At 48.2% G+C, this 72,089-nt stretch overlaps 1 protein-coding gene, 3 long non-coding RNA genes and 1 other non-coding gene across 5 annotated transcripts; 1 reads left to right on the top strand and 4 right to left on the bottom strand.

Moving 5' to 3' along the window:
• Positions 1-1,930: 1,930 nt before the first annotated feature.
• LOC135376489 (uncharacterized) lies at positions 1,931-2,368 on the top strand. Its single transcript, XR_010417709.1, has 2 exons — positions 1,931-2,023; positions 2,149-2,368. It is a non-coding gene; the product is annotated as an uncharacterized LOC135376489 (long non-coding RNA).
• Positions 2,369-5,667: 3,299 nt separating this feature from the next.
• Positions 5,668-7,484, bottom strand: LOC135376494 (small subunit ribosomal RNA). The gene has a single exon (XR_010417711.1). It is a non-coding gene; the product is annotated as a small subunit ribosomal RNA (ribosomal RNA).
• A 29,672-nt stretch (positions 7,485-37,156) lies between these two features.
• Positions 37,157-48,740, bottom strand: LOC135376492 (uncharacterized). Its single transcript, XM_064609002.1, has 8 exons — positions 48,647-48,740; positions 48,201-48,417; positions 44,613-44,810; positions 44,261-44,422; positions 40,304-40,423; positions 38,670-38,881; positions 38,333-38,492; positions 37,157-37,557 (listed from the first exon to the last, which is right to left on the bottom strand). The coding sequence occupies exons 2-8, from the start codon at positions 48,211-48,213 to the stop codon at positions 37,445-37,447; spliced, it is 978 nt and encodes a 325-aa protein (XP_064465072.1). The 5' UTR covers positions 48,214-48,417; positions 48,647-48,740; the 3' UTR covers positions 37,157-37,444.
• LOC135376488 (uncharacterized) lies at positions 40,853-41,641 on the bottom strand. Its single transcript, XR_010417708.1, has 3 exons — positions 41,565-41,641; positions 41,370-41,495; positions 40,853-41,004 (listed from the first exon to the last, which is right to left on the bottom strand). It is a non-coding gene; the product is annotated as an uncharacterized LOC135376488 (long non-coding RNA).
• Positions 48,741-54,096: 5,356 nt separating the features above from the next.
• LOC135376490 (uncharacterized) lies at positions 54,097-58,618 on the bottom strand. The gene is made up of 4 exons (XR_010417710.1): positions 58,525-58,618; positions 58,079-58,295; positions 54,492-54,689; positions 54,097-54,301 (listed from the first exon to the last, which is right to left on the bottom strand). It is a non-coding gene; the product is annotated as an uncharacterized LOC135376490 (long non-coding RNA).
• Positions 58,619-72,089: the final 13,471 nt, after the last annotated feature.

A 72,089-nucleotide genomic window follows, 5' to 3' on the forward strand; every position in this document is an offset into this window, starting at 1 on the left:
GTCGTGTTGCGCCTTGAAAGGCACGTGAAATAAGGAATGAATTGTTCTCGTTTACTGTGAGCACATTTGGTTATGTTAAATAAAGTGTAAGCGAGTGTATCTCTGGCCGCGCTGTTCTAGCAACATGACGGTTCAGAGCGACATGTCGTAAGGATGTCGCCGCCCATGTGTCTGCTGATGCAGCACGACAACTCGTGACACGAAACTCTGCGACCCGTCGCACCCCAGCAAACCATCAATATCCCACAGACCTCCCAAATTGGTCTCACACGTCACAGATGTCACGCGTATCCTAACAACGTCCGCTGTATATCCACCATGAGACGTCACAAATATCCCCCTGTGAATATTCTGTGGATATACTACGAATATCAGAGCAATGACATTTCTTTACCTTACAAGGATTTATTGCGTCGATAACAGCCATTTCCAGCATTCTCAGACGTGGCAATTTCATTTTTTGCATAAAAAGGTTATAAACTATCCTTAAATAAATCATTTCTCACTTCAGACATGTACAACAGAACAAATAAAAAAGCTGTCACAGAATAAGCTGCTAGTCAACACCGACTGTTGGTGCAACGTGCACGTTGTCTAATGTTGACTTATGTTGAGCAATGTTGTATGTAGATAGATAGTGCTGAATCAACGCTATTTCAACTGTACCTGGTCAATGGTGGATTGTGAACATAAAGAACAACGTTGATTTTCCAAGAGCCACTCAACTAAAGATTTACGCAGCAAATGTTTGCGTGTGTTCTACATTGTAACTTCAACATAATGTCAACTTTTATCACGAACGGAAAAGTCGTTGCGTCTTTACTCAACATACTGCGCACCCAATTTGTTCATATGCCGTTCGCATGTAGAGGAAGGCCTGTTTGATGTGGTACTTATCTCACTCTTTCCTCATAATAATAATAATGATTTTATACCCTCATATCCATACCTTTTCTAATCATATTTGTAACGATTCATCACGTATCGCACCATAGTCAATAAACAAAAGAGAGAGAGAGAAAAAAAACATATTTTACCTTTTTCACGGGAATTATAATGATCGGTCACTTATGTTGAGGAATATAACAAGAATGAAGTTCCCAACAAGCGCGAGCCGAAGCGTAACGACGTCTGCCTCATCGCCATCGACATTCTTCAACCGCCGTTTCAAACAGGCGAGGCGCGTCGTCGTAGCGGTTCGGTAGGATATGACATGTTACACGAAAGGGTCTTTGGAACCTCAGCATCATGCGTATTTTGTACTGGAATCTCGGGAGCATCGAGGCAGTACTGGCCAGTACGTCGAACAACTACGTTGTGCATAACAACGATTGCCGTGGTGTGCGAGAGCTAGCGTTCCTTTGTTCTCCGGCTCTGCAGTTAAGGTGAGTTCGTTCTTCCTTTTGCCTCACTTAAGATTTGTGCGTTGTTCTTTTTTCAACAATCACATGTGGTAGAGGTGTGGAGCAATGACAGCTTTGTATCTGAATAAACAGCTGTAGTTTGCTTTACCTGCGGAGTCTGGTACGTATCACTGACGAACTCATGCGAACGGCGGAACTGTGTGAGATTGTGTGTGTACAGGTACCAAGTGCAAGTCCAATTCTTCACATCTCTTTGATTCAGGATTTGATTGGGGATGATGAAGGCAATTGTGAAGCAAATTCTATTAAGTATGCGCAGCCTGCTAGTAGATAAGCTTGGCTCAGCTACAGTTGTCTTTCATATAAAGGATAGCAGTTATGTTTTCACGTTTGACTGCACTGTTTTTCAAAGTTCCTTGTTTTTTGCATGACCACTTATCTTTCTTAAATGTCACATGGACGCGATGTGACTCTAGATTAATAAAACATGACTGTTTTACAGTACCCACACACAACCATGGATAGCCTCAAACAGGTGTAAAGTTACTGGTGTGTCTACAACACTGAAGAGCCAGGCATAAACCGGAAGACGTCGCTTGGGTCTGCCAGTGATTAGGCTGCTTCCGCATGTAACCATCTATACTGCAAGAGAAACTGCGGTAAGTCACTGTCTTGCATTTGTTCCCATTTTTTGCAGAGTGTCTGTTCTTTACGCCTATTTATGGCAGTGTTTGAGCTGCTATCCCAATAGATGGAATTAACTATGTTGTTGGTTATCTTTCAGGGACGACGGTTGCGAAGTGGCGTAGCAATCACATGATTATTATTATTATGACCATTATTGTCTTATTATGCGTCTTATCCGTGTCACCCTATATTGTTAATAATTAGCCTATTTATGTTGTAATATCATATTTTGTACTATTAGAAAGAGCGTTTGTTACAGTGCATGTAACATCACTGTACTTGGTTTGTGCTCAATAAACAAGAGTTCGTTGATACGATGTTCTCTGTTGCAGAGTAGTATTTTCCGTAGAATAACTAAAAATTGCAAAGAAAGCTACAAAATACAATAATAATAATACGTCCTGTATATGTCCTCTATATGTCCAAATATCGCTGAGAGACATTCCTGGAACCTTCCCTGGATCAGCAAATGTGGAAGAAATACGGGTCCTCTGTCTGTCCCAGAGACGTCAACGGGCTATTCAGCCTAGTCCCTGGGATATCCGAAAATCCCAAGTGGGATATCGTGTGGACGTTTCTGAGACATATGGTTTACTGGGCGACGGGTCGTGCATTTTGTCGTACATGTGTTTCGCCCTTAAAGGCAGACGCCTCGTCGTCGTCACGACTGCATGCTGATCGGAAAGACCCATGCACGACCTAACACACACAGGTGGTGTTGCGGTTCACCACCTGTGGGGGAGCGGGAGTCACACGTCGCCGCTACCTGCCTCGCCTTCGTGTCGCCTAGGCCATTCTAGACGTATCCAGCGCCGGTATGCGGTTCCGTAATTCTCACCATTCCCCAACGGCATGGGCGCCTCTTTGCCCTCCGGGCCACAGCCCACGACAGGTACCGCACGTCGAGAAATCTTGTTCCCGTGCCCGGCATTTGCCACCGTGTTCCATTTGGCGGGCTTGGCTAGTGCAGCAGACGCTTGGCTGTTGGACGGACTGCCCTCTGATCTGGTCGCGGGGCGGGAATCGAACCTCGCCGCTACCTCGCCTTCGTGGCGTCATGTTGAACGTATCCAGCACCGGTAAGCGGTTGGGTAGGTCTCACCGACCCCAACGGCAATGCGCGCCTCTTTGCCCTCCAAGCCACAGCCCACGACAGCTACCGCACGTCGAGAAATCCAGCTCTCGCGTCGTTCCCATGCCCGTCATCTGGCACCGTGTTCCATTTGGCGGGCTCGGCTAGCGCAGAGACGCTCACCTTTCTGTAGAGTTCAGCTCTGTCCGACGGCCCCGTACCGTTTTGGGGCCGTCCTCATCAGTATGTCCACAAGCGAGGCGTTCGGATCGTCCGATCGGCATTCCTGCGCAGTAGCGATACGCCGACCCTTTCCCCGTCCACATAAAGGGAAGGGATCCACGGAGCACCATTGAACCACCTCGCCAAGCTATCCTACCCCACTCTCTCAGTGCGACACCGGACAGGAAACGCGTCCGAGCACCCGTGACGCCAAAGGGCGCCGCCTCTGTGTCTGTCACGGGGCACCGGCTATGTCGAGGACAAAACCGGATTGCGAGGCGTTCAGCACAAGGCTCACGTGGCCGAGTTCTTTTCGCTTGTCCTGCGCTCGTGCTTCGCAAGACACGCTCTGGAGTCTGATTTCCAGGCGATCGGGCACCCTTGCCAGGCACCGGTACCGACGCGACGCAGCAGTCGGTACCGGACGCGACGCCACCCTCGTGGCCGGTTGTTCCGAAAGTCGAAGTTCCCTTCGTCCTGCCCCGGGCTCTCCACGTTGCCCTCCCTGTCGGCAACCTCCGGCAACCGCTCAGCCCCATGGGCTACGTCGAGGTCGCTCGTGCGTGGGCCGCATACGTGCCTATCTGTCCCCTCGGAGAGCGCGTAACGCCCTGGCACCCACGAACACCCTGCCGTTAGGTCAGGACAAGCTCACAGGACAAGCTATGGCCTCCGCACAAACCTCGAGAGGCACGTCCGAGAAAAGCCCAAGCGCACGGAGCGCTCGGCACGCCTATCTGTTCACTCGCAGAGCGCGTAACGCCCTGGCACCCACGAGCACCCGCCGTTAGGTCAGGACAAGCTCGCAGGACAAGCCATGGCCTCCTCACAATCCTCGAGAGGCACGCCGGAGACGCTTCAACAGCGATCTTCCGTCGGTAAGCCTGTGGCCAAGCATCGCCCCCCTTGGGCTACGTCGGGGTCGCTCGTACTGGGGCCTCGTGCGTGCCTATCTGTTCCCTCGGAGAGCGCGTAACGCCCTGGCACCCACGAGCACCCGGCCGTTAGGTCAGGACAAGCTCTCAGGACAAGCCATGGTCTCCGCACGATCCTCGAGAGGCACGCCGGAGACGCTTCAACAGCGATCATCCGTCAGTAAGCCCGTAGGCAAGCGTTGCCCCGCATCGGGCTGCCGCTCCTTGAGGTCGGCACGATCGGCAACGTGGCGGACCCCGTCCACGAGCAGTAGGAACTCTCGTAACTTCCGTCGGCAGCCGCCTACAGGCGTTCGGCTGGCGCCGACGGGCACGCAAACCCCAAGACTGGGGCAGGTGCATCGGTTCTCCCCATCATCCGTGTGATCTTTGTCGTCGAGGCCATTACGACTGCTCCAGATGCCATACTGGTCTGAAATCCGTAGCTCTACCATTCCGTGACGCTGCAACCGGCTCGTCGTTCTTTAGTGTTCGGCACACACCACCTCTTGCAACGCCCACAACCGATGGCGGCACGATCACGCTTGCCACCCTGGCTGGAGCGACATACCACCAGGGGGGCACCAGTGTTCTGTAGTGCCGCTTCTCTCTCTCTCGGTACCGTGTCCCCATATCACGGACCGCTTCTCTCGGTCCCGTACCGGGCGTGGTCCACGTTCGTACCACATCCCCGCGGTTGCTAGTCAAGGGGGTGCGAGCAAGGGTTCTGTAGGACACGTCGCCGCTGCCGCACCTTCGTGTCGCAAGAACGTCTTCGGTGCTGCAAACGGTTCGGTAAGTTGTATCATCCTGGACTCATACCGCGGCGGGCCGCCTTTTCTCTCTCTTTCTTGCCATGGCTGGCATTATCTCTGGTGGTCTGAAGCCGGAATTACCGTGCTTGAGCCATTATCGCCAACGTCACCAGGCTAAACTGCCGGTATCCGAGTCGCATGAGCGCGCACCTGGTGCAGCATCTCGACTCATTCCCCTGTCGTCCCACCAGGGGAGAAGGCGCCGTTTATACCCGAAACCGGCAGTTTAGCCAGGTGACGTTGGCGATAATGGCTCAAGCACGATAATTCCGGCTTCACACCACCAGAGAAAATGCCAGCCATGGCAAGAGAGAGGGAGAAAAGGCGGCCCGCTGCGACGTGAGTCCAGGATGATACGACTTACCGAACCGTTTGCAGCACCGGAGACGTCCTTGCGACACGAAGGTGCGGCAGCAGTGACGTGTCGTACCGGACCCTTCGGTATGTTGAAAGAGGCCCACTTCGTTCGGCCACATAACGTTCGGAGACCACCGCCGTTAGCGGTACATCCGGTTGGCCACCCCATTGGCGGCCGCACTTGCCATGTCACCAGCCGCGAACGGCTGGTGCAGCGCTCGTTTGCGCATCATCGGTAATGATCCTTCCGCAGGTTCACCTACGGAAAACTTGTTACGACTTTTACTTCCTCTAAATGATCAAGTTCGGTCATCTTCTCAACACTCCGGCGCGGCCGAACGGTCGCTACGGGTATCGATCCGAAGACCTCACTAAATCATCCAATCGGTAGTAGCGACGGGCGGTGTGTACAAAGGGCAGGGACGTAATCAGCGCGAGCTTATGACTCGCGCTTACTGGGAATTCCTCGTTCAAGGGGAATAATTGCAATCCCCTATCCCAATCACGAAGAAGGTTCATTGGGTTACCCAGTCTTTTCAGGCAGGGAAAACACACGCTGCTTTCTTCAGTGTAGCGCGCGTGCGGCCCCGGACATCTAAGGGCATCACAGACCTGTTATTGCTCCGTTTCGTGCGGCTAGGAGCCGCTTGTCCCTCTAAGAAGGGTGCAAGATGCAGAGAACCTCGCACCTATTTAGTAGGCTGGAGTCTCGTTCGTTATCGGAATTAACCAGACAAATCGCTCCACCAACTAAGAACGGCCATGCACCACCATCCACCGAATCAAGAAAGAGCTCTCAATCTGTCAATCCTCCCAGTGTCCGGGCCGGGTAAGTTTTCCCGTGTTGAGTCAAATTAAGCCGCAGGCTCCACTCCTGGTGGTGCCCTTCCGTCAATTCCTTTAAGTTTCAGCTTTGCAACCATACTTCCCCCGGAACCCAAATACTTTGGTTTCCCGGAAGCTGCCCGCCGAGTCATTTGAGTAACTCAGGCGGATTGCTGGTTGGCATCGTTTATGGTTAGAACTAGGGCGGTATCTGATCGCCTTCGAACCTCTAACTTTCGTTCTTGATCAATGAAAACATTCTTGGCAAATGCTTTCGCAGTAGTTCGTCTTGCGACGGTCCAAGAATTTCACCTCTAGCGCCGCAATACGAATGCCCCCGTCCGTCCCTCTTGATCATTACCTCGTTTTCCAAAAACCAACAGAACAGAAACGGGGTCTTGTTCTATTATTCCATGCGTAAGTGTTCAGGCAATGCGCCTGCGTTGAGCACTCCAATTTTTTCAAAGTAAATGCACCGACCACCCAAAGGCATCCAGTGAAGGACACCAGAGGATAGAAGGCATGATGTTCAGCCCGGGCTGTCGCATCGGTTAGATGCACCACCCGCCTGGAACTGAGATCCAACTACGAGCTTTTTAACCGCAGCAGCTTTAGCATACGCTATTGGAGCTGGAATTACCGCGGCTGCTGGCACCAGACTTGCCCTCCAATTGATCCTCGTTAAAGGATTTAGAGTGTACTCATTTCAATTACGGGGCCTCAAAAGAGTCCCGTATTGTTATTTTTCGTCACTACCTCCCCGTGCCGGGAGTGGGTAATTTGCGCGCCTGCTGCCTTCCTTGGATGTGGTAGCCGTTTCTCAGGCTCCCTCTCCGGAACCGAACCCTGATTCTCCGTTACCCGTGACAACCATGGTAGGCGCATAACCTACCATCGACAGTTGATAAGGCAGACACTTGAAAGAAGCGTCGCCGCCCGAAGGCGTGCGATCAGCGAAAGTTATCCAGAGTCACCACAAACCACGGGCCAGAGACCCGTTTGATCTTGGTCTAATAAAAGCACCCGAACATCCCGAGGGCAGCCCAGGTTCATTGCATGTATTAGCTCTAGAATTGCCACAGTTATCCAAGTAGCATGAAACAATCTAAGGAACCATAACTGATTTAATGAGCCATTCGCGGTTTCGCCTTGGTTTCGGCATGTACTTAGACATGCATGGCTTAATCTTTGAGACAAGCATATGACTACTGGCAGGATCAACCAGATAGGTACGTCACATCGAGGTGACACCGGGCTTCAGCCCGGCTAGGAACGTAAGAACCGATAGGCATCTGCCGACCGTCCCAGGCGCGATGGCCCAGTTGCGGCATAGCACTAAACGGATTCCCAGCGGTTCCCTGCATTGGCCGGGGACGTCCCACGGAATAAATCACGATGGGATCCCCATGGACCGTTGTCGAGTACTCCTTCCGCAGCCCGGGGCGAACCACCGGTGCTTCGGCTCAGGACACGTACGACGGACAGGTAGCCCAGGTACCCGTGAAATGCCCCACGTCGTGGGGACGGTAGCGCACCCGAGGACGGCCGCGTTCGCTTCACGCCAGGGACCGCAGGTGCATTGCTGCGGAGGCTAGGCCTCTTTATATATAGAAACATAAGATGATTACAGCTGTATAAACACTTGAGCGTCACCGTATAGGATTTCGACATATAATCGTTTTTGTACCCAGAACTGGCGCTGGATGAGCTCACGGCGATTTCACGGTGACTGGACTCTGCCGTTTTTCCGGACCCGCACTCGTCAAAATCGACCGTAAATTCGTCCTCTCATCCAGTGTGGACGCTGGATGAGGTCACGGCGATTTCACGGTGACTGGACTTTGCCGTTTTTCGGGCACGTACTCGTCAAAATCGACGATAAATTTGTCTTTTTTATTCCCCACTGGGCGCTGGATGAGCTCTCGGTTGATCGCCGACGACTGGTCTTTGCCATTTTTTCATGCCCGTACTCGTCAAAATCGACGGTAAATTCGTCGTTTTCCATCCAGAGTGGGCGCTGGATGAGCTCTCGGCCGATCGCCGATGACGGGACTTGGCCTCGACTTGGCATCGATGGGAAATCTGTTTATCCGCACCCAGAGCGAGCGCTGGGTGCCACGCCGCAAGGCGCCGGTGCCCTCGGCCACTTGCGTCTCCCTTCAGCGCGACGCCACATCCCCTCTTCCGCATCCAGCGAGGGCGCGGGGAGCCCCCGCATGCCCCTACGCAGAAGCGCCGGTGCCCTCGGCCACCGCGCGCCTCCCTTCAGCGCGACGCCACATCGCCTCTTCCGCATCCAGCGAGGACGCAGGGAGCCCCCGCATGCCTCTACGCCGAAGCGCCAGTGCCCTCGGCCACCGCGCGCCTCCCTTCAGTGAGACGCCACATCGCCTCTTCCGCATCCAGCGAGGGCACGGGGAGCCTCCGCATGCCCATACGCGAAAGCGCCGTGCCCTCGGCCACCGCGCGCCTCCCTTCAGCGCGCGCCACATCGCCTCTTCCGCATCCAGCGAGGGCGGGGGGAGCCCCCGCATGCCCCTACGCCGAAGCGCCGGTGCCCTCGGCCACCGAGCGCCTCTCATGCCAGCGGCAAATCGTTCGTCGGCACCCCTGGGGAGCGCTGGATGCACCGACGGCGAAGCGCCGTCGACGGGGGGGTTACACTAATAAATCGTTAAGAATAAATCATTTAAGAAAAACTCTTCCAAAATATATTATTTACAATAAACTGCGTAAAATTCCCCGATATTGAATCAACTGCGCAAAAATCCCCGCCCGAAAAACAATCGCTCAAGAATCTACCATGAAAATATATCGTTGCAAAATATATCGTCACAAATAAACTGTTTGAAGATATATCATTAAAAATAAACTGTGAAAAAATGTCCTGTTGTCCAACACGACAGCGGAATGATGATAGCGGTAAGACAGCTTATATTGGTGGATTTTGCTCTTGTTAGCACTCACCCTCTACCTAGTGGTCTGTCATGGGTGCCATATTTTGTTGTGTGTGTGTGTTGTTGCTATGTTTTCCTTTCTAGAGGAGAAAGGACAAAAAAGCCGTTGAAAAACAGTTATGAAAAACGGTTTCGGAGAAGAAGTTCCGAAACGAGAATTAATTGCGCGCGGCTCGGCGCGATGGTGGGAGCGATGGGGCTGAGCGTTATCGGGATCTTCTTCACACTATGCAGTATATGCATGTCCCGAGTTATTACCTTTCCTTTCTTTTTCTTAATAAACATATTCCCCCCCCCCCCGAGTTATTTCGCTTGACAAAGCATCGAAGGGAACTGTGGTAGTGTTGAGCGCTCATTCTTTCATCCGTGTGCTCTGAGTTCGCTTTACACTGACGTTCAAATGAAGTACGCTTGCTATGCGTACAAAGAATGGAAGTCCGACGTACGAAGAATACTCATGGCAGGAGTGCAATTAAATTCGCCGACTTTGGAATTATTTGTCGAAGCGGATTGTCTATTTTACTCGCGGCCATACCACGTGACAGTAGGAACCGTATGATTGATTTTGGAAGGATTCTGAAATGATTTGTTTTTAACGACATATTCTTAACCGGGGATTCCTTAGCGTTTTTATTTACACGGGGATATTTGAGCGATTATTTGTGTGCGTTGATCTTTAAGCATATATTCTGGGAGATTTATTATTAACCGTGACTACTTACGCGTTTATTTTTGAAAGGTTATTTTTAAGAGTTTCGAACGGGATACACCCCCGTCGACCACGTTATCCGTAGCCCGCTCCACTCGACGGCGAATCGTTTTTTCCGCATCCAGCGAGGGTGCGGGGAGCCTGGATGAGTTACGCTAGCTTGACGATGCCCTGCGTGCTCAGTTGGTCCCCTTATATATACAGGGTGTTACCCTATAAAAGTCTACCCGCGCTGGCATGCCGTGCTCGCCAATCACTCAGTGCAGGCGGTACAATATGTTGCCTACCTATAGAACTCATAAGGACATTCCATCATGGTAAATATCGAAGTGATTGAGCACCGTAACGAGCGCAAAACGTGAGGTTCCCGTAGTCAAAACAGCCAAGATGGCGCCTCTCAGTAAGCAGACGACATCCCTTTTGGGTGTCGTCTGCTGAGTACGTCGGCATTTTTCGTTCCTCACGTTGCTTACTTCCGAGCAAAATACGACAGTTACAAGAAAACGAAATGAAAACTGCAGTTCCATCCGGCTGGCAGGATATGCGACACGTCTTCGTCTGGGGAGCAGCATGTCAAGTGTTCTTCTCAACGCCGCCATCTTGATTGTTTTGACTACGGGAATTGCACGTTTTGAGTTATAACTTCGTGCAGCGGCGCTCAATCACTTCGAAATTTACCAAGATTAAATGTCCTTATGAGCTTTATATTAAGATCGCACAATGTGCCACCTGCATTGAGTAATTGGCGAGTACGGCATCGCGGCATGGGTAGACTTTTATAGGGTAACACCCTCTAGTCTGATAAGTCGATCAGCGCTGAATACACGATTGACAGTCATCGTATAACGAAAATTCCCAAAGCGCTGAACTGCCGTTTCTCGCTTATTTCTTGCTCTAGGAAGATGAAACTTGGAACACGACGTCGACGTGCCACCGGCTCCGACACCCTCGACCGCCATCAAATTTCTATGGTTATTGTAAACGGTACGCCGCTTTATGTAACATCTACAGGATCTCCGCCCCAACTGGAGTCAGCGTAACGTTCTGAGCGTCACACGATGGGGAATTTATCCTTCTAACATATATTAAAATTTTGCGCTTCTAGCTCAAGCGGTGCGGGAGGGAGGGTTCGAAACCCAGACTCGGGTGACGCGTTTCTGGCGTCCGCCGACGCTCCCGGGGGCGTCCTACCTCTAATAGCTGCTGCACCCCTCGGCCCATCCGCCTCTGGGTGCGTCGCTTCGATAGAGCCGTTATTCAGGAGTCCCCGGTTAAAAAATTGACTGTCTGGGTCAATCGGTGCGGACGCGAAAATTCGAATACCGGAGACGTCGGCCTGCCTTACGCCCGCATCGGTGGGGCAGCGTAACGCTTCTACGCTCAGCCGCTCGGGCCTCGTTCGGCCCATCCGCATCTGGTCTGCGCGGTTTGATAGAGCCTTCATCCCTGCGCCATCCATCCGAAAACGGGAACCCTGGGCCAATTTCCGCGACCGCTAAGGTTCGAACGCCGGAGCCGGTCGGAACCGTTTTCCAATGCCTGGGCGGACCACGTCCGCAGGATCTCCGCCCCCACCGGAGCCAGCGCAACGTTCTTGGCATCAAACGATAGGGAAATTATCCTTCCAACGCGTATTATAGTTTCGCGCTTTTAGCCCAACAGGTGCGGGAGGGAAGTTTCGAAACCCGGACTCGGGTGACGCGTTTCTGGCGTCCGCCGACGCCCCTGGGGGCGTCGTACCTCTAATAGCTGCCGCACCCCCTCCCTATCCGTCTCTGGTGCGTCGCTTCGATAGAGCCGTTATTCAGGAGTCTCCGGTTAAAAAATTGGCCACCTGGGTCAATCGGGGCGGACGCGAAAATTCGAATACCGTAGACGCTCGGCCTGCTTTACGCCCGCGTCGGTGGGGCAGCCGAACGCTTCTACCCTCAGCCGCTCGGGCCTCGTTCGTCCCATCCGCATCTGGTTTTTGCGGTTCGATAGAGCTTTCATCCCTGCGGCATCCGTCCGAAAACGGGGACCCTGGGCCAATTTCCACGACCGCTAGGATTCGAACGCCGGAGCCGGTCGGACCCGTTTTCCAAAGCCCGGGCGGTCCACTTCCGCAGGATCTCCACCCCAACCGGAGCAAGCGCATCATACTTGGAGTCAAACTATAGGGAATTTATCCTTCTAACGCGTGTTAAAATTTTGCGCTTCTAGCTCAAGCGGTGCGGGAGGGAGGGTTCGAAACCCAGACTCGGGTGACGCGTTTCTGGCGTCCGCCGACGCTCCTGGGGGCGTCCTACCTCTAATAGCTGCTGCACCCTTCGGCCCATCCGCCTCTGGGTGCGTCGCTTCGATAGAGCTGTCATTCAGGTCGGTGGGGCAGCCGAACGCTTCTACCCTCAGCCGCTCGGGCCTCGTTCGTCCCATCCGCATCTGGTTTTTGCGGTTCGATAGAGCTTTCATCCCTGCGGCATCCGTCCGAAAACGGGGACCCTGGGCCAATTTCCACGACCGCTAGGATTCGAACGCCGGAGTCGGTCGGACCCGTTTTCCAACGCCCGGGCGGGCCACGTCCAAGGATCTCCGGCCCCACCGAAGCCAGCGGAACGTTCTTGGCGTCAAACGATAGGGAATTTATCCTTCTAACGTGTATTAAAATTTCGCACTTCTAGCCCAACCGGTGCGGGAAAGAGGGTTCGAAACCCGGACTCGGGTGACGCGTTTCTGGCGTCCGCCAACGCACCCAGGGGCGTCGTACCTCTAATAGCTGCCGCACCCCTCGACCTACCCGCCTCTGGATGCGTCGCTTCGATAGAGCCGTTATGCAGGAGTATCCGGTTAAAATATTGTCCGCCTGGGTCAACCGGTACGGAGGATAAAACTCGAATACCGGAGACGCTCGTCCTGCTTTACCCCCGCGTCGGTGGGGCAGCCGAACGCTTCAACCCTCAGCCGCTCGGGCCTCGTTCGTCCCATCCGCACCCGGTCTTCGCGGTTCAATAGGGCCGTCGTTCCTGCGCCACGCGTCCGAAAAACGGGGACCCTGGGCCAATTTCCGCGACCGCTAAAGCACCCGCCCTGACGGCCGGCACCGCCACGGGGTCGGCCTCGCCTACCGCGCCGGGGCGCATAGGTGAGGCCGACTTGCGCAAACCGCAGCCGGTCCGCGCTTTAACGGTACCCAGCGGCTCTCGGCCCATCTGCTTCTGGGTGCCGCCGTTCGACGGGGCTCTCGTTCGTTCCCTGCCTCTGCCGCACCAGAAGACCAGGTTAAAAATGATAGTGGACCCCGGGTCACTCCGTAGGTCTGTTAAAAATGGAATACTTTGAGAGGGTCGGGCCTCGCTTCGTCAAACTGTTTTGTTTGGCCGGCCGGCTTCCACGTCGTGCCACTCCGTCTTCCCTCGTCCCATTGGCGTGGAGGTGTCGCGGTTCGAAAGAGCCTTCGTGCCTGCGCCAGCCGTAGGAAAAATTGGGACCCCGGGCCAGTTTCTGGGACCGCTAAAATTGGAATGCCGGAGGCGGTCGGTGTCTTTTTTCGCAGGTCGGTGGGCACGCCGCGGCTTTCGTGCTCCGTCGCTCTTATCTTGTCCGCGTCTTCGTGCACCGTTTGGATCCGTGTATCGTCCCTGCGTCTGCAGTTTGGAAAATGAGCAGCACCCTGGGCCAATTGTCGGGGCCCCTAAAAATTCATTACTGGAGGCGGTGGGCACCCGATTTCTACCCACGTGGACGGTGCTCGCCCCCATGGCTTAGCGTCCCCCCATCTCGTTGCGTTGGTGAGCGCGGCGGCCTCACCGCGCTTCGATACAGCCTTCGTCCCCTACGTGAGCGGTTAAAAGAAAAGAGGAAAAGGAAATCGGCGAAACGTTTCGGCAACCGTTTGAGGTCCACACCCTCCCGACGGGCGGCACTGCCACGGAGTCGGCCCCACCTACTGCGCGCGGGCGCTGAGGTGAAGCCGTCTTGCGCAAACACCAGCCAGTCCGCGCTTTAATTATATGCAGCGGCTCTCGGCCCGTCAGCTTCTGGGTGCCGCCGTTCGACGGGGCTCTCGTTCCCTACCTTCTGCCGTAACACAAGACCAGGTCGAGAGGGAAAGCGAACACTGGGTCAGTTCGTAGGTCCGCTAAATATGGACCCTCGGGCCTCGTCTCGACCGACGTCGGTGGCTTTGCCACGCCGCCCGGCTTTCACCTCGAGCCACTCCGTCGTCGCTCGCCCCATCCGCGCCCATGTGCCGCGGTTCGAAAGAGCCTACCTCCCCGCGCCAGACGCAAGAAAAAAAAATAGTACAGATGGACGGCTTGTTTTTACGTGCTCCGTGCTTTTCGGGCTACTCCGTCGTCGTCTCCGATCGCGCCCGCGCCTTCGTGCACCGTTCGGATACGTCCATTGTCCCTGCGTCTGCGGTTCGGAAAGCAGCACCCGGAGTCAATTCGTAGGGCCGTTAAAAATCGGTTTACCGGACACGGTCGGCACCCAATTTCTACGCACGTGGACGGTGGTTCGTCCTGCGGGTTCCTCCTTCAAGCGTCTCCCACCTCCGTGCGTTGAGCGCGGCGCCTTTACCGTCCTTCGATGCGGCCTTCGTCCCTGCGTCACCGCTAGAAAATAAAAGAAAATCGCGAAAGGAGGCCCAGGGGGTCGGTCCGCGGCAACCGTTTTCGCACCCGCCCTGACGGCCGGCACCGCCGCGATCCCGTCCAGCGCTCTGCCGCGGACGGGCAACAGGAACGGCGATTGAGCGTCGACTACGGAGGCCGAAACAAAACGACAAAGTGCGGCCGTCGGCGATCGGCCGAGAGCCCGTCCAGCGCTCTGTCGCGTCGACTACGACGAGCACGACGCGGGGATAAAACCGACAAAGTCCGTCCGTCGGCGAACGGAAGGGGGCCGTCCAGGGACCTGTTTCTGGACGGAGAGGGAGGGCGATGTGCCGTAGGTTCCGAGGAGCACGACGAAGGCGGAAAAAAACGACAAAGTCCGCCCGTCGGCGAACGACAGGGGGCCCGGCCCGGACGCGGAGAGGTGAGGATGTGCCGTCTCCTCGTGCCTACCGCAAGCGGGGCGCTCCACGTAATGACGGCCCCCCAAATAGGGACATCGTATAGTGGCCGACCCCGCAAGTCATGGACCGAGGTCGGGTGAGTGCGAGGCAGCGTGTCGCCGCACAAGTGCAACCGGGCACGACTGGAACGAGTAACAAGCTTGGGCCATGGAACGGGGCAACGCCAGTCCGGGATGGGTAAATGCGTCCTTATGACACGCTCCAACTTCTCAGGGAGGGGGCGGCGCCCCGCTCGGACGAGGGACATCGTATAATTCGGACATCGTATAAGTCGAAAAAACGCCGCGCCGTTTCCAGGGAGATCGTACAATCCCCAGGGCCAAAAAAAAAACGCCGCCGTGCAGCAGAAGCCAACCAGCGTCCAAGACCCTGGTGGCCCGCTACAGGGCGGCTTGGCGACCGGCGGCATTTCACGTCTATCCCTCCACAAGCTGCACACATTGCAGCAGGGGGACGCGCACTCTTTTGTGTCCCCTCCACAAGCTGCTCCACGAACAGCGGGGACGACTTTTGCGCCTGGGCCCTCCACAAGCTGCACACATTGCAGCAGGGCGACGGGCGGCGTTTTACGTCTACCCCTCCACAAGCTGCTGACGCAGCGGGGCGACGAGGGTCACAGACCCCTTTTCGCTTCACCGAGTAAGTGAAGAAGCAATGAAAGTAGTAGTAGTAGTAGTCACAGTCCAACCAGGCATTTCCCGCTGGCTCTTCGATGTGGGCAAAGAGGCTTTTGTTGTTATACGCCTCTGTTCTCCGGTTCCAGAAGTCTTTTCTCAACGCCATTAGTGCTTCATTGACCTGGTATCTGTTCGTTACTCCCAAGGGTATTCCCAGATGAGTAGCCAAACGTTGAATGTTTTCTGCCAGGCCTATCGACAGGATGGTATCGATGAATAGGTCCGCAAGTCTGTTCATTCTGGCAAGGGCCTTGTATTGCATCGACGCTGCCACCCATTCGAGGCATGCCACCCCTAGCCCACCTTCTCTGTTTGATAGATGCACATGTATACTTGGGAAGGAATGGGGAAGGTGTAACATCCTCTTCACCAAGTTGCGTACAGTCTTGTCCGTCTTTGTGGCTTGGGATAGCAGGCCCAATAAATTAGCTGCTTGGTATAGATACCTGGGGAGTACCAACTGCTTTAAACACCTCAACTTCTGAAATGGCTTGAGAGCCACAGTTTGGATGAGCTTGATCACCCGCTCAGTGGTGTTGACCTCAATCCTACAGGGTCTATTTACATAAGCCGTAGCCCCAGATAGGTGATGGGAGTGTCTCTTCCTCTAGGCGATATCGAGGTGCCGCCGATGTGCAGAGGCTGAATATTATAATCGAACCATTTTGAGACTCCAGTGTAACACCACCCAAAATATTGCGATTTGGCTGGGTTCAAAACAAGGCCTGCTGTTCCAAGGTAGTTCTCCGTCATTCGAATAAGGGCCTTGAGTCCCTCCAGGCTGGACGAGAAGAGCAAAATGTCGTCAGCAAATGCCATGGCGGCTGCATGATGGTGGTCCAGCTCCACCCCGAGGCCGGATGCATTAGCAAGTTGGAGCAGAGGATCCAGCACAGCATTAAAAAGGAACGGTGAGAGGGGGTCTCCTTGCTTTATGCCCTGTTTAGCAGGCACCTCCCTCTCGTCCGTTTTCCCATTCCGATAGAATGTTGTGGAACACTTCTCATATAGATCTTGTATGACCACGTAGTGCTGTGGAATTCCTCTGCCCCTCATGGCCGCCGCAATGGCCCCATGGGCGACACAATCAAAAGCATTGCGGACGTCAAGGCTGATGCCATAAAAGCTCTTCTTTTACCTCTTGTGGATCTTCATTAATGCCTGGAGGGTCAAGAGATTCGTGCTCGTGGCCCTGTCATCCTGAAAACCTCCCTGCAACGGATGAAAGGAGTTCTCCATGGACAGCCTTCGCAGCAGGACTTGTCAGTACAGCCGACAAATCATTGGAGTCATGGTTATGGGCCGCACGTCGGCAGCAGACCTGGGCTTGGTCTTCTTCGGGATAAACACTGTCTTGGATTTCTTACGCTCGCCCGGTATCCTCTTGAATTGAAAGAAGTTGTTGAGGATATGAAGGAGGATTCTGGGAGGCACCGCTAGGATATTTTGCCTGGCGCCGACGTTTTATCCACCGATTTTAATACGGCTTTCACTCCATAAACTTCGATAGCTCCATCCTCAACCAAGGTCTTCGTTTCCGAAGGAAGATGGTAGTTGTTTGATTCGGACGACCCTGACAATAAGGGGTCATAAAAATTATGTATGTCTTCCGGGGCGCTGGTAGACTATCCGTTTTCATCCTCGGACATTAACTGGTGGAGAAGAATCATCGGCCCGAGGCGATACAGCCTTTGATGTTCATTAAACTTGACCTTTTTGCGCTCCTTTCTGTTGGCTGGCTTAGTGTTCGGCCTACGTTGCCCCTGATGATGCTTTCGGGTATTCCCATCTCGATACTCCACACCAAAATGGTGGAAGATGCTCTTCAAATCCTCCATGGACAGAGGTCCGCTGACAAGTCTTTGCACAATGGAGGTGTCTGTAATTGCTGGCTCGAAGAAGTCGTTGACCATTGTCTCTTTCTCATGTGTCCTTGTATCATGCCTATCGTGGGTAGTTGCCCGGGCAGACACCGCTCCCGCAACATGGGCCACAGACCCGGCCCAACCCGGCGCCGCCCCCTCACCCACAGATCTCCCGTTAATACCGGTCACAACCTCCATGTCGCTGGCAGCTGTGGCGGTGCGGCCGTAGACCTCAGTGTATGTGCCAGTAAGACGGGAAGAGTCCATGGGGTCGGAGGCGCCACCGGGCACGCCCGGGCCCCCGTGCCCCATCGCCAGAGCAGCCCCCCCCGTGCCCCTGCCTGGACTCTGCTAGGGACCTGATCATCGGATTCCCGAAGAGTTGAATCCAGGGACACCACTGACCCGGGTAACTCAAGGTTTCCATTCTGCAATTCAATCTTTTCTTCCACAGATGGTCTCAGTGCAAGTGAGACCCCCGCACAGGCACTTGCAGGCTGACTTCTAGCCGCAGGGGAATCTTGTGAGGCCAGGTGCGCCGCGGTAGGATTCTGAAGAGCCAGGCTGAGAATGTCTTTATATCTTCTCTGGTGCCTTTGCATACGTGTTGCCATGAGAGATCTACTAGGGAATCCCTTTGCGAGCTCCTGGTTAATGAAGAGTGGTCTGCGAGGGTCACTTCAAGGTTTGCTAACGCTCTTAACTCTGACTCCGTCCACCGGCCGTGGGATGTAATTCCTTGAACACCATTCCCACTATTGGTCTCATCATTCTCAAGGCAGGCCGGCGGGGGAGCCGATGGCACAAGTCTATCCACCTCAGCAGAAGGCGTTGCATTTACAGTCGTAGGTTGAGTGGCGACGGGATTCCTCCGTGCACATTTTGTAATGTGCGATGAAATCGACCTGACCAGATGAAATACACGGTCGTAGCAAATACAGCATTTCCAAGAGATTCTGGTGTTATGCACTTCAAGATAGTGCTCCTGGAATTTCGCTCGGGAAGAGGAGGTTAACCCACAATGTTCACAGGTCCAATTCTGAGGGGGATAGGGGATCTCCTTGTCTTCCATCCCGGTATGGGTTTGAGCACAGACGCAGGGGAAAATGGGTGGAGAGAGGTTCGAAACCGGGCAGAGTACCTGGTTCAGTAAAAGTCAAAGAACAAACGAGTTCCTTTCTCCGCGGGTCGAAGACCCTTTGGCGGATCTCTTAGCCGGGAGCCAGAAAAACTCTGGATCCCGCCCAGGGGGCACGACGAGGACGTGGGTCCGCCGGGTTGCCAAGGCTAACACACTTAGAAGAAGAAGCGAGATACGCAAGATGCACCAGAGGCGAAGCCGCTAGCAAGCTGATCACACAACGACAGCAGGGGCAACCTTGGCAACCAGGTTTGCCCAAAGGCTTGCCAAGGGTGCTAAGGTTTGGGTTGGGTCCCAGGTTCGGCCTGGGCCTGGCGTTGGGGCTGCCTCGCCTCTGCCTGGAGGCAGGGTATCCCACTGATGCCGGATGGCGTTGAAGCCATCTGTAACCCAGCGAATTGGGGGCGGGGGTGTCCTGTCGTCATGGTCAGTTTGCCCAGGCAGCACAAACTCTCGGGAAAAGAATGGGAACGCAATGGGCCCTAGTGAAAATGTATCTGAGAGGCCTCTCAGGTCTAATATGTTATGGGACTGAGAGGACCTCTCAGGCTGAGAGGTCCTCTCAGGCCTGTGGACCTCTCAGGCTGACCTCTCAGGCTGGTGGACCTCTCTGGCTGACGTCTCAGGTTGAGAGGACCTCTCAGATTGACAGGACCTCTCAGAAGCTAATGCCCAGATCTGACATCGGAACATCAATGTTCAATTTCGCCGTCTACGCTGCACCTGTCGTCGGAGTGGTATAATCATACAGTGCTATGGTACACCAGACATAGATACAGACAAGTACATGTCACAAAACTCCACATATATTGAGTTCCTTCGATTGTACAGATACACTCAAGGCATGCACACTGCTATCTGATTATGTAACAGTATTTCAAATGTCTTACAGAATTGTGAATATCTAATATTTGTTGAAGGATCGCTCGCAAGAAACTACACGAAACGGTAAATTGCACCAACAGAAACTAGATTTAGCACTTACATGTCTACGAAAGCGTACGAGTCATCATCAACACATACTGTCGTATTCCACAAAGCGTGAACTCATGGGACACATATTCACAATGTCCGTACAGCGGCGATGAAAAATATTCTTGAGGAACTCTGCTTCTCGGTGATCAAGTTCATCTGTTTTACGTATACTTCGGGACTTGCGATGCACCGTCTAGTTTCCCTTGCTTGCGTAAGCCACCAACTAACTGGAGAGATTGGGTTCTCACCACCTTGTGTTCTCACCATCTGTCACTTCGTACGAGATTCATCTGTAAGAAATACAACTTCAAAATGTCAGTGTAAATCAGTGTGTAGGCATCGAAATATATAACACACCGTTTGGTACCCAGCGCCGTTGGTAACGTTACGTGGTTGGTAATCTTCCTATCGGCGCTCATAATGCGTGTCTGCGAACAGTAGTAAAAGCCTAAAGTGAGGAGGAATGGCTGTCAATCACAAAAGCATATTTGAGACATCGTCTACATACCTCAAAAACAGTTACAATCCCGAAGACAAAACGCAAATTACTTGAGATCCGCGGCCGACGTCCTCACACTTCAACGTTTCAAAACAGACTGATTCAACCGCTGGCGACTGGCCGAAACGCTTCCACTTACGTGCAGTGCAATAATGCACGGATTGCAAGAACAATAGCTTCAAGGGGGGAAGGCAATACAAGGTTATCACGGCACGTGTTCCTTGAAGGAATAATGCACAAACACGTGAAATCTTGCGATCTATTTTCCAAAGCGGACGAGGTAGCATGTTCCGCGGCGCGGAAAACACGTAGCAACTTGCTCTGGGAGGTGTTGCACGACGCACTGTCGCAAAGCTGTCTGAGAGGTCCCCACAAACCTCTCAGGGCTACATGAATGATTATATAACGTCTTCCAGATTTTCTCTAAGAGGTCCTCTCAGACCCCTCTGTGCTGCCTGAAAGGTCCTACCAGACCTTTCAAGATTTCTTGAAAGGACCTGCCAGACCCTTCAGAAGTGCTAAAGAGTCTTACCAGACCTTTCAAGATTTCTTAAAAGGTCCTGTCAGACCTCTTAGGACTGCTTGAGAGGTCCTCTGAGACCCCTCAGAATTTCGTAGAAGGTCCTCTCAGACCTCTTAGGATTTCTTGAGAGGTCCTCTCAGACCTCTCAGAATTTCTTAAAAGGTCCTCTCAGACCTCTTAAAAAACCCTGAGAGGCCTCTCAGATACATTTTCACTAGGGGGGGCTTCGGCTCCTGAACGGGCGATAGTGCTCGACTGGTTCCCGGCGGTGTGGGGACTGAGGAGGTAGAACATAAGAGAAGATAAGGTAGTCCCCCGACGGTGCCCTGATCATTTCCCGCTCCGGTCTCCTTTTTGGTCATGTAAACAATAATGTAGGATCGCTCCCCGATGCTGCTCTGATCATTTCCCGGTCTGGACTGACCTTGGTCATGTGACCAAAATATAGGATCGCTCCCCGATGCTGATCTGATGACTTCACGATAATCAGTCACATGACCGGGGTGCAGCAACGGATTTCTCTTCCCAGACTGTCAGGCGCCGAGTGATGCAATCACGTAACCGACAGTTTCGAATCTGGCCAATGATGTTCCTCGATCATGCAGCCGTGTTTGCACTGTCGGAGTCCCCGTCACTCTCGCTGCGAGAAACGAGTGTATCCGGCCAGGCTCCCGAAACTTTCGAGGAATTCCAACATTTTTAACCGATTCATCGAGTGGTAAGTGATATTTCTTTTTGTGGTATTCCTCGCATTGATAAACGTTACTCATAGATGCTTTTCAACATGAGTAACACCGTTCTAGAAGGCTTCTCTCGAAACTTAGCAGCGCAGCATCGCATAGTTTCGATTTCAGTGATCCATTGTGGCTTATGCGTTGCTTTTAGGATAATGGACTTCGTTTTGGTGAAAATATGGTTTAGTAAAGTGTGGAATCGTTTGTATTGTGTATTTGAGATCAAACGAAATATAACCATTTCTCAGGACGACTGCATGCTGCAGCTGTGCTTTCCATCTCCTGCGTGCGTACAAAACTGGAATGCTGGAGGACTTCAGCTCAAGGTTCTTTTTTTTGTAGTCATTCTAAATAAAAAGAAAATAAAAAAGGAACCTCCGAAGTGAATAAATTATTCCGCTTTAATCCGTGTGCGTAATGTGATAGACGCATGATACGTCAATTTGTTTGAAACTGTGAGTGAATGAAAGCTATCCTGATCTTTCTTGCAGAATGTCATGCTGGACCACTACCAGAGCGTGCTTAAAGAAATCAATGCCTTGATGAAGGTATCACCGAAGTGCCCCCACCAGATCTCTGCCTCAGAGCCAGTGATGATGGTCAAGATTTTTCTAGCGGATCTTGTCATGTCATGCTGAAAACTGTAAGTTTAGCTATTTGGTCTGTATTCAATAACGTGTGCATCTTGTGGTTTGGTGTACGGTACTTTCTCAGTGTAACCCTGACCTCAAGCTATCTTCCACTTTCAGAATCCACCCCGCACTTCGGTTACAACACTATGAACCTATCGCGCTGTGATGCTTGCTTGAAAGGAATACAATCTGGTATGCTGTGTTGTTTATCTTTTAAAAGGACTTCAGCTATCCATAATAAGAGGCCTTCGTAGCAAGAAAGCCATAAGAAAAGGCATCTTCTTGATACATTAATATTTCTCCTAAAGACAAGGGTACGAGTCACACTACAAGTGCCATACTGCCTTCTCAGAAAAAAGGGTGGAGCAATTAAACCTTTTAGGAGGTAATAGTTGTCGCATATGTTGTGCCTAAAAGGTTGCAAAGTTCTACCCCCTATACCTCACTCTCTGCCACGAATAATACGGTTACCCCTTCTGATTCGGTGAGCGAGGGGGGGCGTACACCTTTTTGTTATAATTTGGATGGATGATAATTTCTTTTACCACCTTTTTACACCCCTTATCAGACGCTATGTTGGCTTAGGAGGTAACTAAGGAAATTACCACCTTCTCACACCTTTTTTCTTAGATTGTGGTTCCCAAATTGTGTGTATGTTGCCCTCGTATTAGCAAAGGTGCGCAAATATTTATTCTATTTTCTTAAAGAAGGTATAGAACGATCATGACACATGTAGTACGGATTCTCAAGTTCACGTGTTCCATGTTGTTGGGCGTAACTCGTTACGAGTAACTCGATACTGTAACTAGGCTACTCGGCTTAGCTATGTTCAGTAACTTTTTGCATAGCTCTTTGCTTTTGAGCTCCAGTAACTTCTTGAGGAGCTCGTTCATTTCCTTTTTTCTTTTGTTTCGGGGGTGGGGGGGGGGGTTAAGTTCGTCAAAGTAACTTGAAGAAAGTCCAAAGTTCCTTTTGTTTGATTCTGGTCTACAAACATCGCAGGCTGAGTCCTCCCCCCATGACTTGAGATGAAAGATGGCACGTGCACGGCGCGACTAACTCCCGTTGTTACACGGTGAATGTTACAAATTATGTTTTAGCCGAGCATTAGGAAGCTCAGGTATCGCGCATCTTAACGATAAGCAGTGTATTGATAATGATAGAGGGCATTGAGTAGCAGGATTAGCAGGCACGGTTCTACGATATGTATGTAGGGGACAACTCGTAGAGCATAAACTTTTGTCCTAATTTCGACGCCTGATATCTCTGGCTATAGATGTCCCTGATCGCAATACTTGGTATCAGCTCACTCAGCTTTTTATGCTCTTTCGTCTGATATATCTATCCTGCATATACTTCCTAGCGACATGTGCTGAAATAGGCAAATGTTTAGGCATATTTCGAAATAAACATGGATTTATGGCGTACGAACGTGTCGGAGATATCTACAGCCAGAGCAAGAAGCGTCGAAGTTTGAACGAAACTGCGCGACAGAGCATGTTCGCCGCTTTTTATACGATACAGTCTTGCACCTATGTGCGCTTAAATTTGCGCTCGGAGTGCTGGCAGGTAGGTATGCTAAAGCACAAAAAAATTGCACTACGATATCTTTTAAAACTCAGGATGTATACACATGCAAACACAGCAAAATTACAACAATCGGATTTAGGGCTGAATTTCTCGATTTTTTGCACGGAATGATTAATTTTACCAATATTGATCATCATCTGCGATGAGCGTCTAAATATATATATAAAATCATGAAAATTCAGGAGGTCCATGAGACCTCCCTGTCTGAGCAAACGTGGAACCGGCCTACAATTATGTTCTGGCTAATCTTTTCAATGACTTCCATCTTTCAACAGTCTAACTTAACTGGCAACGAGTTCCAACTTCTATCTCTGTTCCATATAACCTGTGTTAAGTGAATATTTGTGAAGTAAACAGTACATATGCGGGACTGGTGGTTATATACTTTCAATGTAACACTCATTTTTTTTCATTGCTGGTGAAGTGATGCATTGAAGAACCCATGTATCTTGTGACTAGGATGCAATAAAGAGTTTTCTACAATGACATATTGATTTTGTTTTTAAAAATCGCGCAAATTAACTCTTGCTTGGGGGGTAGGAGGTACCTGTAAGTGTGCATTGGCTGCACCTCGGGAAATCGTTGGGGTACGATACAGGCAGCCGATAACGGACCATTAACATCCCCCGTGTTGCAAACCGTATGCCGGACCATGGTCGGGAGCCGACCCGGTCGGGTCGGTCGCCGCCGGCGCACCGACATTGGGTCGTCGCGCTGTGCTGCCTGGGTGGATTGCCTCGATGTCACAAGCCGAGTGGATGGGCAACACATAGCCTCTCCCTCGGAAGTGGTCAACTCCACCTTCTCGTGGTGCAACCTGATAACCCTTGGTCTTCGCAGACCTCGGGAACCAACGGAGCTCTGACCCACCCCTTGCTCTTCTCGGGTTGCCGCCCCGGGTAGAGTTAAAATCTACTACGTACATATTCCGAACGCAGACAAAGGAGAAGCCTTCGCCGTGCGGCGCAGGCTCCTAGCACTAACCCGCCCCACTCCAGTCAACCGACTCCTGCCCCATCCTACATGAAGCGGAGGAGTTGCTGATCCGGGTTCGGAAGTCACCCTTGAAGCCTCAGCAGAAGTTAGTAATTCTCCGGTACTACCTGCTTCCACGACTACGTCACAGACTTGTCCTTGGCCGCTGGAGCGTCAAGCAACTCCAGCGTCTCGACACCACCTTTCGCGGTGCAGTACGCGGATGGCTACATCTCCCCCATGACACCACCAACTGCTTTTTTCCATGCCCCTACTACCCACGGTGGCCTTGACATCCCCTCCCTACGGGTCTCCATCCCGGTTCAGCAGCGTCAGCGCCTTCAACGGTTTACCAGACCTTCTCACCCCATAGTCCGAGAGGCGCTCCGGTGCGAGAACATGAGGTCACTTCTCGAGAGGGCCAAGATATCATCCCATCATGGTGGCCATCTCCTATCAACGAAGATCCACATACACAAGTACTGGGCAACGACTCTCCACGCCACGAATGACGGTAAAGCTCTCGCAGATGCCGTCTTCGTCCCTTATGCGCACCGTTGGATTGCAGAGGGGACCAGAATCCTCCCTGGACGCCAGTTCATCGATTGCGTGAAGATCCCCATCAATGCGCTGCCGTGCCGCACCCGATCCGGGCGCGGCCTCGATGGAGCAAGAGAATGTAGGGCGGGCTGCAGGTCCGAAGAAACCCTCTCGCATATTCTGCAGATGTGCCATAGAACGCACGGGGCACGGACGAAACGACACGACAACATAGTGCGCTTCGTGGCGAAGAGACTCCAGGAGTGTGGATGGACAGCATATATCGAGCCCAGATACACCGTACCGGAAGGCATTCTGAAGCCGGACCTCGTAGTGAGGAGGGGTGCCCAGGTAGCCATACTTGATGGAGGAACGGGCAACGGGGAAGAAGTAGTAGTAACGGGCATTGCCCTCGAACTTGCCCACCAACACAAGATTCTCAAGTACGGTAATCAGGACCTACTCTCCGAAGTGAAGGTCGACTCTGAAGAGGTCCCGCTCGTGGGAAGCATAACGCTCTCGTTCCGCGGTATATGGGCGAAGGCGAGTTCCGACATGTTACTGGACCTAGGACTCAGCAGAAGAGACATAGGAGCCATATCTATCATAGCTCTCGAAGGCAGCGTAAGAAGTTATAGAGTCTTTGGACGCATGACGACGGTGGTCTCCCACCGGTGAAGTAGGGAGTCGGCCTGGAGCGGACGCAGAAGACGACCCACGTTGGGTTGAGTTTTGGTATCTCTTCCATATAAGAGAGATTTGTATTTAAAAAAAGCTGAATGACACAAACGACGACCAAGTATCACACTCACCATGTTTTTGAAATACAGTTCATTCAAAAACGAGTGATAGGCGGCAGTAAGGAACAACAACAACAACTTTATTTTGAGATGGAGAGTGGGGAGGTTCATCACCGGAGGCGATACTGTACCCTATTGCTGGTGGGGATGTGGGGAATAAAATAATGAGCCCCTTCACAATAACGATCGAAGTCCGATGGTGTCCAGAAATGTCGAAAGAGCTTTGAGCGCAGATCGTTGCTGGGCTGAATTGGGCCAGGGACCAAGCACTTTCGATAGGGAAAGGGGGCGAGAGTCCAGCTGACTAATAGACTCGGAGAGTGCTGTTCGGGAATGTTGGTAGTGGGGCGATGAAGAAGAATATGCTCCGAATCCTCAAGAGCACCACAGTGGCAGTAGGTGGGAGAGTTAACTTGTCTCAAGCGGTAACGCCACTGAGCTGTAAAGGTCACATCGGGTCGCATTCGGTGGATTAATGCAGCACCTTGACGGGAGGTGTTTCGTGGCATGCGGAAAGCGAGTGTTGGATCAACTCGGCTCAACATAGATGGGGGAGAATGTCTGTTGTCCATTGGCGGCAAGCCACGGGTGTCACGAGGCGTCGCAGAATGGAACGGCGGTCTCCTCTCAGCAGAACAATACTGGTCCGTTTCCGATACGAGAGCGCTGCTTCTGCGGCGCTGTCGGCCTGTTCGTTCCCCACGACACCGCAATAGGCTGGGACCCACTGGAGAACTAGTCTGTGGCCTGCTGCGTAGACAGTGTGGTATGTCATTAACACATCTTTGACTAGGGGTGCGGATGGGCCTCGTATGCAAGAATTTTCAATAGCTTCCAGTGCAGATTTGGAGTCTGTGAAGACTGCCCATTCCCGCGGTGTAAAATCAGCGATGCGTTGTAGAAAGAAAAGGATGGCATAGAGTTCCGCAGCTGTGGAGGAGGTGGGATGTGAAAGGCGTCGTCCTTGCACTACGCCTTCGGATGGTATGACGAATCCTGAGGCGGGCTTCTTGTTTCGGAATGCACCATCTGTATATGCTGCCGTAAACGTAGAAAACTTCTCGTCTACCAGAGCATGAAAATGGGCTCGGAGGACTTGAGGGGGGACCTGATCTCTTCTTTCCAGGAGGTTCGGGAGGCTTACGAAAGTCGGCGGTACCGGCAGAGATCAGGATGCTTCCGGTGGTATAATGACCTTAGCTATGAAACCAGTGAGGGTCTGGCGTGTCCTCTGCGCTTCTCGATAGAAGTCGCTTTCAGTGCGGTATCGAATTTTCCTGAGGAGCGGATGACCGGAAATGTGAGCACGCAAACGTAGGAAGTGCCGAGCGGTTTCACGTTCACGTTGAACCTCTACCGGGAGTTCACCAGCTTCAACCAGTACTTGCCGTGTTTCAGCCATTCTTGGAACTCCGAGGCATCGACGAAAGCTTCGAGCAAACAGGGACCGAAGGCTGTTCAATGATGTTGTTGATATCTTGAGCAGAATAGGAAGGCTGTAAATCACAGTCGCCCTCACCAACGCCGCGTGAACTGCGAGCAAGGAACGCTGATCACAACCCCATCCTGAGTCGGAAAGATGTTGAATTGCAAGGAGCCATCGCTGCACTTTAGTTTCAAGGTGTTTAATGTGGCGAGCCAAGCGCAAGTATGAGTCGATTACCACGACAAGGAAGCGGTGGAAGCGTACCGGCTCAAGCTTCTTGGCACCAACCCAAAGAGGGAAATTGGTCATAGCTTTGCACATGAAAGGGAGCTCGACGCACTTTTCGGGTGAAAGGCCCATCCCGAGGTGCGTGAGGTACGTATGGACGTTATTTAAAGCGAACTGCAGGCGGCGCTGTATGACTGGGCGTGATTTTCCTACTGTCCAAAGGGCGACCTCATCTGCATACACGGAAAACGACACTTTGCGAGGAATTACTGATTGTAGGCGGGCCATCACCACATTAAAGAGTGTCGGACTGAGAATACTTCCTTGGGGAACTCCTTGATGAACAGGATGCTGAGGGCTTTGGTCTTGGGACGTACGGACAGCGACAGTTCGGTTCGTAAAGAAGTCTTGGAGCCACATGAAGAGCCGACCTGATACCCCAAACGAGCGCAAGGCGTGCAGCACACAGATGTGCGAGACGGTATCATATGCGCGCTTGATGTCGAGGAAAACCGATAGGACGATCCGCCGATGGGCACGAGCATGTTGGACTGTAGAGACTAGGTCGAGAACTGGCTCGATGGAGCTTAGGTGGCGAAGGAATACACCCATTTCTTGAGGGAACGCACGTTGTTTTTCGAGCCACCAGTCGAGGCGATGCAAAACCATTCTCTCCATCAGTTTTCCCATGCAGCTTGTCAGGCTCACAGGGCGAAAGAAGGATAGCGCATTTGAGGGCTTGCCTGGTTTCAAAATGGGAACAACGAATGCCTCCTTCCAGGTAGGTGGTAAAGATTCTTTTTGCCAAGATGTATTATACACATGAAGGAGTGTCATCCGTCAAGGTTTCACAGTGCGGCATAGGTGATTTTTTCGGGTCCCGGGGACGAGCCGGCGTTCCCATGTGGTGTATCCCGTTTGAAACTCTTAAAAATAACCTTTCAAAAATAAACGTGTAAGTAGTCACGGTTAATAATAAATCTCCCAGAATATATGCTTAAAGATCAACGCACAAAAATAATCGCTCAAATATCCCCGTGTAAATAAAACCGCTAAGAAATCCCCGGTTAAGAATATGTCGTTAAAAATAAATCGTTTCAGAATCCCCCCAAAATCAACCATACGGTTGCTACTGTCACGTGGTATGGCCGCGAGTAAAATAGACAATCCGCTTCGACAAATAATCCCAAAGTCGGCGAATTTAATTGGACTCCTGCCATGAGTATACTTCGTACGTCGGACTTCCATACTTCGTACGCATAGCAAGCGTACTTCATTTGAACGTCAGTGTAAAGCGAACTCAGAGCACACGGACGAAAGAATGAGCGCTCAGCACTACCACAGTTCCCGTCGATGCTTTGTCAAGCGAAATAACTCGGGACATGCATATAATACCCCTGTCGCACGGGCACTTTCTATGCTGCTTGAGACCGATCCGCATTGACTTCCTCAAGAGTGCTCGACATTTGCGCAGCTACACGGGCCAATCTGAATGCGCATTGACGGGTTGGATTGCAGCGCAATAGCCAATAGCCGCAAAGACCGCGCGGTTCGAGATTACACGCTGCGCGGTCGGAGATCGCTCGCTGTGATCGAGAGTGCTTTGAATGCAGCTTGAGAAGCCCGATCCCGTTTCGGGGCCTGCATTGAGCCGAGCTGCATTGAAGCTCGATCCTGCTCAACGGTGCCCGTTTGTCTACGCCTGATCTGCATTGAGTTTGATGCGCATTGGCTCAATGCAGCTCGAAGGTGCCCGTGCGTCGGCACCATTAACGGACCCGTAACTATAGAGAGTGGCCACCACATAACTATTTCGTTCCCTGTTTCCCCTCTGTGCCCGTTTCTGGTATTTCCCATAACGGACGCAGAGCGCGGTGGTTTAAATAAAGCAAACAGAGAAATGGAAAAGCTCACAGTCCAAAAAGCTTCGAAAGGTACTAGCATTCCCTTTCCAAGAGAAAACAAATACTATATATTGCTTGTCGCGCCCACTTCCGCGAATTCGAGGGTACTGCTCGCCTCCGAAACAAAACGATGGGTGAGCTGTCTAAGTATAATTCGATTATATGCACAAAAACAACAGTCATGTGAGGAGTTGCGTGGTGTATTAACTCTGGAACAAGGTAACGCCTGTGTTTCTTACTCCTCTTGGTCTGAGACACTCAGTAGGTTCATCGAAAGTTAAATTTGAGAGTGCCACAGAATTCCGCATCTCTGCCTCTTTCGCAAGAAGTGCTCAATGTAACATATGATGATACATGTATCATCACTTAACATCAGGTTGAAGATGTCATGTGTCTATTATGCATATTTTCCCCGAGTGTGGAAGAAATATGCACAGAATGTAAATAATCGCGGATATTATAACTCAACGTGCATTGTTTTCACCCTGTACAGGTAATGCCTTACTGACACTCTTGCTGTAGCCCCAGCTGTCATAGTTCATTGATCTTGCTGCTAACAAACAAAACAATTGTCTTTGGACCTCAAGTAACAGCATATGTGGGAAGTCTGGTTAACCTGTGCACGGTGTTTGGCACATTTTATTTGACACATAATGCATTATTCCTTGTTAAATCTAGCTTCCTAAGTCGCTTTATTGTTTCAGATGCCTCCAAGAAATATATCTTAGAGCTATCATCTAGCATGATCTGTAAAGGTGTTGAAGACGGTGTATCATCGCATGTACATCAGGCAAGAGTGTGATTGTTCAACAGACATGTCAGAGGGATGATGAACGATATCAATAAAAAAAGAAAGAAGCTGAATGATTTGTTATTTCCTAATATACACAGCGCAATAGGGTGCACAAATTATACGGGATCCCCACGAGAGACTTGGAATTCCACCATTTTAGACTATATGTAGGAACCTATTTGCATGTAGGACCCAACGTAGGTCCCGCAATCAAATAGGATCCTGTTTATATGTAGGATCGCATTTGCACGTAGGTCCCACAACCAAATAGGATCCTGTTTATATGTAGGATCGCATTTGCATGTAGGACCCACAATTAAACAGGTTCCTATTTGTATGTAGGTTCCTTCATCATATGTAGGACCTGGTGTCATAATACTGCCACGAATCATCATCTCATGGCCGTCGATGAGTATTTTCAGGTTATTGGTAATTTTTCGAGCGTCGTGTTGGTGCTGCGTTGCTGTTCGTCAAGTTGGAGGAATTGTAACTTGTCGTCGGTCCACAGCTTCACCTCCCGGAGCTGCAGTCTTCAGTTTTCCCGGTGAGGGCTGCGCCACACAGGTCGTCTTGCCGGTGACGGTGAACGTGCTCTTCCTGGCGACCTGATGCGGTGGGGGACGCTCGGGGACAGGTCGCGTGGCCAGCCAGCAGAAGCATTCTGCTGCCGTAGATAGTCTTCCATTGCGGCGGGGCGACTACGGCGCTGGGGGCGGGGGGCGTCGGGTGAAAAACCGGGAAGGCCAAGTCGTCGGTAGGGACATCGGCGATAGACGTGGTTGACCTCTCCGCAGTGGTAGCAGAGAGGTCTGAAGTCGGGAGTCCGCCAAACGTCCGTTTTGCAAAACGGCTGAGAGTGTGGCGGGACGCTCGGAGTAGGTTGGACAGGCCGAGGAGGCGTCCAACTGTTTCCGTAGTACGATGGACGAGTTTCACAGTCACCTGTCTCACAGCGGCGGCGTAGGTTGGTCTCGGTACTTCGGCGTCGGGGTTGGCGGTTGACGATGTCTGGATTGCCTGCCGAACCTCGTCCTTGATGATCGCACCGATCGAAGACAAAGGGTCTTGAGCCTTCTCAGGACAGAGGAGAGCTCGTACTTCTTCGCGTACCACCTCTCGAATCAGCTGTCTGAGCCATCCGACGTCGAGGCCAGCGGTCGTGGAGAAAGCCTCGTAGCCCTGGTGTCGTTCGTTGACGGTAGCGCGAGAGAGCAGGGTCCTCTCAATGCGGACGGCTTCGTCCAGAAAAGCGTCGGTCGTGGCGGGTGGATCCCGGGACAGGGCGCGAAAAATTTCTTCTTTTACGCCCCTCATGAGTCGCTGAACCTGCTTCTCCTCGGATGCTTTGGTGTCAGCTCGCCGGAAGAGCCGCAACACATCTTTGACGAAGCCTGTAACGTTTTCGTTTGGCAGCTGGATCCGTCTCTGGAGCAGATGTTCAGCGCGTTCAGCTCGTTCAGCTCGTTGTTGAAAAGCGAACGCCTCGCGGAGTTTGCTTTTGAAGACGTCCCAGGACGTGAGCGAAGTCTCCCGGTTCTCGAACCATGTCTTCGCGGTGCCCTCCAGGGAGAAATAGACGTTGACGAGCTTCTGGTCGTCACTCCAGTTGTTGAACTTGGCGATCCGCTCATAGTGGTCGACCCAATCGTCCACGTCGTCGTAATACTCCCCGCTGCATGTCTTCGGCGACCGTGCAGGGGCTATGGGCGTGGCAACAGGTTGCGCCACTTGGGTACTGGTCTCCGCAGTCATCTTCTTCTTGCGTTTAGGGGGTTCTAATGGACCGAATTCTGCACGCAGACCAAGCTGTCTTCTGCTTTGTCGCAGTTGGCTTTCCAGGCAGTTGGACAAGGAATACCCTGCATCTCCACCAGAAATGTCACGAAGCGAAATGGGTCGGCGAGTCGTCGAATAAACAGCGAACGGTTTATTAGACTACTTGGTAGCAAAACACAAGAGTGATCGCTCTCTGAACACAACTGAGTCCAAAGAATGAATGCTCCAGCTTGGAGCGCACTCAGCATTTAAGCGTCGCGCCGAAAAGTCTAGAAACAGCACGTGCGTTTGCCAGAGAGCAGGCGATGTGTCTGGAAGCTTCTTGCTTCTTCTTCAGCATGCGCCAGGATGAGATGTACCGTTTCGTGCCTGCCCTGGAAGTTTCGCGATGATGATTCTTTGCAATACCAGTCAAGTCAATACTAGTCAAGTAGGAATTTCCAACAGGGTTAGCTCGATTAGTGTGAAGACGCGGTCCATAACTTCCGGTGGACGGGGCCAGTCTTGGTGAAGCTCAGCCGTCAAACTGTGGACAAAACTGCGGTGTAGCCGTGCCGTCGAGGCAGCCGCCGGTGTCGTTAATACCACACAAAAGTCGCTAGCGTGTTGTCGCCTACACCCTTAACGATAGCCAAGGCCGCGAGAGGATTCTTTTGAGGTGGCGCCTCCTTCAGAGATCGGATTGTCCGCCAGATCTTCGTGGCCGGGTCAAACGGCGAAAAGTGGTGACAAAACTTACGCCAATGCTTCCTGTCCTCTTTCTTAAGTTCTTGTGTTACATTAGCTTTCATCCGGCGGTATTCCACAATGTCCGTAAGTCGCTCTGTCCGACGAGCCGTTCTTTCTGCTCGGCGACATAATTCTCTAAGGTGGTTAATTGCTGGAGAATGAACGACATGTCCTGTTACCCTTTTAGACAATGAATCAGGACAGAGTGATCCTCTACCCCCCCCCCCCCCCAGGATTTGTCCTGCGATGCCTGTGGGGCTCCGTCCTCGTTTCAAGTTTCCCTAAGTTTCAAGAGCACTATGCTGCGGCACATAACATCAAAATCCCTTGGAAATGTTACATCTGTAACGAGGGAGTCTTCAACCTTGTCCGCTCGATATCTTCACACATGACGAAATGTGGTTGAAGACGACCCGCTGCCACGCAGCCAGCGGCAGCCAATGCGGCGCCTACTACAAACTCAGATAGGCTGGCGGCGTCGGCCCCCCTAAAGGACCAATCTGAGAGGGTAGGAATCCAGGGAAGCAATGTTGCCTGAACACAGGAAATAATTTAACGTGGCAAATGGACCGTTTTCGAACTTCGTGCTCTGGCTAATTTAGAGGTGACCTTGATCAACCATGCTTTTATCAATCAAGAACTCGCCAAACGATTCACATCAAGGTCCCTCATGAGCATTCGAATGCAATGGCACCAGGACAGATACAAAAAGATCCTCCAGGGGGCTTCAAAAGCATCCAGCAGTGCAAAAGCAAAAGCATTCAAAAGCTACGGCACGCACGGTAACACTGGCCCCTACTCCAATGAATGGACAGGGTTCCGACGGAGGAACTACGAACCCTCGTAAACAAAGAGATTTGGCCGAGGCAGACCACACTTAGGGACGACACAAACATGTAAGCCTCATACGCCCGGAAATCAATGAATGCAACAACTCAGGGAAAAGAGGCGCTGACGCCAGGAATCGAACCTGGCGTCAGGGCCTCTTTTCCGTTAGTTGTTGCATTCATACGAACCCTCCTCCCGACACGATGGCGCCTTCTAATCTAACAACGCCTGCGGTCGAAGAAGATGGAGAACTGGAGAAGACAACTCACGAGAGGCCTTCGTCTGTGACAGCCACAACCCGAACTATTGATGAAAATGAAGAGCGATCTCCTGAGAGAGCCCCGGAGGGCGCTGCTACTGCGGGGGGGGGGGGGGGGGGGGGCTCGGGCGTGCCCGGTGACGCCTCAGACCCCATGGATGCCTCCGTCTTATCAGCACAACTACTGAAGCCTACGGCCTGAACGCCAATACTTCGCAATCTACCGAGCCAGATCAGGACTACAACTCCTGTGATTCTTATGAAATTTCGCAGCTCGCCGAGCTGCTGGCGGCGGTTGGACCTAGTCCACCTCAACCAAACTGGGTCGTCGACCCCTCTGGCTCGAGGGGTTCGTCTACGGACACCTCTCATACGATTTCAGCGTTCTCTACGGAGGCAGTGACAACTCGCCCGGCATTACAAATAGCGGTTGGCGATACTGGAATGGCCACCGGTGTTGACGGGGGATCTGTGGGGGAGACGGCTCCGGGTTTGGCCGGGCCTGCGGTTTCCGCGGCGGCAGGGGTGCCTCCACAGGTCACTGCTCTCAACGTGCCCATAACTCAGGGGATCTCCAGCATAACAAACGACTTTTTCGAAGCTGGAATCAGGGATGCCTCGTTGGCGAAATGACTCTTCACCAGTCCTCTATCTATGTCTGACCTAAAGCGGATATTCCAACACTTCGGCGTTGAGCTGGAAGCGAAGAGGTCCCGGGGCGGCCCTCCCAGTCAAAAATGATCGAATCAAGAAGGCAGTCAATAGGAAAGAAAGAAAAAGGACTCGGTTCGACGAGCACCAACCCAGACAACACAGTGACGTCCAGTGGATGTCCATGCGGGAAATGTGGGATATCCACGGGATATCCCGCCATGTCCCGCGGAGATCCATGGAACAGAAGACCGTCCACCAGAAGACGTCCCACGGCAATCCTATGGACTTCGTGTGGGACATGTCACGGACATGATATGGACCTGCCGGGATATGCGTACTATACCGCAGGTGTTCGGCACCCTTCAACATCTTTGCATTGAAGCGTGGCTATATGGTTTCCTGATTGTGGGAAATGAGACATTATCACGCAACACGGTTGCTTAATTCAAATTGTCATGACTTTTTTATTGCAAATAGTAGATGTAGTATGTAACATACACAATATGACTAGAAGCACTAATAAAACATACTTAATTAATTAAAGTGAAAACTTGTACTGTGAGGATGGGAGCTTGCACAGCTTGCCAATTCACCAAGCCATTTAACCCACTTACACAAATGACAATTGCAAGCTGAAGTACATAACATAAAACCAGAATCCTTACGTATTTACATATTCGCTCTAGTTAAGTATAAGCCGCGTTATGCTTTATATAGGTTTGAAAAATATCACATCAATGAGCATAGCATCTAGTGCGCCATGAGCATTTTACACATAAAAACAACTGAAAACTAACACGGAAAACTATAACCCTTACGAACAACTGCTGCATGAAACAACTACACATGAGTCCTTGCATTAGAAATGATGAATATCCGAAACTGTGGAAGAACATTGAATGGAAAGTTTAAAGCAAAAAGATGTTGGTTAAAAATGCTTTGTAAACATGAAATGATCAAGCTAATGCAATCTCAATCATGGTCAGCTGATGCAGAAAAAAAAAAACTAAAGTAAACAGCAAGGAAGAAGTCAAAAGTCCAATGTTGAAACTTGTATTATAAATGATTACTTCCCCTTTAACAAAGGGCACCAAAATTAAATGGTTGAAGCAAACAGTCGTTTGCAGAAAAGTAAATGTTTAAAAAAATATGGCATGAACTAGGTGGTGCTAGTTCAACCATAGTAAGCTGGAATACAAAAACAGCTGCAGCAAAAAACCAGAAGTTTCACATGACTGTTCCTAGCACTATAACTATGTGTTCAAAGCAAAAGATCAGAAGCGACATTTTGGGGTACATTATTATTCCCACAAAAATTAGTGTTTTCCAAACGGGAAATACTTTTACTTTTGGTCAAGGTGACATTGCATAACTACGAAACGCATGGAATGCTGTAACGTATAAAAAGAGAACAGTTTTCCAGGTATTCACCCTGCTATTACATGTAAGAGTGGCCGTGAAGTTTTACTTGAGATTCAAAGGCGACTGAAAAGCATGGTAGCTTCACACGTAGCACCATGGTGACGAAAAAGCAACGCGATGTTCCCTTACCATAACTTAAAAACTAAAATTTTACAATAGAGTGTTGGTTATAGTTAAGCATAATGAAGGCATGCCAACAGGAACACTAGAATAGACAAGCACGCACATACGCCATTCAACTTTAACCGACATGTGTTAGCCTATGTCTCTCCCAAGCTCTTTCAAAAAGATTACTTCACTTGGAATCAGGAATAGTGAGTGGTGGCTAACGGTATTCACAGCCACATCAACACGGAAGAGCGTAATGTCCTCCCTTCTGCATCGTGTCACAGAAGGGGTTATTCTGTTTTGGGATGGCTGCGAGTAACATTAGCCACTATACAGGGTGTTTCACCTAAAGTGATAAAAAAGTTCTAACTTGCGACGTACTCGCCGGAGGATTGTGGGACTTTTTGCAATTACCTTCTGGAAACCTTTGCTGGCATTTAGGAAGGCTTTGGACAATTTTTAATTGTGCAACTTTTTGTTCAATTGAACTTTGAAAATTGCTAGAGAACCTCACTTTTTTTAATAGAAATATGAAGTCCTCCATGGGTAACCACATACACAACAAAAACTATGCACAGTATCGCAACAGATATAGTCTAAGAAAATTATTCCGCTTTAGCCCCACATGCTCCATTGCCACAAAGAAGAACGTACGGGAGATGCGGGGAGAGGAGGAAGGGTTCCCGCCTCTTGCTTTATTATTATTTCCCACGCTTTGACCTTGACGGTGGTGACAAGGAAAAACAAATGAAGGAGGGGACACTTCCTCCTTGAGGCACACATTCCTATGAGAAAATCATGCAGGCAGGGCTGAAGCCTCATTTTTACTAATTTTTTTCGAGTATTTCTGTTGCGATATTGTGAACAGTTTTTGCTGGGTATGCGGTGATCCGTGGAGGAGTTCATATTTCTGTAAAAAAAAGTTTCGCTTGGCAATTTTCATACTTAAATTGACAAAATAAATTTCGCGCAATTAAAAATTGGCCAAAGACTTCCTTAATGATGGCAAAAGTTTCCACAAGGTAATTGCCGAAAGTCCCACAATCCTCTGGCAAGTACATCGCTAGTTAGAATTTTTGATGACTTTTGGTGAAACACCCTGTATAGGCCTACTTCCCTGTGAAAGTCATCTTTTGAAAGAACTCAGGAAAGACATTGCCTAAGTTACCCACATTAAGCTGTTCGTGCGTGCTTGTCCGTCCTAGTGTTACACTCTGCATTCTTTCATCATTGTCACCCCTTGAAGCATTTTGTAGTTGTACAAAACCAGCATGACTGATGCATCAAGACAGTTAAGACACTGTAAAGTCATTCCATATTTGCACACAAGAAAACTGTACATAGCTGCCACCTTTTGCCCTTATTTAGTCCTTCCACTCTTTCGCTTATTTACACGCCCTGTCGTGGCGCTCTTTGGCGTGCCTCAGCCACGATTTTATGTTGTGCTCCACTTCGCTGCGTGTGGCGTTCTTCAGCAGCCGCTTGGACATCACGATGCCTAGAAGAATTATGACACATCTGTTAGAAAAATGCCATGTCACTAGGGCATGTACTATTGAACCTGAGTACAGTCAAATTTTCTAGCAAACACATTACCTGATACTTACCGCAAATTCGGTGCAAAATATAGCTAGGCCTGACTTTTTCGGGTTATATTTCTTAGCAAATTCAGGGATAAAAATTATAACTTTCTTCAAAAATTCAGCACGTGACTAAACCCAGATTGCGTTTAATCGTGTTGAGTCAGGTGTTGACTTTCAGTTTAGTCGTCATGATGTTTTTATTTTGATGCTCTTCATAATCATGCTTATGTGTTTACAATAATGTTTTCTTTCGCTGTTTTTCTTCGGTTATTGGGAATTTGGGACCCCCTGGTCCAGCAGTACCCGATAGTCGCTCATTTGCTTCAGGGCGTATTGAGCGTAATCAGGTATATATAATTGTAAAAAGCCAGGGCTTACACATAACCCAGAAAAGTCAGATCCTACGCATCATGCACACAAAAGCATAAACATAATTTTTATACTTACTGCATAATGCATGTCAAAGAAGGTTACACAAGACTGATTAGTGACAACAGGCAGACACTGTTTTCCTTATTGTGTCTTTACATGCAGTATTCTATTACTGTTACTCATACATAATTTTACGTATTCTGCTAGAGTAGGTGGATTTCTCAGTACTTCACCGCAATGTTACAACTTAGTATACTGCGCGAACTCTGATTGTATCTAGAAGAAACAGCAGTTATGGAGCACAGGGGGAAAACTCACGGAATATGGCGTTGCAGCACAAAAGGTCGCAGAATTTCATTTTCCCTTTTCCGCCTTGCCAACTGAATGATGTTGCCACCTCATCAGTCATCAGAGCACGAAGAATTCTTTGAGTTGCGTCCCTCGTGTTTGTCCCTCCGTACTTCTGAAGCATTGCCACCTGAATGAAGTCACCTGGTGATTATGCATGAACTTTGTACTCATTAGCAATTAGCACTAGTGCGATGAGAATGGAAATTAGCGACCGTTAGAAATGGTGACAAGGAGCTGCTGATCGAAGCTGTATTACAACAGTTATGATAGTGATTCGGTCAACGCAACTGCAAACAGGACACACCATTTTTTGCATCTCGCTTTCCTCATTGGGGGAACTGTCAACATCCAGGAACCGCTCAAGCACTGCATAAGGCTTAGTGTCATCACTCTCCTCAGTGGCCATTTGTGATGTGCGTTGTTGCAGGGCAGATGATATATCATTCAACTGTGTAGAGTGGTCTTCTTGGACGGCCCTTAGAGCATGGAGCAACCTCAGTACCTCGTTTTCAAAGGCTGCAAATGTATGGTGGGCATATGTAAGAGAAATACACTGCCTGAAAAAGGGCATTACGACATATATCCAGAAAGCCTGCCTTAAAAAAAAACACCTTGTTATGTGAGATATCTTCCTACCCCAATGTGAGCAACGTTTCAATGGACTGAAAGCAAAATGTAATTATGTGACTGTACAGTTTTGCCTTAGTGAATGCACTAAAATGTAATCTTCCAAATTCCATACATTTTATAAGTTTAACTTGTAGTGTTCATGCTGATTACCTGCAACCACAGGTGTTACCATGGGAATACACTAAGGACTCTATGCATGGGGGAGGAGGCTATTCAAACGTGAAGGAAAGAACGTCAGGTTCAGGTAATAACTAGAGCTGTGCGAATCAGATTTACAAAAGTCAGCAGATTGCAAATTCGATATGAATAATCTCTGTAGAGTGTAAATCAGATTCAACAATTTGCAAATGCTCCTGCCCTAATAATTCCAATATCTTAGATTAAAAGATCTCCTAAAGTTGTGCATGTCAGATGGGGTATTGCCACTCATGGATACAAGAAGGGGGATGAAAAAGATTGCTTGTTGTGCAAGAGTTGCAAGAATTCCTTTGGCATATCTGTCATGGGAGATACTTCACAGTGATCTCCTGTCATACAGTTGTATACTGCACTGCTGTGTGGTACAACACTGATACAAGTAAATGTGCGCATGAGTTAACTCTTTGATGATATCAGGTGAGGTAAACTTGCAATAATTCTGCTGAAGGTAGGTGCTACGCCTTATTTGAGTCATAGTCAGAGAGTATTTGAAGATTTCGAATACGAAAAACAGGATGTGAATACTCTTCATACCATACAAATCATGTCAGATGTTGAATTTGTATTTGGAAATTGGAATATTCGTGCAACTCTAACAATAGCTAATCACTCTAGCTGGTTTCAAAACCAGTTTCAAAACTGTTTGAATAGCCACACCCTCTCAGTGCTAGTCTTTCTCGCTTAGCAAGCTGATGTGTGAAATTCGATTCTTACAAACCAGTTATGTGCAGAGCGGACCTGCCAGGAATATGAATGGCGATGAGAGCTAATACATAATCGCGGCTGGAAATATCCATTGTAAGCACATCGGTAGCAAGGATACATAACTAATGACCAGAAAGAAAATTTTTCACACAAACATGCCTAGGGCGATAATAGGGCCACAGCAACTGTGTTACAGGGATTCCCATGCTGTAAGGACAATGTTATCACTCAAGTCAAACCACCTCTAGGCAGAAAGCTGGCTGTAGGAGAATTTGAGGCTTGCATGTAAGCATCAATCTGTGGCGTCGGTGGCACCTGTTGTGTATTCTGCAAGTAACTTCCACTCCGGTCTGAACAATCACAATTGTTGTTATCTTAATATCAGGTCAGGCTTTACTGTCATACCTCTTGGTAGCGTAGCAAAAGTGTGACGTACTGAAGGATCAAACTCCTGTCTCAAGTCTGTCGTGCCAAAATGCTGTGACCCAGACAAGCACAACTGAGATCCCTGAGTGCTATCACTTGCTGCATTGGAGACAAGCCTATGAGACACAGTGCTATATCTAAAATATCCTGCTACTGTACAACACCTCACAATACCTGAGATGCTCCTTGCGCTCCGTGCCGGGATACGTTTCGGTGGTACTCTTACACTGGCCTCCCTGTTGGACACTGAAAACGAGGCAGCGCTATAAAGACACGCTGCTGAGCTATGCTAGCAAAGACCAAAACTTCAATATATCATACATTATTGCAAGCGAGGATTTGCATATCAGCACCTTCCATGCAATGTTTTATGGCTGTAGGGGTAGTTCTTATACTTGTACCTCTATCCAGGCGATGCTGGGAATGACGAGCAGATGCATATGGTGTGCTACGTGCGTCACTGGGTAACTCTGGTACCGATATATATGCTGAGTGCTCATAAGCGCTACCAAAGGTTGTAGTGTCTGAAGTGTTGAATGAAGCGTATTAGCCCACACACTGATCATCCAATCAGAGTACTGTCTTACTATACAAAATTGCTCCACGACTTGGATGACACAGCTCAGTAGAATCTTCCTCCTCTGGCATTAGAACATCTTCAAGGTCTTCACTGGCAGGTCCTGAGAAAGAAACATTCAAGCTAGCTACTGGCTCTGCATTATATTACATTTCTGAATCTGTTTAGACGTATTGCTGAATCTAAGTATAGAGTAACATGGTATGGATGGTTCAAACATTCGTACTGAAAGCATTACAAACAGTTACCCCCCACCCCCTATATAGAGGTCATGTGCTGGGAAACTTCACTCATATTTTCGCGTGTAGTGCGTTTCCGCCTTGCTGCACAAACATGTATTTACCCCAAATCTAAACATTCAGGAACAACTAGACTTTGTGTAACGAAATAGACGGAGATAAAGAGACAAAAATTTCCATCCTGTTGCTATTCATGATGTCATATGTATTATGATAGTAGTCATCATACCTCTGTGAGTTACAGGAGAGACTGGGTAACTAGAAGAACGGTTCAGTGATTGACCACTAGGAGTTGAAGGCACGTGCACGGAATCGTGGTCTGTGTAGAAGGTGATGTTGCTGCCAGGGAGAGAGCCTGAAATGGTCCACGGGGTCACATATGTAAATAATATACTTATTTCAGCAACATACGTGAAATACATACCTTGAGAAGTTGCGATGCCAGAATTGCATGGATGGTTGCGGCTTTTCTGCTTCACACGCTTTGTAACCTCTCCCATGAATTTCAAGAAAGTAAGGACAAATTACTTATGCGTAGGGTTTGACCCTTTGCGTTATATGCAGTCATTGCCCATATTTACACACTGGATTGAAACTAGCAATAACTGTGCTTTTTAAACCATGTTTTCAACACACACACACACACAAGTGATCCAGAGGTGCCTATCGACCCCCCCCCCCCCCCCATATTTTATATGCATTTTTTTGGGTGCTTCCGTGTGACTCGGATAGCAACAAAACATTGCTCTTTTCTGGCGAACTTCAACTTTATGGGATGCAGAGCTCGTCGAATGCGCAGTTCTTACGGACGATGCTTAAACCTACGCTGTTTTGAGCAGACATTACGGCCCATAAAAGGGACAGAGTATGTTAGAAAGCATTGTATTTGATTGGTGACAGTCCATTTTACTGTATCAAAGCAAGTTTTACCATTGCGCTCGGGGCCAGACGGGCTAGACGCTTGTGGCATGCGCGAAATTTGCAAGCTACGTGCAAGTTCACAATTTTTTGCAGCGTAAAATTTAGAAATCTCTTCCTCAAATTTTTTGGCGGATAACCCCTGTGTTGTATTTTTAACAAAATGTGGATTCCCGCGGGTGCACTGTAAACCGCAGTAACAAATTGGAAAGTTGTGAAAATTTTACAAGATGCACATTTTTTAACGAAACATTTGGTGGGGGGGGGGGGTTGGGTAAGAAGCATGATCAACGTGCCATTGGATGCAACGTCTTCCTAGCAAGATATAGCAACAATGTCACAGAAGCACTTTTTGTTGAACTCAGATTACACTTTTTCAACTGAAGGTACTTGTATGCACTGAGGCGCAGCATAGTGAAGGAAAAACTGGCTGGCTAAGTCACAAAACAGAAGAAGGAAATAAAACACTAAGCAGTTGCATTATTGAACAGAAAATAACGATTGCACACACGAGTTTTCCTCGTTCAAGACCCGACGGTTGTGCAGTGAGCGCTCATCAATCTGTCAATCTTTTGCATCAATGAAACTTTTATCCTGCTCGTGGTGGAGATAGGGGTTCAATGCAGGCTTTATGGTACTCTTTGCTTGCTTTTAGACGTGTGTCATCCGGCACGCGTCAGTCGAGTTCTTGATATGGGTGGCATAAAAAAGATATTAACAGTGATCAAGTACTGGCTGCAAATAACACAAGCGGATAATGATTTCTCCAGTACATTCCTGGGGTGCGCCATTGTTCCTTTTATTTTTTGCATGCATGTGTTAGCACATTCCAGATCGCTAGCAGATCCATTTAGCTATCCACTGCTCTTGCCGGCTGAGCAGCTGTTATGAGCGATTTTTTCGCTTCATACTTCAACAGTTTAGATATACATTAAGAGAAAAACGTTTTCAGATAGGCTATTTCCGGGAATTTGTTGTGTACAACGCTTCACTGCATTGCTCAGGCCCAGCTCATCTAAAGTTTGTTTCACGGTCATCTTCCACATAGGGGACACTTATTTCAGAGAAACATCCCTCCTATGCAAGACGACAACGAAATAAACATAGACCTAGCCTGGATAATGCAGTGCCATACTTTTCTCCAGACTAGAAATGACCCGAAATAGCTTATTTGATATTGAAAGTTATGGCACCCATGACTGACAATTTTTTTTTCTTGTACGCACATCTGCACTGTCGGTGCACAAAACAAAACATCGTATATTGCAGATACTAAGTAAGGTTTATATATGTGCAAGGGGAGTGCACGCTACAAAGATGCTACTCTGTTTCCAATAGGAATGCACTAACACACACATGAAAAAACGAAAAAGGATGAACAAAAGGATGGCGCGCCACAGGAACTTACTGAGTGAAAGCATCCTCCACTTGTACTCAGTGCAGGTAATACTTCATTACTGTTCATGTCGTGCTTACTCTACTCATGTCAACGACCCGACTGGCGGATGCCACCACAGTCAAAAAGAACTATATTGTACCATAAAGCCGGAATGGACCCCTGTCTCCATGTCTTTCATTGTCTCGCACGAACCAGCACCCCGAGCTGGATAAAAGTTCCGTTGGGACACATGATGGTAAGGTTGTTGAGCGCTCACTGAGCAACCGTCGGGTCTCGAAGGAGGGAAAGATGTGTTTGTAATCGTTCCATAAAGTTAAATTTCTTTAGAATGAAACAATGTTCTGTTGCGTTCCGAGATCTCAGTTATCTCGCGACGTAAACCCCCAATTATTATTAATATGTTGCATTCTGAGCCCTCAGGAACAACCAAAAGAATTGAAATAAAATTCCAAGCGGGGTTTTGAGCGCCACCTCTGGATCATTAGGCGTGGAATGGCCCAGGAATAAAAGTTGCCAAACCAAGAACTCGGAGCTACTTCAACTACATTTTGACCTCAGCAGTTGCTGGTGTACAATGCTCAGTAAACAAGGTGTTTACTGTTAAAAGTGAACTGGGTCAATTCAGTTGTTGTTTCATCCTATTGTACTCGTGTGTCCTAAGTGTAACTTGGAACATGCCCACAGCAGATACTGAACAGAAGGTTGAGGTGCACAAGGGGCATGATCACTGCAATATTTTTGCAAGCATCAGCAGGCATCAGCAAAATGGGAGCGGTTGAATAACAGAGGTATAGATATCATACCTGGAGGAGGTGGCAATGTTGCTTGCCCACTGTCACTATCAGAGCTGCTGCTGTGTATCAGTCGAGACGGTTTCCTTCGCACACGTTTTGGCTCTGCATCCGACTGCAAGTCTGATGTCTGTTCAGCTGCAGGGAGCTTTTTCCTTGCATCTTCATAGGAGCCTATTTCCAAAATAAAATCATCACATTAGGTTGTCTTTCAGCTTGGGAAGCTCACACAGTTAACTCCTTGACGAGCTAGCGGTGGGAGAAATGCAGGACATGGGCTTGGTCCTTTTGGATGTGATACAAGCAGAAACGACATGAAGCTCGGACGCACACATGTGTAAAGAAACTTCGGACAGGCACTTACTAAATCCATCTAGCACACCGCACTCCACTCTTCTCCAGTCTTGCGCTGGTGTTTGTCCCTTGATTACCATAGTTCTCAGTTTGTTTGAATTCTTCTCAGGTGGCCACCAACAAAACATCCCGTCCACCCAGCTTGCATGTACCACAGCTACGTCGTTGTTTTCTCCAGGAAATTTCACGATGAGAAAGTTGTTTTTCCCTGCGCAGAATGTTCAATTACAACGTTGAATGAGAGACAGTAACGATTCACTGCATTACAAAAGCCAGACGTTTACAGAACGTGGTAGTGAATAGGAGATACACAGCTCAGTGCATCCAAGCTAAATGCGGAGGCATGCAAATTTTGATGGAAAAATATTCAAAAATCACACACTAAGCGATCAAAAGTACCATATTCATACTAGGATTTCTCGAAAATGCACAAACCTTTAGCAAGCAAATGATGGCAGTTCTGGTTGGTGGAGCTGATCAGAATAACAATCTGTGTTTGGGTTCTACAGGGTGTTCTCTTCTATCCGTTACAGATTTTCTTATTAAAAAGGTCTCAGAGCAGCGCTGATACCATTTTGCCAGGCGGGTTATATCACCTATTTATTTCTCAAAGTACATTCCTTACTTGGGACGTTAAAACAGCGACTATGTATTCGAATAAAGAATGACTACAATTCAACCATCTCAAATAAAAAAAACACCAAATTAATAATCTAATAAATTACTATTAGCTAATTAGTTGTGAAGTAGTTGCAAAAGCGTTCTGATGCTATGGCAGCCCAGCTGCAAAACCTGCCTGCATAAGTGTTCTCCACTGGTCTCACACCTTTTCATAAAGAAATCTGTAACAAAAAAAAAAAAGGAACAGTATGTGCTGCATTCCAAGAGGGTTCACAGTGACGCAAAAACATCCTGTAAGAGTGGCTGTCCATGGAGCTGTGGGAAAATAGCCCATTTTCCTTCATATGGAAGCATGACACATTTTCCTGCTACATCATCGAGTGCCAAGACGCATATACCGTTCTGCTCCCAAACCAGACAGACCTTCAAAGATGTAGAGGGGCAGGGAAACGTGTAAAGGTCAGTCACATGAAGAAACTTTCGTCCAATTATACATGGTTTCTTTGTCACAGAGTAGAAGGCAATGTTTTCAATCGCAACTACACTGCCGTCGAGTAGGATGCAGCAGTTGTCCCCACAGCTCTTTCGTAAAGTATATTTCTGGGGAATGACAACCTTTTTGTACTGCGGGCCTACACACAGTACTGAAAATGGTCCTATATTGTGCTCGAGGCTGAAGACCACTTCACTACCAGTTTTGGCACATATGGGAGACGGAACCTTTCTGTGTTCCATAACGCCCTTATACAGCTGCTCTAGCGGACGTTCCGGTTTCCTGAGATGTCGTTTGGCTTGCTGCATAAAGTTTTCAAAAGGAAAGGCACTCCACGAGTCTGTACGTGTCATGGTTCTCTACATCATCAGACAGGTGGAGCAGCCCACGAACATTATAAGAAACACGATCTTCACCATAGATCGACGTGTACGTTGTCACAAAGTACTGCATCAGCTCCCTTGCATACTCGAGATGCTTCTCCAGGTGTTTGGCACTTGCTAAGATGGTCATTGCACAATGTAACACCATGAAGTTTTGATACAGTTGGCTTGGAAGACTGGAATGAAGCACAACTGGCCCAGTGTAAAACAGGAACAGCCTCAACTCTGTTGCCTTCCAGGTGTCAAGTTCAACTAAGCTTCTCGGCTTCCTCATAAAATCAGAACCAACGTGGTGACGAAGGGATATGTGCTTATGTGACACCTCGAGGCACGTCCTCGAGCTTTGCCTGAACTGTGTCTTTGGACCAGAGAACCAAAGCTGGAGCAACTTCCGTAAAACACCCAAACACAGCAGGTGCATATAATCAAGGGGTATACTGGTGACGATATCAATAGCTAGCTTTGTTAGGATAGTCTCTCCAGTGTGATGTTCCCTCTGAGCAAAATTTCTGAAACTGTCATTTGTTCTCTGCTCACTCTGCGCGAAAGGAAAACACACCCTACTATTCTTGTATATGCCCTTGATAGTGCATTTCGTACAACTGTAAAATCCGCCATGGCTTTTCACACACAAGATATATGCCCTCGCAGGTGCATCACAGACAATGGCATTCACTATGACTTGTATCTGCTTGTTTTGAATTTGCACTCCAGTGCTAAGGATCTCTTGAAGCTCAGTTACAAATGGGCATAGGAAGATGTTCACATCTTGGGGCTTGCTCTTCCCATAAAAAGTGCAAACAAAGAAGGGAACCCCATCACCACAGTTCACAATCCTGCAAAGAATGGGCCAAAACTGGTCCCTGGTGCTTCTGCTCATTGGGAGTCCATCTATGTTGAAATGCAGAATGAGAGACTCTGGCAGTTGTATTACATTCTGCAGTGAATACTGCAGGCCGGATGAAAGTCCAAAGTGGCAATACTTTCCACTGCACATTTCAACTACTTGGGAGCTATGCCTAGGCGTTCGCAATAATGTTCGAGCACAGCTTGGAAGATAGGTATAACAGGGGTGCGTTCGTAGAAGCTTTAGCAGGGAGCGTCATGCGAAATGTGATGATTTAAGGTCCACTCCTGTAGCTTGGTACACAAGTCATCCGTGGAGCTGCCTCCAAATTCAGATTGTTCGTGAGGAAATATCTGTGAAGGCGATGCTGTGCGTGCGACTTCCTGTGTACTTGGAAGTTCACTCTGTCTGTTTTCACCACTAGTAGTACGCACCGGGTGCACAACGTATTGCAAGGGTACTTCAGCAAGGTGAGACAGTCTCTCGGTAATGTGAGCAGAATCTTGTATAACCACTTCAAGTGAGTGGTTCCCCCCTGATGTTGATGGGCCATCAGAGCCAGTCTGGGCACTACCGGTCGCTCTCACAAAACATGTCCCTTGCGTCGTAATCCTCTGGATACTTCTGGCAACTTCTCTCTCCACGCGGCGCACAAGCCGTCTCCGACTGTGTGTAGCATCTTTAAAGACCGCATAATGCGGTATAAATCGACAGTTCACTTAGACAATTACATATATAAGAATTCATTAATTGAAATAACAAACTTCACGTTTCTGCACCCAGCTGTTGTGGCAAAAGCGGTGGGAAAATATATTAACTATAAGAAAAAGGCAAGGAACAGACAGTTGACAATATACTAGGAACAAACTTCCACTTGGATGCCTCACGATTTTCATAATGCGACAGGAGCGAATGACGTAAAACGAGGAAATGGCATAGACAGTTGCTATCCAGATGCTTTTCAATCAAAATTGTATATCACTGTCAAGAGATAGGCTGACATAGGCGAATGAGATTAGCAAACAGCTTCAGTAATTTACAGAAACAGCTACCGGTAAACGGCTGCCCGATAGACTGACTCGGTCATGTTTTCAAAGGAATTACCCCACATGTTTGGAACGTTTTTAAATGAGTAGAGACAATAACCTCTTGTAGGTTGTATATATATGCTGTGACATCACACAACAAGCACTATGTATCACGACCTTTTCCTGCCATTCTTCGCGACATTCTCGAAATAATGGGGTGACATACCTTTCGAAGTCATGGTCACTCAAAGTGAACGCCGGCACTTGGTGAACGCTCCCCAGGCGAAAATCTGGACTGGTCCCAGAATGGTTCCAGTTGAATCTGGACTGGGTCCAGTTGGATGTTTGATGGTCCCGGAATGGTTCCAGTTGAATGTGGAAGGTCCCAGCTGGATTCCCAAGTGGGGTGGCTGGTTCCACTTTGGTGACATCAGTGGTACACTCTAAACCAGGTAACGCATATGTAACGGTTAAGTACCGCTTGGCCAAGAGGTACATTTTTTTTAAAAATGTACCTCTTAAATTTAAGAGGTACACGCGCCCTCACATGCGGTACATGCAACGGGTAGCGCGCAGCGATTTAGGCCTACCCGTCTGGGTGGTTCCCCCGTTCTACCATATATTAACAGCCGCAGGAAGCTACGCTGTACGATAAATATCACAAACAAATACCTTTATTCGAAAACTACATCCATTTCAGGGGTGATGCTTGTCCATCCCGAGCGTGGATTGTCATGACTCATGATGCACAAACGCCGAACACACGGGGCACAACGTATATGGATGAACGCTGACCACAGCGTCTCTCCTTCACTATTGCGGCTGCTCTGTGGTCACGCTTCTTGATCTTTTTCACAACTTTGGATTGCTGTTCTTCCCCAACTTCCGTTTCTTCCCCAGAACGTAACACCAACGACAGAAGATGATTGACTCACTCATTTACGACATCGCCTGGGTGTAACCTAGGAGAAAATACAATGCAAAAAAAATCCAACAACCGAAATAGCTTACCTGAAAAACATGTCTACTTGCTTGTGTAATCCAGCTATAAAGTGCAATGTAGGCTTCTCTAATTCACGCATCAACGCTCGTGTATGAAGCGCAAAGTTCGTTGTCTCCGTCAATCAGTCGTTGTGTCCAACCTGCCGGTGATCAGGATCACTGGGAATCAGAGCGAAGAGGAACGAAAATGCGTCGTGCGGACGAATAATTTCTTCATAGATATAATACGCACCTTAAATGACTCCAATCTTGAAAGCGTCGAACGAGTTTCTTCAAAGACCGTCGTCCTCGCTCCCCGACGTTTCAAAACAAACTGATTTGCCAGCGGTTGCACGAAACGCATTCTTCCCAAACGTGCGATCCCTCACGGTCACGGGTTCTAGTTATTGCACTTCTTTGATAGAATGATAGTGCTGATCCATTACGGCACTGCTGCATAAGGGAATTTATTGACTGGTATTCGGAATCACGCGAAGTATTTTTGCTGCGCATGGAGATCGTGGGAAGGCGTTCGAACTCATGCGTCGGAAACACACGGTACACATGAGGTACAGCTGGTGGACCGCGCTTAAGAGGTACCTAGCCGGTACGGATGGGTCTCGGAGCCCTTGTACCGCTTCAATTTCGCAGTGGTCGCAAACTGTACCTGCTGATTGAGGGCTGTACCTCATGTGTACCCCTTGGCCCAGGTGCGGGTCCTCTTTCATGCGGCACGTATCGGGTGCCGGATTTAGAGTGTACCACTCTGGTCTCAGATGGTTCCAGAAGTTCCAGCTGGAGCCTCACAGGTACCATTTTGTTCCCAGAATGGTCGCTGAGACTCCAAATTGGGCAGCTTCCCCCTTTGAGATTTCATCTTGTCCAAACGTGCCATGTTTTGTTTGATCTATTACTCTGATCTATTTTAGCAGATGTATGCTCTTTTTATTGCTGTTTATCCAGGTGCGCGCGTCTGCTATCAAATATATATGTTGTATTCCAGTAACTCCAATTCGTGCACATTCTCATCTGAGGTGAATATCATAACATATTAAGTACCAGAGAAATGTAAAAAAAATACTACTCAACAACAACAAAAATTAAGTTAAACACTAGAAGAAGCAAGACAACAACAACAAAAACAGAATACAACAACAAAAACAGAATATGTAATTGCAAAGGCTGATGCAATGTGAAGTGAAGACGCCACGACGCCACGGCAATTCAAACTTCAAACGGCGAGAGCCGAGAGAGAGAGGAGAGGGCGAGAGGCGAGAGTGGCAGGTGGCAGTTGGAAGTTGGTTGGAACTTGTACGCTTGTACTGCTTGCGACATACTTGTTTGATATCTCCAGCCCCCGTAAAAGCGGGTTACCGAACCAAGTTGCTGTGCTACCGTCGCGTTCACCTCACTTCCGTTCCCCTGGTGGCGACGGGGCTGCGCAGCGCCACCAGACGGGAGAGATGGCGATCCGATAACCGCGCGTCGTCTGCTAGCTCCAAATCCGTCGACGGGGCAGCGCTTTCCTCGGAATGCGGAGTGGAATGGAAATTGTAACCTGTTTCTTTTTGTTCCTGTTTATTGTTTTTGAAATATAAGTACACCGAGATTAGGCCACATTTGAGCAGCTCCTGGGGTCGTCAGGACTTTTTGTGAAAGGTGTCACAGTAATGCAAGGGACCACGGCTGCTCCGTGAAACTGGCACAAGCGAGGGATTACCTCATTTTATTTACTGGTGTTATGTGAAGCAAGCAAGCAAGCCTCGCTTGCTGGCTAGGATAAAAAAAGAAATAATAAATTTATACGAAGTGAGGAAAAGAAACGCTGTGGAGCACTGGGCCTCAGTAACGCGTTGGTGCCCCACCACTCTCAATCACTGCGCTCATTCGCCTGGGCAGGGAAGCGTAGAGGGCGGAACAACACCTTAGGAACAATCGAGAAAGTGTTGATAAGCTTATCAACACTTTCGTTCCCCATGTGTTATTCCTGTGGTGTACCGACCATTCATCCGTCCATGCATTCGCAGTCCGCATTCCGAGGAAAGCGCTGCCCCGGCGACGCATTTGGAGCTAGCAAACGACGCGCGATTATCGGATCGCCATCTCTCCCGTCTGGTGGCGCTGCGCAGTCCCGCCGCCACCAGGGGAACGGAAGTGAGGCGAAGGTGACGGTAGCACAGCAACGTGGTTCAGTAACCCGCTTTTACGGGGGCTGGAGATATCAAACAAGTATGTCGCAAGCAGTACGTTGTACGCGTCACAGCAAGTTGGTTTTGTCTTCAGTAGCCGTCGCAAGGATGGTGTATCTCCTGTGCAGTATTTACGTGTGTTTCAGTGCGCTTTGTAACACAATGCGATGACAATGGTTCCTGTGCAACACAATGTCGATTTCCCGGAAGAGTTTTGACGCCAAGAAGACGTAAACGGCCTAGGGGCAAGAACGCACTGTGAAACGCCAATCGGACTGCACGTCGCGAATGTTTGCAAGTATGAGTGATGACCGTGATAATAATAATAATAATAATAATAATAATAATTTTATTTCACCAATGACACTTGGTGGGGGGATGCAGACAAAAAGCTGCAAAAACTGCAGCTTGACGAGGTCTGACCCCCCTTTGTACACTCGACAGATAAAGCAATGACAAAACAGCAAACCAGACAATGCAAAGCGAACAGCAATGACAAATAGCAAACCAGATGAATCACGGAGTTAGACAATGGTAATGAACACAATGCATTAAGATGCATAAAACAAAAAAGCTATGGGAACACACGAAATAATATGACTATCCTAGTGAACATACATGGCCTTTATTGAGCGAATTGAAAGACAGCTGATGTTAATGTTGTTTTGGATATGGGAATTAATATGTCGTGGAAGATTATATGAAACCAACTGTGTGCCATAGTTAGTTCGTGCACACGGTGTGAAGTAGGGCTCAAGCGTAGTGAATAAGAGGTTAATCTCATGGTTAAATTGGCTAGGGCTAGAAAGATGTGATTATTTTGCTTTACTGAACTTGCATATGTAATGGACATACAGTACTTAGAGAGATCCATAATTCTGATTATGCTAAATTTCGCGAAGAGGGATCCTGTTGGATGTAAAAAGGGAACGTTTGCTATGTGACGAAGTACCTTCTTCTGACACAAAACTAACCTTTCAAGATTTGTTTACGTTGTGGTTCGCCAAACTAGGTGACAGTATGTGAGGTGAGGGTAAACCAGTGCGTTATAGGCCATAACTTTTGCCTTAGTTGGAAGGACGTTTCTGTGTCGACCTAGAATGCCGATCACGCGCGATATTTTGTTAGTGATGTAACCGACGTGCTTATCCCAGGACATCGTATCAGTGAACCAGACGCCCAGTGACTTCACCTCCTTGACAAAAGATATCGTGCTTGTACCGACAACAATAGATTCGGAACAGGAAGTAGCCTTATGCGGTGGGTGGAAAACAACAGCCTTGGTTTGAAGGCGGTTAATTATGAAATAATTTTTAGTAGACCAGGTGTAGAAGGTTGATAAGAAGTTGTTCATCTTTGTTGCTAAATCTGTGAGACACTTTCCTTGCAGGAATAGGGCGGTGTCATCAGCATAAGCTACTATCTTAATGTGGTTTGATAAGGCAAACATGTCATTCACATAGATAATGAAAAGCAGTGGCCCAAGAATGCTCCCTTGTGGTACACCGGTTGTGATGTGGTGTATTCCCGAACACTGCCCCTGAATATCAACAAACTGTTTGCGATGCTGAAGATAAGTGCGTATTAAATTTAATGGAACACCGCGGATACCGTAGTGCTCAAGCTTTAAGAAGAGAACACCGTGATTCAGTAAGTCGAAAGCCTTGGTGAAATCGATGAATAGACCGAGAGTAATGAGTTTTTCTTCGAACCCGGAAAGGATATATTCTTTCTGGGATAGAAGAGCTAGTTCTGCGGAGCGTTGCTTTCTAAATCCAAACTGAGAATCGGAAAGTATGGAGTTCTTTGTTAAAAATAATAAAAGACGGCTATGGATTAATTTCTCTAAACCCTTTGAAAACACTGGTAGGATTGATATGGGCCTATAGTTACTGAGAACATTAGGGTCCCCACCTTTATGTAAAACGACCACTTTTGCAATTTGCATGTCCTTCGGAAACACACCGGAATAAATTATTTCGTTAAAAATAAAAGCTAATTTTTTTTTCTTGTACGCACATCTGCACTGTCGGTGCACAAAACAAAACATCGTATATTGCAGATACTAAGTAAGGTTTATATATGTGCAAGGGGAGTGCACGCTACAAAGATGCTACTCTGTTTCCAATAGGAATGCACTAACACACACATGAAAAAACGAAAAAGGATGAACAAAAGGATGGCGCACCACAGGAACTTACTGAGTGAAAGCATCCTCCACTTGTACTCAGTGCAGGTAATACTTCATTACTGTTCATGTCGTGCTTACTCTACTCATGTCAACGACCCGACTGGCGGATGCCACCACAGTCAAAAAGAACTATATTGTACCATAAAGCCGGAATGGACCCCTGTCTCCATGTCTTTCATTATCTCGCACGAACCAGCACCCCGAGCTGGATAAAAGTTCCGTTGGGACACATGATGGTAAGGTTGTTGAGCGCTCACTGAGCAACCGTCGGGTCTCGAAGGAGGGAAAGATGTGTTTGTAATCGTTCCATAAAGTTAAATTTCTTTAGAATGAAACAATGTTCTGTTGCGTTCCGAGATCTCAGTTATCTCGCGACGTAAACCCCCAATTATTATTAATATGTTGCATTCTGAGCCCTCAGGAACAACCAAAAGAATTGAAATAAAATTCCAAGCGGGGTTTTGAGCGCCACCTCTGGATCATTAGGCGTGGAATGGCCCAGGAATAAAAGTTGCCAAACCAAGAACTCGGAGCTACTTCAACTACATTTTGACCTCAGCAGTTGCTGGTGTACAATGCTCAGTAAACAAGGTGTTTACTGTTAAAAGTGAACTGGGTCAATTCAGTTGTTGTTTCATCCTATTGTACTCGTGTGTCCTAAGTGTAACTTGGAACATGCCCACAGCAGATACTGAACAGAAGGTTGAGGTGCACAAGGGGCATGATCACTGCAATATTTTTGCAAGCATCAGCAGGCATCAGCAAAATGGGAGCGGTTGAATAACAGAGGTATAGATATCATACCTGGAGGAGGTGGCAATGTTGCTTGCCCACTGTCACTATCAGAGCTGCTGCTGTGTATCAGTCGAGACGGTTTCCTTCGCACACGTTTTGGCTCTGCATCCGACTGCAAGTCTGATGTCTGTTCAGCTGCAGGGAGCTTTTTCCTTGCATCTTCATAGGAGCCTATTTCCAAAATAAAATCATCACATTAGGTTGTCTTTCAGCTTGGGAAGCTCACACAGTTAACTCCTTGACGAGCTAGCGGTGGGAGAAATGCAGGACATGGGCTTGGTCCTTTTGGATGTGATACAAGCAGAAACGACATGAAGCTCGGACGCACACATGTGTAAAGAAACTTCGGACAGGCACTTACTAAATCCATCTAGCACACCGCACTCCACTCTTCTCCAGTCTTGCGCTGGTGTTTGTCCCTTGATTACCATAGTTCTCAGTTTGTTTGAATTCTTCTCAGGTGGCCACCAACAAAACATCCCGTCCACCCAGCTTGCATGTACCACAGCTACGTCGTTGTTTTCTCCAGGAAATTTCACGATGAGAAAGTTGTTTTTCCCTGCGCAGAATGTTCAATTACAACGTTGAATGAGAGACAGTAACGATTCACTGCATTACAAAAGCCAGACGTTTACAGAACGTGGTAGTGAATAGGAGATACACAGCTCAGTGCATCCAAGCTAAATGCGGAGGCATGCAAATTTTGATGGAAAAATATTCAAAAATCACACACTAAGCGATCAAAAGTACCATATTCATACTAGGATTTCTCGAAAATGCACAAACCTTTAGCAAGCAAATGATGGCAGTTCTGGTTGGTGGAGCTGATCAGAATAACAATCTGTGTTTGGGTTCTACAGGGTGTTCTCTTCTATCCGTTACAGATTTTCTTATTAAAAAGGTCTCAGAGCAGCGCTGATACCATTTTGCCAGGCGGGTTATATCACCTATTTATTTCTCAAAGTACATTCCTTACTTGGGACGTTAAAACAGCGACTATGTATTCGAATAAAGAATGACTACAATTCAACCATCTCAAATAAAAAAAACACCAAATTAATAATCTAATAAATTACTATTAGCTAATTAGTTGTGAAGTAGTTGCAAAAGCGTTCTGATGCTATGGCAGCCCAGCTGCAAAACCTGCCTGCATAAGTGTTCTCCACTGGTCTCACACCTTTTCATAAAGAAATCTGTAACAAAAAAAAAAAGGAACAGTATGTGCTGCATTCCAAGAGGGTTCACAGTGACGCAAAAACATCCTGTAAGAGTGGCTGTCCATGGAGCTGTGGGAAAATAGCCCATTTTCCTTCATATGGAAGCATGACACATTTTCCTGCTACATCATCGAGTGCCAAGACGCATATACCGTTCTGCTCCCAAACCAGACAGACCTTCAAAGATGTAGAGGGGCAGGGAAACGTGTAAAGGTCAGTCACATGAAGAAACTTTCGTCCAATTATACATGGTTTCTTTGTCACAGAGTAGAAGGCAATGTTTTCAATCGCAACTACACTGCCGTCGAGTAGGATGCAGCAGTTGTCCCCACAGCTCCTTCGTAAAGTATATTTCTGGGGAATGACAACCTTTTTGTACTGCGGGCCTACACACAGTACTGAAAATGGTCCTATATTGTGCTCGAGGCTGAAGACCACTTCACTACCAGTTTTGGCACATATGGGAGACGGAACCTTTCTGTGTTCCATAACGCCCTTATACAGCTGCTCTAGCGGACGTTCCGGTTTCCTGAGATGTCGTTTGGCTTGCTGCATAAAGTTTTCAAAAGGAAAGGCACTCCACGAGTCTGTACGTGTCATGGTTCTCTACATCATCAGACAGGTGGAGCAGCCCACGAACATTATAAGAAACACGATCTTCACCATAGATCGACGTGTACGTTGTCACAAAGTACTGCATCAGCTCCCTTGCATACTCGAGATGCTTCTCCAGGTGTTTGGCACTTGTTAAGATGGTCATTGCACAATGTAACACCATGAAGTTTTGATACAGTTGGCTTGGAAGACTGGAATGAAGCACAACTGGCCCAGTGTAAAACAGGAACAGCCTCAACTCTGTTGCCTTCCAGGTGTCAAGTTCAACTAAGCTTCTCGGCTTCCTCATAAAATCAGAACCAACGTGGTGACGAAGGGATATGTGCTTATGTGACACCTCGAGGCACGTCCTCGAGCTTTGCCTGAACTGTGTCTTTGGACCAGAGAACCAAAGCTGGAGCAACTTCCGTAAAACACCCAAACACAGCAGGTGCATATAATCAAGGGGTATACTGGTGACGATATCAATAGCTAGCTTTGTTAGGATAGTCTCTCCAGTGTGATGTTCCCTCTGAGCAAAATTTCTGAAACTGTCATTTGTTCTCTGCTCACTCTGCGCGAAAGGAAAACACACCCTACTATTCTTGTATATGCCCTTGATAGTGCATTTCGTACAACTGTAAAATCCGCCATGGCTTTTCACACACAAGATATATGCCCTCGCAGGTGCATCACAGACAATGGCATTCACTATGACTTGTATCTGCTTGTTTTGAATTTGCACTCCAGTGCTAAGGATCTCTTGAAGCTCAGTTACAAATGGGCATAGGAAGATGTTCACATCTTGGGGCTTGCTCTTCCCATAAAAAGTGCAAACAAAGAAGGGAACCCCATCACCACAGTTCACAATCCTGCAAAGAATGGGCCAAAACTGGTCCCTGGTGCTTCTGCTCATTGGGAGTCCATCTATGTTGAAATGCAGAATGAGAGACTCTGGCAGTTGTATTACATTCTGCAGTGAATACTGCAGGCCGGATGAAAGTCCAAAGTGGCAATACTTTCCACTGCACATTTCAACTACTTGGGAGCTATGCCTAGGCGTTCGCAATAATGTTCGAGCACAGCTTGGAAGATAGGTATAACAGGGGTGCGTTCGTAGAAGCTTTAGCAGGGAGCGTCATGCGAAATGTGATGATTTAAGGTCCACTCCTGTAGCTTGGTACACAAGTCATCCGTGGAGCTGCCTCCAAATTCAGATTGTTCGTGAGGAAATATCTGTGAAGGCGATGCTGTGCGTGCGACTTCCTGTGTACTTGGAAGTTCACTCTGTCTGTTTTCACCACTAGTAGTACGCACCGGGTGCACAACGTATTGCAAGGGTACTTCAGCAAGGTGAGACAGTCTCTCGGTAATGTGAGCAGAATCTTGTATAACCACTTCAAGTGAGTGGTTCCCCCCTGATGTTGATGGGCCATCAGAGCCAGTCTGGGCACTACCGGTCGCTCTCACAAAACATGTCCCTTGCGTCGTAATCCTCTGGATACTTCTGGCAACTTCTCTCTCCACGCGGCGCACAAGCCGTCTCCGACTGTGTGTAGCATCTTTAAAGACCGCATAATGCGGTATAAATCGACAGTTCACTTAGACAATTACATATATAAGAATTCATTAATTGAAATAACAAACTTCACGTTTCTGCACCCAGCTGTTGTGGCAAAAGCGGTGGGAAAATATATTAACTATAAGAAAAAGGCAAGGAACAGACAGTTGACAATATACTAGGAACAAACTTCCACTTGGATGCCTCACGATTTTCATAATGCGACAGGAGCGAATGACGTAAAACGAGGAAATGGCATAGACAGTTGCTATCCAGATGCTTTTCAATCAAAATTGTATATCACTGTCAAGAGATAGGCTGACATAGGCGAATGAGATTAGCAAACAGCTTCAGTAATTTACAGAAACAGCTACCGGTAAACGGCTGCCCGATAGACTGACTCGGTCATGTTTTCAAAGGAATTACCCCACATGTTTGGAACGTTTTTAAATGAGTAGAGACAATAACCTCTTGTAGGTTGTATATATATGCTGTGACATCACACAACAAGCACTATGTATCACGACCTTTTCCTGCCATTCTTCGCGACATTCTCGAAATAATGGGGTGACATACCTTTCGAAGTCATGGTCACTCAAAGTGAACGCCGGCACTTGGTGAACGCTCCCCAGGCGAAAATCTGGACTGGTCCCAGAATGGTTCCAGTTGAATCTGGACTGGGTCCAGTTGGATGTTTGATGGTCCCGGAATGGTTCCAGTTGAATGTGGAAGGTCCCAGCTGGATTCCCAAGTGGGGTGGCTGGTTCCACTTTGGTGACATCAGTGGTACACTCTAAACCAGGTAACGCATATGTAACGGTTAAGTACCGCTTGGCCAAGAGGTACATTTTTTTTAAAAATGTACCTCTTAAATTTAAGAGGTACACGCGCCCTCACATGCGGTACATGCAACGGGTAGCGCGCAGCGATTTAGGCCTACCCGTCTGGGTGGTTCCCCCGTTCTACCATATATTAACAGCCGCAGGAAGCTACGCTGTACGATAAATATCACAAACAAATACCTTTATTCGAAAACTACATCCATTTCAGGGGTGATGCTTGTCCATCCCGAGCGTGGATTGTCATGACTCATGATGCACAAACGCCGAACACACGGGGCACAACGTATATGGATGAACGCTGACCACAGCGTCTCTCCTTCACTATTGCGGCTGCTCTGTGGTCACGCTTCTTGATCTTTTTCACAACTTTGGATTGCTGTTCTTCCCCAACTTCCGTTTCTTCCCCAGAACGTAACACCAACGACAGAAGATGATTGACTCACTCATTTACGACATCGCCTGGGTGTAACCTAGGAGAAAATACAATGCAAAAAAAATCCAACAACCGAAATAGCTTACCTGAAAAACATGTCTACTTGCTTGTGTAATCCAGCTATAAAGTGCAATGTAGGCTTCTCTAATTCACGCATCAACGCTCGTGTATGAAGCGCAAAGTTCGTTGTCTCCGTCAATCAGTCGTTGTGTCCAACCTGCCGGTGATCAGGATCACTGGGAATCAGAGCGAAGAGGAACGAAAATGCGTCGTGCGGACGAATAATTTCTTCATAGATATAATACGCACCTTAAATGACTCCAATCTTGAAAGCGTCGAACGAGTTTCTTCAAAGACCGTCGTCCTCGCTCCCCGACGTTTCAAAACAAACTGATTTGCCAGCGGTTGCACGAAACGCATTCTTCCCAAACGTGCGATCCCTCACGGTCACGGGTTCTAGTTATTGCACTTCTTTGATAGAATGATAGTGCTGATCCATTACGGCACTGCTGCATAAGGGAATTTATTGACTGGTATTCGGAATCACGCGAAGTATTTTTGCTGCGCATGGAGATCGTGGGAAGGCGTTCGAACTCATGCGTCGGAAACACACGGTACACATGAGGTACAGCTGGTGGACCGCGCTTAAGAGGTACCTAGCCGGTACGGATGGGTCTCGGAGCCCTTGTACCGCTTCAATTTCGCAGTGGTCGCAAACTGTACCTGCTGATTGAGGGCTGTACCTCATGTGTACCCCTTGGCCCAGGTGCGGGTCCTCTTTCATGCGGCACGTATCGGGTGCCGGATTTAGAGTGTACCACTCTGGTCTCAGATGGTTCCAGAAGTTCCAGCTGGAGCCTCACAGGTACCATTTTGTTCCCAGAATGGTCGCTGAGACTCCAAATTGGGCAGCTTCCCCCTTTGAGATTTCATCTTGTCCAAACGTGCCATGTTTTGTTTGATCTATTACTCTGATCTATTTTAGCAGATGTATGCTCTTTTTATTGCTGTTTATCCAGGTGCGCGCGTCTGCTATCAAATATATATGTTGTATTCCAGTAACTCCAATTCGTGCACATTCTCATCTGAGGTGAATATCATAACATATTAAGTACCAGAGAAATGTAAAAAAAATACTACTCAACAACAACAAAAATTAAGTTAAACACTAGAAGAAGCAAGACAACAACAACAAAAACAGAATACAACAACAAAAACAGAATATGTAATTGCAAAGGCTGATGCAATGTGAAGTGAAGACGCCACGACGCCACGGCAATTCAAACTTCAAACGGCGAGAGCCGAGAGAGAGAGGAGAGGGCGAGAGGCGAGAGTGGCAGGTGGCAGTTGGAAGTTGGTTGGAACTTGTACGCTTGTACTGCTTGCGACATACTTGTTTGATATCTCCAGCCCCCGTAAAAGCGGGTTACCGAACCAAGTTGCTGTGCTACCGTCGCGTTCACCTCACTTCCGTTCCCCTGGTGGCGACGGGGCTGCGCAGCGCCACCAGACGGGAGAGATGGCGATCCGATAACCGCGCGTCGTCTGCTAGCTCCAAATCCGTCGACGGGGCAGCGCTTTCCTCGGAATGCGGAGTGGAATGGAAATTGTAACCTGTTTCTTTTTGTTCCTGTTTATTGTTTTTGAAATATAAGTACACCGAGATTAGGCCACATTTGAGCAGCTCCTGGGGTCGTCAGGACTTTTTGTGAAAGGTGTCACAGTAATGCAAGGGACCACGGCTGCTCCGTGAAACTGGCACAAGCGAGGGATTACCTCATTTTATTTACTGGTGTTATGTGAAGCAAGCAAGCAAGCCTCGCTTGCTGGCTAGGATAAAAAAAGAAATAATAAATTTATACGAAGTGAGGAAAAGAAACGCTGTGGAGCACTGGGCCTCAGTAACGCGTTGGTGCCCCACCACTCTCAATCACTGCGCTCATTCGCCTGGGCAGGGAAGCGTAGAGGGCGGAACAACACCTTAGGAACAATCGAGAAAGTGTTGATAAGCTTATCAACACTTTCGTTCCCCATGTGTTATTCCTGTGGTGTACCGACCATTCATCCGTCCATGCATTCGCAGTCCGCATTCCGAGGAAAGCGCTGCCCCGGCGACGCATTTGGAGCTAGCAAACGACGCGCGATTATCGGATCGCCATCTCTCCCGTCTGGTGGCGCTGCGCAGTCCCGCCGCCACCAGGGGAACGGAAGTGAGGCGAAGGTGACGGTAGCACAGCAACGTGGTTCAGTAACCCGCTTTTACGGGGGCTGGAGATATCAAACAAGTATGTCGCAAGCAGTACGTTGTACGCGTCACAGCAAGTTGGTTTTGTCTTCAGTAGCCGTCGCAAGGATGGTGTATCTCCTGTGCAGTATTTACGTGTGTTTCAGTGCGCTTTGTAACACAATGCGATGACAATGGTTCCTGTGCAACACAATGTCGATTTCCCGGAAGAGTTTTGACGCCAAGAAGACGTAAACGGCCTAGGGGCAAGAACGCACTGTGAAACGCCAATCGGACTGCACGTCGCGAATGTTTGCAGGTATGAGTGATGACCGTGATAATAATAATAATAATAATAATAATAATAATAATAATTTTATTTCACCAATGACACTTGGTGGGGGGATGCAGACAAAAAGCTGCAAAAACTGCAGCTTGACGAGGTCTGACCCCCCTTTGTACACTCGACAGATAAAGCAATGACAAAACAGCAAACCAGACAATGCAAAGCGAACAGCAATGACAAATAGCAAACCAGATGAATCACGGAGTTAGACAATGGTAATGAACACAATGCATTAAGATGCATAAAACAAAAAAGCTATGGGAACACACGAAATAATATGACTATCCTAGTGAACATACATGGCCTTTATTGAGCGAATTGAAAGACAGCTGATGTTAATGTTGTTTTGGATATGGGAATTAATATGTCGTGGAAGATTATATGAAACCAACTGTGTGCCATAGTTAGTTCGTGCACACGGTGTGAAGTAGGGCTCAAGCGTAGTGAATAAGAGGTTAATCTCATGGTTAAATTGGCTAGGGCTAGAAAGATGTGATTATTTTGCTTTACTGAACTTGCATATGTAATGGACATACAGTACTTAGAGAGATCCATAATTCTGATTATGCTAAATTTCGCGAAGAGGGATCCTGTTGGATGTAAAAAGGGAACGTTTGCTATGTGACGAAGTACCTTCTTCTGACACAAAACTAACCTTTCAAGATTTGTTTACGTTGTGGTTCCCCAAACTAGGTGACAGTATGTGAGGTGAGGGTAAACCAGTGCGTTATAGGCCATAACTTTTGCCTTAGTTGGAAGGACGTTTCTGTGTCGACCTAGAATGCCGATCACGCGCGATATTTTGTTAGTGATGTAACCGACGTGCTTATCCCAGGACATCGTATCAGTGAACCAGACGCCCAGTGACTTCACCTCCTTGACAAAAGATATCGTGCTTGTACCGACAACAATAGATTCGGAACAGGAAGTAGCCTTATGCGGTGGGTGGAAAACAACAGCCTTGGTTTGAAGGCGGTTAATTATGAAATAATTTTTAGTAGACCAGGTGTAGAAGGTTGATAAGAAGTTGTTCATCTTTGTTGCTAAATCTGTGAGACACTTTCCTTGCAGGAATAGGGCGGTGTCATCAGCATAAGCTACTATCTTAATGTGGTTTGATAAGGCAAACATGTCATTCACATAGATAATGAAAAGCAGTGGCCCAAGAATGCTCCCTTGTGGTACACCGGTTGTGATGTGGTGTATTCCCGAACACTGCCCCTGAATATCAACAAACTGTTTGCGATGCTGAAGATAAGTGCGTATTAAATTTAATGGAACACCGCGGATACCGTAGTGCTCAAGCTTTAAGAAGAGAACACCGTGATTCAGTAAGTCGAAAGCCTTGGTGAAATCGATGAATAGACCGAGAGTAATGAGTTTTTCTTCGAACCCGGAAAGGATATATTCTTTCTGGGATAGAAGAGCTAGTTCTGCGGAGCGTTGCTTTCTAAATCCAAACTGAGAATCGGAAAGTATGGAGTTCTTTGTTAAAAATAATAAAAGACGGCTATGGATTAATTTCTCTAAACCCTTTGAAAACACTGGTAGGATTGATATGGGCCTATAGTTACTGAGAACATTAGGGTCCCCACCTTTATGTAAAACGACCACTTTTGCAATTTGCATGTCCTTCGGAAACACACCGGAATAAATTATTTCGTTAAAAATAAAAGCTAATACAGGAGCAATTATATCGAGAACAAATTTAATTGGGCGGATCTGAAACCCGTCTTTTTCACAACTACTAGTATTCTTGAGGTTTTTAAAAATTGAAATGACCTCCTGTGAATCTGTTGGAAACAGAAAGAAACCGTGGTCTTGGCGTGGAACGGAGTGTATGCCAGGATAATGTGAACTTGTACCTGTGGAATTGTGTAAGTTTGACAGGGATGCAAAAAAAGTGTTAAACTCTCCAGCTAACCGTGCACCAGTTAGAACCGTTCCACCTACGGCCAACTCCTCGACAGGGCTGTTTTCCCGACTGTAAATTGATTTAAGACGCTTCCATGCAATATTTGGCTTAGCAGAAACATTCTCGAAAACTGAATTGTAGTACAGCTTTTTTGCGCGATGTAACTTCGAGTTTACATTGTTTCGGTATTTTTTAAAAATAATTAGATCTTCGGGTGACCTATTTTTTATGAACTTTCTATAGAGCTTATTTCTAATATTTAACATTTGTCTCAGTTCCTTTGTTACCCAAGGTTTACGAACTTTTGCGGAAACCCTGAAAACCTTAACCGGAAAATGCTTATCGTATAGTTTACGAAACTCATCAAGGAAGCTTTCATACGCTCTCTCCGAATCCTTCTCTTTAAAAATATGTTCCCAGGATGTTAGTAACAGGTCATTTCGAAATGCCTCAAGCGACGACTGCTGAATGGATCGGTGTGACACATGTGTCTGAACCTTTGGTCGTTTGCTAAGTGACGGTATTGCTACAAAAATAGGCATATGATCGCTTATATCCGCGCTGATGACAAAGGCTGTGGGATCGAGTTCATTTGTAATGAACAGGTCTAGTGATGTCGCCGAGACACTGGTGACCCGGGTAGCAATCTCAATGACATTACTGAAACCATTTGCATCCAAAAGTGTTTGAAAGCGTAACTGATGAGTGGTTTTAGTGAGCATGTCAATGTTGAAATCGCCTCCCATGACGAGGGTATAATTACTGTGAGTCACAAAGGAAAACAGTCGCTCAAGAAAATCTAACATAGGTTGAATATGGCCATCCGGCGGTCTATATGTAACTGTGAATAAATGTTTGTCACTTTGTACTGTCAATATTTCAAAATCGCTTGTAGAACAGGTAAAGTCATCTACAATTTGGCAATGAAACGAGTTTCTGACAAGAATTGCGACACCTCCTCCTTTCCTTCCGATCCTGTTAAGAGGGAATAGGGTGTATCCTTGCAAGAGATAGTGATCCTCACCAGAACACCAGGTCTCTGTGAACATAATGATATCTAGCTGGTCTAGGAAGTAGTCAAAGAGGCAATCTAATTCATCTTTCTTGTTTAAAAGAGACCTGGCGTTTAGATGGAGGCAGTTTAGATGGGGAGTTTTAAGGCTCTGCAGAAGATAAGAAAGGCGGGCAGGTGGCACAAGCCGTGTCATGGTCACAGAAAAACGCAGGTATCACAGAGACATGCTAACAGACTCTAGCAAGATCCAGTTCGTCCCTTATTTGTATTACGGGGGATCCGTCCTCCTTTCGGGCAAATATTTTGCCTTCCCGGCTCCAAACATATTTCCAGTTGATTTCCTTCTTCTTTGCGACAGTTTGGCCCAACAGCTTTTTCAAGGTTGGACATAAATGCTCATTTATGAATACAGGATGTCGTACACTATGACCAAGTTCTACAGTTGTTAGCCGTATCCTCCTTGCCTTGTACAGAAACTCGTCGCGTTTGTCCCTTCGAGTAAACTGAACGACAATGTTGCTCCCGCCTACACTTTTTACGCTCGGAACACGGTGGCATGCTAGAATGTCTTCCCGTGACAAGGGCTCTGAGATCTTGTCGCCGATCAACCTTACAATGTCGATAGGGTTTTCATTTGCCTCCAAAGGAATGCCCTTTATTTCAAGGTTAGAGCGTCGGCTATATTGTTCAAGATCCGTGATTTTTTTCGGGTTTTCTTTTACTTGTTTTTTTAGGGTATCACAGGTTTCGTTCAGCAATTGATTTTGTTCTCTGAGTTGAGCGTTCTCGGTTATGATTTTGTCCATTTTCTGGACAACCTCTTCAAATGTTTTGTTGAAGAAAACCATGGTAGAATGAAATTCAGCTAGTTCTTTTCGAATGTCTTTCTGAAATGCGTCCTGGAAATTTTTCCATTCAGACCGTAATTCTTTCTTGATCTCATCGGTTAACTTCGTTAATTCTCTCGTCATCATGCAGTCACTCTTATGTCAACCGACTCACAAATAGCAGCAGCAGCACAAACGTATAGAATATACAGAAAGGAAATTAACTGACCTGGAATATACAGATAGCACGTTTAACAATTTGCGTCCTCAAACGAGCTGCTGCTGCCAAGTGAAGATAGTTGAAGTGTGTGGGTCGCTTTTGTAGGTGTATGGTTTGCAGATAGCCAATGGTGTGCTCGCAGAAGAATCCAGTTGTCGAAACAGGTTGATGCCCACGGCGACTTCCGATGCACTCAGCGCAAGTCGGAGCGGTGGAGACGATGTGAACACGTGTTAAAGATAAAGTGCAAAGTCGACCTGGAATATACAGATAGCACGTTTAACAATTTGCGTCCTCAAACGAGCTGCTGCTGCCAAGTGAAGATCGTTGAAGTGTGTGGGTCGCTTTTGTAGGTGTATGGTTTGCAGATAGCCAATGGTGTGCTCGCAGAAGAATCCAGTTGTCGAAACAGGTTGATGCCCACCGCGACTTCCGATGTTTTGATTACTATTAATTAGATGTTTCATTTTAGAAACTTCGGAGGAACTTGAAGAGAAACATGATAAGATGATTCTGAACGTACGGTGAAGAGGTGTTAGCATCAAACCCACTTTTAGTGGCCTCCGCGTGATCAGACTCACAACATTGTGCAGAGAGAGGGAGAGCGCGCGAATTGTTGGACGCTCGGGGGAGAGCTCGGTCGCCATGAGGCTTGTAACTTGTCCGTTTGTAACGAATAGTCACATAAATGTTCCTGTGTTCACATATTGCGCAGTCGACACCAAGAGCCTGTAGCATTCTTTTCTAACTGCCGTGGAGCCTTACCAAACGCCAATTGCCAAGCATACGACAAGAAAAAGCCCTTGTCACGGTGAGTCGACGTCATTAGCCATGCCGCTCATAAACTGGGAAGAAGCAACTGCCGCAGATCTTGCCGGCTTTACGGCGGATTTCATTAGCGAAGAGTTATCACAACGTCAACTAGGGAGCACAGGTTCAAAAGAAGATTTAATTCATCGACTCCTCGATGACATCGCCTCAAGACGCACAACGCAGTTACCCGAAACAACGGCGTCCGTTGCCGACGAACCGCCAGAACCGCCTCCCACATCTACTTCAAGCGAAACGCCATTGTTCCAAGCCATGCCAAACTTCACAGCCGACCCCGTGCACAACATGCAGCTTTTGACAGTGTATCTTCAGCAGCAAATGAACTTGACGATGTCACAAGCCAGTACGAAGTCTATAAACGTAACTACATTGCCCGACTTATCGTCAACGGTCCCAACGTTCAGTGGAGCCAAAGGACTGTACGCTAGTCGATGGTTGGAGGATCTCGAGCGCACCCAGCAGCTCGCGTCGTGGGAACCCGCAACACTACTGGCCATCGCTTCGGGAAAACTGCGCGGCCCAGCAGCAGACTGGAAAGTCACCACAGGTCATAACTTTAAGACCTGGCCTCAGTGGAAGGAAGCTTTTCTAGCACAGTTCGGTGAACGCTTGTCACTTATACAGTGGCAAGAACTCGTGGCTGCGCGACAGCAAACAAGTGATGAGAACTTGGTCAGTTACACCCTTGCTAAACTGCGAGTGATTGGAAAATGCCCAGTCACACTCACAGACAAAGAACGCATCGAATATCTAGTCCAAGGCATCCGTGATGACCAGGTTGCCACAGCAATCACAGTGCAACGACCAAAGACTGTTGAAGAATTTATAACAATTGTCTCTGAAGTTGACAGGGCAATGGATCACACGCAACTCGCCCGCTCAACGAGGCCTCAACAACGGATGGGTAACCAGTCGTCCCGAAGCACAACCATGAGTACAAACACAAAGATTTACACCAGCGGTAATATCGTACAAGGACCCCAGTCTGGAATTTCAGAAACACGGCCTCGAACCACAGTCCCTTTTCGTATTTCTAGTTTGCCGCCTGTTGAGCAAGAATCAAGGTACGAGACCATCGCAACCAAGTACGGCTCACCTGCGTACGGACGGGGGCAAGACATCAGAGATGCTGTATGTTACAACTGCCAGACGAAAGGTCACCTTGCAAGCAAATGCCCAGAACCTAGACAACCACCCCGAGACAGCAGACAGACAATACCAAAAGCACCGTTAGCCTATGCAGGCCATGGAGAACACACATTGTCAGGCTCTAAGTTGAGATGTGCTGTAGTGCCTGCTCAGGTGACAGGATTGGGAGAGGTCAGCGCATTTCCAGATAGTGGTTCTAACGTAACCATCTTAGCAGCCAACCTAGCAGGAAATCTTCATGTGGAACCATGGTGCAAACCACCTCTTCTGGTTGTTGGCGGAAGCTCAGTGATGCCCCAGGGAGCTGTGTTTTTGCGCATTGGTATCGGACCTCTCACTGCTATCGTCGAAGCTGCTGTCCTCGAAAAGAATGCCCTCCCCTTGATTTTAGGAGAAGATTGGTTCCATGCAGCTCACGCCGAACTCCATCTAAGACCTCCGCAACTGCCTATCATATGCCAACCAGCACGTAACATAGTAGTGCAGTGCAGGGAAGAACTTTTGCCAAGAATGTCAAATGCAGTGATTCTGAGAGCATCAGCACTGTCACATTTTGAAAAACACTCATGCACGTCACTGGAGCCACTACAAGTAGAGTATGAGCCTGATGAAAATGAGCCCTTGTGGAGCAAACTCAACAAGGCTGATACCGACCAGCTAAAACAAAACAGCTACGACGGTCTTCCTGAGACAAGCTCCTGCGAACGCTCTCGCATCATCAGTGACATCTTTGTCGGTGAGCAACTCAACGTCGAAGAACAGATTGCAGTCAAGAACGTTGTGCTACGTCATGCTAGTCTTTTTGCAAGCACTGCAACTGACATCGGCCTCTATGAAGGCATTGAGCACGAGATCACACTGCTACCTGATGCCAAGCCTTACGGACGACAGCCATACCGGTACACAGCCAGCGACCGTCAATTCCTTGAGAACCAGACAACAAGATTACTTGAAAAGGACATCATCCGTCCTGCATCAGGACCATGGGGATTCCCAGCCATTGTCGTAACTCAGAAGGACAAAAAGAGACTTTGTGTGAATTACATACCTCTCAACCGAATGACTGTCAGTGTCTTACAGCCACTACCTCGTGCAGACGACATTTTCGACGATCTTAGTGGAAGCTCCTTGTTTGCTATCTTGGACTTATGCTGCGCCTACTGGCAAATTAGAGTAAGAGAAGACGACCAAGAAAAGACTACATTTATCACGCACCAAGGTACCTTTAAGTGGACACGAATGCCTTTTGGGTTCAAGAATGCCCCATCCACTTTTCAGAAAGCCATGTACAAGATCTTTCGTGAACTGAAACCTCGAAGAACGCACTCAGGGGTACGCACATACCTCGATGATATAATTATTTTTTCTGACGATCTGTCGGAGTTCCATGACCTTCTTGATGAGACACTAACACTTTTGCGTCTGGCCGGCTTCAAGGTATCCTTGAAGAAATGCAAGTTTGCTGTTGCCTCAGTAAAGTTTCTGGGATTTGTCATCTCTGAACAAGGGAAGCAACCAGACACATCAAAAGTTGAAGCCATTCTTCGCATTCCCACACCTCAGTCATCGAAGCAGTTGCTATCATGGCTTCAAACTGCTAATTTCTACAGGCGCTTCATTCAGGGCTTTTCACGGATTGCTGCACCTCTGCAAGCTGCTATTAAGGATGCAGACTTTGCATGGACCCCCACATGCCAGGAGGCCTTTGAGGCGATTCGCACAGCACTCACGTCAGCACCCATACTGGGTCATTTCGATGCTAATGCACCTACCACAGTCACCACAGATGCATCTGCCGCAGCCCTCGGAGCAGTGCTGACACAGAAACAACAAGGAAGAGAGACTGTCATTGAATATGCCAGCCGCACGCTCACAGAAGCAGAGCGAAAACAACACAGCAATGTTTGGGAAGCTCTAGCTGTGCATTGGGCTATCACCGTAAAGTTTAGACACTACCTACTGGGCAGGAGGTTTCATCTTCTCACTGACAATTGGTCAGTCGCATGTTTGACTACAAGCTTCAAGCCCTCTCGACGCTTCACAACGATGCTACTTGACCTAGCGGAGTTTGATTTTTCAATTGAACACCGACCAGGCCGTCAGAACCATGTGGCAGATATGCTATCGAGATACTCGTGTGCAACAGTGTCTCAGGTCAACACACTTATCTCCATGCAAGCCGAAGATGTGACTTGTACAGCCATTTGTGCAAAGCTAGCTTCAGAACAGGGTACTCAGGACTTTATAGTCATTGATGACATTCTGTACAGAGTGGCAAGCCCAGAACTATACACAATTGTTGTTCCAGTCAAGATGCAGCAGCACGTCCTTGAGCTCGCTCACAATACCAGTGGACACATGGATGCATCACGAACGTTGAGCAAGATAAAAGAGCGCTATTGGTGGCCCAAGATGAAGGCTACAGTAGAAGATTACGTCAGAGCTTGTCACATTTGCCAAGCATACAATCGACCTACTACAAGGTCTGTTGGTACAATGTGTTTTATGCCAACATCTGAAACTCCCTTCAGCGCTATAGCTCTTGACCACATCACGATGGCCCCAGTGGAAGAAAAGTATATCTTAAACGTTATTGACTTTGCTACGAGGTACATTGTCCCCGCCGCCGTACCTACAACTTCAACAAAGGATGCAGTGAAACACTTGCACTCACTCTTCCACAGATTTGGAGTGCCTGATGACTGTCTTTGTGATCACGCTAAGTCATTTGAGTCACATCAATTCAAAAACTTTATGCATATGCATTGTGTGAACATGCATTTTTCAGTGGCTTATCGAGCAGCTAGCAATGGTCTTGTGGAACGTGCAAATGGAACTCTAGTCACAGTGCTTCGAAAGATATGCTGCAACGACCAATCACGTTGGGTCACTAAGCTGGAGGAAGCCGCTTTCGCTGTAAATACAACACGACACCGGAGTACAGGGTTCTCCCCATTTGAACTTTTGTTTGGTTTCCTGCCGAAACTTCCGCACCAGAAAGTCCGCCCATGTCATGCTTCAGACCTAGTGGACAGACTCTTGGAGTTGTCGGATCATCGGAGTGAAGCAGTGAACAATTCCGAACAGGCACAAGAAGCAAGGAAAATCATCTATGACAGAACGCATCGCAACACCTCATTTGATATTGGTGACTTTGTATGGGTCAGAAGACAAGAACCCATAGTACACGGTAGTGAAAAACTTGCACCAAAATTCAAGGGCTTGTACCAAGTTCTACGTCAGAGGACTCCTGTCACCTATGACATTCGCCGTCTAATAAACTCTACAACGTCTACACCACATGTTCGTGTTGCACATGTCAGCCAGATGAAGAAGTACCATCCGCCATACTTCGACCCCATCCTAGCTGAAGAGACAACCGAAGATCGAGCCCAGTCCCGCGATGAAGCTGTTTCTGGGACACCGAGGGATTTGCCACAGACTCCAGATGAACAGGCTCTCAGGGTAGAACCTGACACTTCATCCCAAGCACGATCCCAACGACCCCAGCGCATTCGCACGCAACCGAAGCGTCTTGAAGACTGCGATGTGTCACTTGAGGGACTTTTTGTTCACCAAGGGGACTTGGTCTTATAAGTGGGGTGGGATGTGAGCATCAAACCTACTTTTAGTGGCCTCCGCGTGATCAGACTCACAACATTGTGCAGAGAGAGGGAGAGCGCGCGAAGCGTTGGACGCTCGGGGGAGAGCTCGGTCGCCATGAGGCTTGTAACTTGTCCGTTTGTAACGAATAGTCAAATAAATGTTCCTGTGTTCACAGAGGAATGCGGTGTATGTCGCGACCTGCATGGAAAACAGGAGTGTCGTGTCATCTTCTCTAAGAAAATACAAGATGTGAGGTGGCCAACGAACGAAAGCTCCCAGTGGTCCGTGAGTGCATCGCACAGTCAGGCATATGCTTTGTCTAGACCAGAGAGTCGAACCGAAACGTTTAACGGTCCGGTTCGGGTTTAGGTTCGGCGATAAGGGTTCGGTTCCGGTTCAGCTCCAGGAGGCAATTATAATGGTTCAAACCGGTTCTTTCCAAACGGTTCGGTTCCCGAACCGGTTTAGGGGTGACGGGTGCGAATGAAGCACAACAAGTAGGTTAAAACAAGCTTCCCTGTGTGTGTTACAGTGCTTGAAGTGGACAGGAAGGCGTCAGTGGTCGTTCAGGATTTTGAAAGAGTTTGTGCGACATGAAAGACAAGATTAGTAGCGGTTACAAAAGGAGCATAGCCATGAATTAGTGGTTCGGGCTGACTTTCCCCGCACGTAGCTCAGGGAGCGGGGGTTAACACACCCACCGGGTTGTTTGCAGAATCTCACCAAGAATAACAGTCAACCAAGCCTGCTATCTTGGCCTAAGTCATTGAAATTATTCGTTACCAGTCAGAATCGCGAATGCACGTTAATCAGATAACGACGCTTCGTGGTATGTAGTTGTACTGGAATAGTGCGGTCGTGAGCTCGGGGACAATATGTGTAAAGGGCACGTTATTGTGTCAGCACTGACCGCCGCCGTGCTCGACGTTAGAGTGAAGTGTCTGTGGAACAAAGACAAAGCAAGTGCAAACAGAGAGTTCGACTCATTTTAGACCCACTGGCGATTTTTCGATACTGTGTCAGTATGGTCGTTTTTGCTTGTTTTATTTTAAATCCACAAAGAAAGCCAACTTGGCACTTCTTTTCATTCTGACCAGCATGAATGTGGCCGGTGCTTTACTTTCTAGTACCCTACACTCTGAAAAATGAACTTCACCTGATAGCACGCTCATAGCCAAC

Source organism: Ornithodoros turicata, unplaced genomic scaffold (genome assembly GCF_037126465.1).
Source record: "Ornithodoros turicata isolate Travis unplaced genomic scaffold, ASM3712646v1 ctg00001127.1, whole genome shotgun sequence".
In the NCBI taxonomy this organism is placed as follows: domain Eukaryota; kingdom Metazoa; phylum Arthropoda; class Arachnida; order Ixodida; family Argasidae; genus Ornithodoros; species Ornithodoros turicata.

Excerpts from the sequence above, each read along its gene's own strand:
- LOC135376492 (XM_064609002.1), bottom strand. Across the intron at positions 38,882-40,303 it reads TTTTGCTACGCTACCAAGAG|CCTTTGAAAACGAGGTACTG; the intron begins GTATGACAGTAA and ends ATACATTTGCAG. Across the intron at positions 38,493-38,669 it reads AAAGCGAGATGCAAAAAATG|GTGGCAATGCTTCAGAAGTA; the intron begins GTGTGTCCTGTT and ends GACTTCATTCAG.